The 68471-nt window shown below is 51.9% G+C and overlaps 5 protein-coding genes across 5 annotated transcripts in view; all 5 read right to left on the bottom strand.

Annotated features, from left to right (window-relative positions):
* LOC125962924 (uncharacterized protein CXorf49 homolog) overlaps nucleotides 1–2829 on the bottom strand; it is a 4099-nt gene extending 1270 nt beyond the window's left edge. Inside the window, exons 1-3 of the mRNA XM_049704510.1 lie at nucleotides 2355–2829; nucleotides 1137–2147; nucleotides 292–448 (exon numbers count right to left, since the gene is read on the bottom strand). Coding sequence (XP_049560467.1) covers nucleotides 292–448; nucleotides 1137–2147; nucleotides 2355–2651 — 1465 coding nt within the window. The 5' untranslated portion in view covers nucleotides 2652–2829. The remainder of the gene's footprint in view (nucleotides 1–291; nucleotides 449–1136; nucleotides 2148–2354) is intronic.
* A 10631-nt stretch (nucleotides 2830–13460) lies between these two features.
* Nucleotides 13461–17567, bottom strand: LOC125962923 (uncharacterized protein CXorf49 homolog). The gene is made up of 4 exons (XM_049704509.1): nucleotides 17088–17567; nucleotides 15873–16880; nucleotides 15022–15178; nucleotides 13461–13501 (listed from the first exon to the last, which is right to left on the bottom strand). Exons 1-4 carry the CDS (start codon nucleotides 17382–17384, stop codon nucleotides 13461–13463), a joined length of 1503 nt encoding a protein of 500 aa, XP_049560466.1. The 5' UTR covers nucleotides 17385–17567.
* Nucleotides 17568–28193: 10626 nt separating this feature from the next.
* On the bottom strand, nucleotides 28194–32300 carry LOC125962922 (uncharacterized protein CXorf49 homolog). The gene is made up of 4 exons (XM_049704508.1): nucleotides 31821–32300; nucleotides 30606–31613; nucleotides 29755–29911; nucleotides 28194–28234 (listed from the first exon to the last, which is right to left on the bottom strand). Exons 1-4 carry the CDS (start codon nucleotides 32115–32117, stop codon nucleotides 28194–28196), a joined length of 1503 nt encoding a protein of 500 aa, XP_049560465.1. The 5' UTR covers nucleotides 32118–32300.
* A 10626-nt stretch (nucleotides 32301–42926) lies between these two features.
* Nucleotides 42927–47007, bottom strand: LOC125962921 (uncharacterized protein CXorf49 homolog). Its single transcript, XM_049704507.1, has 7 exons — nucleotides 46528–47007; nucleotides 45322–46320; nucleotides 44488–44644; nucleotides 43882–43958; nucleotides 43551–43596; nucleotides 43135–43140; nucleotides 42927–42967 (listed from the first exon to the last, which is right to left on the bottom strand). Exons 1-7 carry the CDS (start codon nucleotides 46822–46824, stop codon nucleotides 42927–42929), a joined length of 1623 nt encoding a protein of 540 aa, XP_049560464.1. The 5' UTR covers nucleotides 46825–47007.
* Nucleotides 47008–57645: 10638 nt separating this feature from the next.
* LOC125962919 (uncharacterized protein CXorf49 homolog) lies at nucleotides 57646–61721 on the bottom strand. The gene is made up of 7 exons (XM_049704506.1): nucleotides 61242–61721; nucleotides 60042–61034; nucleotides 59207–59363; nucleotides 58601–58677; nucleotides 58270–58315; nucleotides 57854–57859; nucleotides 57646–57686 (listed from the first exon to the last, which is right to left on the bottom strand). Exons 1-7 carry the CDS (start codon nucleotides 61536–61538, stop codon nucleotides 57646–57648), a joined length of 1617 nt encoding a protein of 538 aa, XP_049560463.1. The 5' UTR covers nucleotides 61539–61721.
* Nucleotides 61722–68471: the final 6750 nt, after the last annotated feature.

Below are 68471 nucleotides of genomic sequence, written 5' to 3'. Positions count from 1 at the left end.
AGCCACAGCCAGCACGTGGGAGAGCAATGTGGCCGAACAGGACATAACAGAAAAGGCTGTTCCCCTGCAAGTCTACACCCGGAGCAGCTGTTTGCGGCACTGCCACCGATCACCCCGGCCGCACAAACCCCACTCAGAGGATGATGTGGCTCAAGGACAGCCCTCTCAGCACCCCATCTCCTGTGGGAGAAGCTGCCTGGGAGCAAGGCTGTGCCCCCGGCAGAGACAGAGGCAGAGGTTTCTGTCCTCAACCCCTCTTCCCTCCCCTCATATCAAACCCACGATACTCACCTGAGGGGGCAGGCCCCCTGGGCATGACTTCTCCCTGGTTCAGGGCCAAGGGTTCTGAGTTTCCTGGATCTTGGGGGCCTCTGGTGTTGACGTCGCCACTGCTGGCTTTTCTACGATGCATGCGCAGACAAGATGTCCCTGGCCTGTGAGTTAGCAGCTGAAACAAAAATTTCTCACCGATTTGGACTAAGGAAGTGTGTGTGTGTGTGTGTGTGTGTGTGTGTGTGTGTGTGTGTGTGAGAGAGAGAGAGAGACAGAGAGAGAGACAGAGACAGAGAGAGAGACAGAGAGAGAGAGAGACAGAGAGAGAGAGTTGTGTGATTCGGGCCAGGGTGAGGCAGGGAATTGGGAAGGGAATTGAAAGGCTGATCTCATTAGCACTTTCTCCCTCAGTCAGCCCCAGGCCAGCAGGCAGAGCTGATCTAGGCACAACAGTGGGACACTGAGAAAGCCCAGGCCCCCTGCAAGGAAGGTCTGGGGAACAGCTAGGAAGGAGGATTCAGGAAGCTGGTGAGTCTAAATACTGAGGCTTTCCGGGGAAGCTTTTAAGGGATCCCCCGACCCAATTCAGCTACCAGCCCTCCCTTCCATCCCAGCCCAAGTCTCTCAGAGGAGGTTGGAAAGAGGCCAAGGGTGGGGAACCGGGCCCAGGACACCCGAAGTGCTACCTTAATGTTTGTCCCTAGGAAAAGGAGCCCGATCTGGCATCGTAATGACCCAGTGACCGAGGGGCACCCAATGCTAACCTCTGAGGGGTGGACAGAGGCAGCATGGGTGAAGACGTGTGCCCTGGGTGCTGTGGGGGGGGGAAGAGTGGGGAGAGAGGAGGAGCATGGCCTACTCACTTGGCCCTTTGGGGCTGGGTCTCTATTTGGGTCCTTATCTTCTCCCGCCACTGCCTCAGACTCCCTTGCCCAGCTGACCACGGATTTCTTCCCAGCGCCACTGTGCTTGGACTGTTTGGTTCCCGAAAGGACCAAGGTATAACTCTTGGGTCTCCCAGGCAGCGGAATACCAGAGATTGGGGGGAAGGTGGCCGGTTCCACGGGAGTTGCCGAGATTCGCTGCCCCCGGGAACGGAAGGTTCCCCCCAGGGCAAGTTTGGATGCTTCCCGGACGGATTTCTTCTCCTGGGCTCCGTTCTTCCTAGGAGTGACCCGCGGCAGGCCACCTGCAGCAGCAGCAGAAACAGAAGAAGCAGCAGCAGCAGCAGCAGCAGCAGCAGCAGCAGCAGCAGCAGCAGCAGCTGCTCCCGGGTAGCTGGGCTTGCTGCCCCCCTTGCCCCACAGCACGCTCTGCATTTTCTTAGGGGAAGAGATGCCCTGCTCTCCCACGCCCTGCCTTTCCACAACGGAAGAGAGTCCTCGTGGAGCCGAGGACAGGGAAGAGCCTGTCACGTGACGGTAATTCTCCCTGACTTGGAACTTCGAGTGTCTGGGAGTGTCCCCGGGATCCTCGGGTCTGCTGGGCTTGGCCTGGCCTCCTCCTCTGCGGTAAGTGCTCACCGTCATCAGCTGTGTCTCACTGAGTTCATCTGAGGACTCGGAGTCGGACAGCAGCCAGGCCAGGCCTTCCGCGGAGCGCCGCTGGCGATCCGCAGCCACGTTCAACCTACGCTTAGTGCCTCTCTTAGGGTTCCCCAAGGCCCGGCCCGCTTCAGGCCCACCGAGGTGGAGAGGGCCGGCTGGAGCCGTCGGCGCCTCCCCACAGCTCTGGCCGGGCGCTCCTCGACCGCCGGGACCCGCCTCGAGGCGCAGTGTCCACACGGTGGACTCTTTGAAGGTGGTGGAGCTCTCCGGGGACGGGTACCTGCGGACGCCCAGCACGTCCTGGTCGGTCAGCTGCTGCAGGTTGGCCTCCTTGGCCGCCTCAGACTCCTCGATCAGGTCCAGGAGGTCCCTCGTGTGCTCCTCTGGGGAGCCAGGTCGGCCTTCGCGGCCCCACAGCACCGGCCCTCGCGCTTCCAGCATCTCCCGCTCAGACTGGAAGCCCTCGGGGTCCGGGTATCTGCGGACGCCCAGCACGTCCTGGTCGGTCAGCTGCTGCAGGTTGGCCTCCTTGGCCGCCTCAGACTCGTCGATCAGGTCCAGGAGGTCCCTCGTGTGCTCATCTGGGGAGCCAGGTCCGCCTTCGCGGCCCCACAGCACAGGCCCTCGCGCTTCCAGCATCTCCCGCTTCGACTGGAAGCCCTCGGGGTCCGGGAAGCCGCCTCCGCCCTTGCCGCTCCGCGGCTCCCCAGACTCGGGGCCTGGGTCGGGCCCCGGCGGGACTGCGGGGCCGGCTATGCGGACGCCGGCCCGCTCCCTGACCTTTGGGCGGACACGCCTTCCCCACACATACACCTCATCCGGGGAGCTCATGTCGCGACCCGGGCGGCCCCGGAACCGGGGCGACGGTCGATGGCCCGAGTCGCGGTCGCGGTCACGGCGGGCTAGGCGGCCGGCGCTCAGAAGGGAGCGTCAACCACCTCACGCACCGCACGAGCTCGCCTCAAAAGAAAGGACGCGCCACTTTCAGCGCGCCTCTCACGCCCGCGCCGCAGCCTCCTCATTGGTCCTGCCCCCGCCAACCAGCGGGCGCCTTGTTCGCCCGCCCCCGTTGAGACCTAACCAATGGGGCCGAGGGCCTCTGGTTTGCTCGCAAGCCCGTGGGCGGTCCGGGCAGTTGGCTGGTGAAGGAGATGGTGGGAGTGCCTCCCTCTGTCAAGCCTCTGGGCCCGCCTCCTCCTGTCCCGCCTCCCCTTTCTGGTTAGAGTCACAGCTCTGAGCCTCCGTTTCCCATCTATACAGGGGGTCGAGGGCGTCGGGGAGTGAGGGCGCCGGGCTCCAGGGGTGGTGAGGATGAAACGTCAAGATGGAGGCGCTGGATGCCTAGCATGCGCCGAAAGCATTTGCCAGCCTCCCTTCCACCGCAAGCCTTAAGACCCAACAGGAGAATGGGCACAGGAGTCCCGCAGTCAGTGATCAGGGGTCGGCCAGAGAGCAAAGGGATCGTATTTTCGTTCTGTAAGGTCTCTGTCTCAACTGCTCCATCAAATGTGGCTCAGCAGACGTTACTGGCAGGCGGGTGTGGCGGATAGACTTGGGGTTGGCCTCGCTCCATCAGCCCTTCCCCCTCTCTGAGGCAAATTCAAAGAAGAGGAAATCGCAGTGGCCAGTTACACCCCAAAAGGTGCTCCCCACCGCTGATCCTGGAGATGTGAACTAAAACCACGAATCGGGTTTCACACACTAGGTTGACAACCTTCAAAGAGCTTAACCATTCCGAGGGTGGGAGAGGTTAGGAGCAAACCCCTGTGGCGGTGGTGCAAGAGACGCATTTGGGAGGTAATTTGGCAGAATCCATTGAAAGCAACTTAGTGCCGGCACGGACTCTGTGCCTGGCACTCTTCTAAGCGCTGGGCATAAATAATAATGCATCCGCGTGACACGCCTTTAACTGTAGTACCAACTATTACTGGCCTCTTCCCGGTGAGGAAACAGGCACTGAGAGGTTCGGCCACTGGCCCAAGGTCATTCGGCTCGTGGGGATCAGCGGCAGGATTGAAACCAATCTATCTGACTCCAGAGTCCTTGCTTTTAGCCCAAGATCTTTAAAAGGAAGGAAGAAGGAATCTATTTCCTCTATGCTCCTGCAAGTCCGCTGCCTGGTACTTCTTCCGGAGACACGCTGGTACCTGTAGTGTACAAGAACACATGCACAAGGGTGTTGGTGATGGGAAAAACTGGGAACACTCCAAATTCCCGTCAGTAAGGAAATGGATGAATGCAACGTGGCTTAGCATCCAGTAGCATAAAGCGTGGCAGTCCAACGGAATGCATCAGGCCATTCTCACAGCTTTCAGAAGCATCCGCCTGACTTCCAACTGCAAGTTGCAGAACGATGGCTTTGGATTCACGTTTGTAAGTTAAATCACTTGCGTGCGTGGGCACACGCACACACACCAGTCAATCCTATGTAATGTATGAGAATTCATTTAAGTATATGTACAAGTATGTTTTAAAGTTTTGAAGGACGCACAACCAAGGCCTACCAGTTGTGATGGCGGTGGGTGTGGATAGCCAGGTGTCTCTCAATTTTTCTTGGAGCTGTCACTTCTCAGCTCCCCTGAGCTGAGCAGTACTGATGTCTGGGGAGTGGTGCCTCCCTTGGTTTCTATACGGCCCATGGGTGTTAGAATTTCCCGTGTCTGCCACCCCACTCCTACTCTGACACCGCTCCATTCCTCCCATACCTTCCTTCTGCTCCTTCCCGTTCATACTCCTCTGTCTTCAGTCACCTCTCTCTCCTGCATCGTGCTCTGGCTGACCTCCTGGAGAGTCCTGGGGTGTCTGAACCCCTCTTGCCTGTGGAACTCAAAGGCCCAGTTTTCTGGGTCTGCACCTGAGAAGCTGGCCGTGCTGGAGAAGTTTCAGAGCAGGGGAGATTGGGTGCACTGTAAATCTGCAATCCTCCTCCTCGAGCCTGCCCCCGATGGTGCCTGCCCGTTTGTGGATACCGCCCTCTTCCACTTCTCCCAGTGACTTTTTAAGTCATGGTGTGCTATTTCAAATATGTTAAAATGGATAAGGAAGGATATAGCAAAATCTCCTGCATCCACCAGCACCCTAGGAAACATTACCAGTGGATTCAGTGGAAGCCTCCGTCTTCCCTCTCACCATTTCCATTCCCTTCCTCCCTCCCCCAGAGAGAGACTCCCAGAACTTCTTCTCACCTTCTCCACTCTCTTCGTCCCTGTGGCTCTCCTACCTCCTCTTCCCCTGCATCCCATACGTCTCCAACGATGTCTACTAATCTCTGCTTTAGCCCCCTGTGCTCACCAGGATCCAATACTGCTTTTGACTTACTCTCTTGGCCTGGGGTGGGAGCCAGTGTCAGAGGTTCCTCTTGGCTTTCCCCACCGGGATAGCTCTTACCCCACAGAGCAGTGACCCAATGTGGAAGTCATTGCTCCAACTGCCAAGTGCATCACTTATCATTATCAGCTTGGGGAGTGGAGAAATGACTGCTATTTTGGTCCAGGGACCCATTCAGCTCACTGTGAACCGGTCTCTATTCCCAACTCCTTTTAATGTCAGGGCCTCATAAGCCCCATTCTAATGGGGCCCCATCATGACACTTTGGGCCTCCTGGATCAATGTCAGCTCAGATCCTGTGTCCAGTAGTAGTAGAAGTGTCTGGGTCTTTTTCTAGCCTCCGGGTACAGTCACCTGAGAACTGACAGTCATTCTCTTTAGGGACGGTCATAACCCACTGCCTTGTTTCTGGATCCTTCCTCCTCAGGACTCATCCACCTCTTCAGTGGGGCCAGTCTCTGAATTGGCTCAGGACCAGGAACTGAGCAGGAGACTGTGGCATTTTAGCGGGATGATGGCCCTCCTTCTCTTGCATTCTTGCCTTTTGCTGGCTGTCGTTGCCCCTAGGGAGCCATGCTGTCTGAGCCATCTTCTCAGCTTTCTGCCGGTCAAGCAGGCACTCTTGACTGCCCCTCTGACCTTGCTGGTCGTTACTGGAAATGTGGTCTGCTGGCATCTCTTGGTTAAGAGCTGCCCTCTGCCCTCTATTATGTCAGAATTCGTTGGCTCCCATGGGTGGTAATGAGCCCAGGTCGGGACCACTTTCCTTCCATCATTGGCATTGGCCTCCAGAGGGGAGCAACCACCAAACTTCTAGTGATGCTGGGGCCCCTCTCACCAGAACACTCCTGATGGCTTTGGTGAGTGATGTGTCCTCTCAGCCCTACAGTGGGACATAACCATGAGGCCATGTGACTGGCCTCACCTTTTCTGTCCGTTCTAGCATGTCTGCATCACTCAACCTTATTGTTCCTTCCTCTGCCATCTGCCAATCCAAGGCAGGCATTTCCACTTCTCTCCTTATGGGCCATCACTTTCTCAAAGTTTCAAAGGGCCAGTCTGGCAGTGAATTTCCTCCATCTCCTGGAGTCCTTGCCCGTGTGTTAAATCCCATGGCATGAGAAAGCGCCTCCGCTCAGCAAAACTTGCTTATCCACTCTTATATTCCTGTCCACTTGATCCAGCACCCTCAAAATCCAATCCCAGGGATATTGCCCTGCTCCTGCCAGTACAGGCTTGTTATTTCTTGGTGTATAATTTCTTTTTCCCCTTATCAGGCTCGGCATATCCCAGTGAGTTTATGGAGAAGAGATGAGGGTTTCCCAGGGAGAGGCGTCTGTCACTTTGTGGGGGAGCAGACTCTGTGGCATCTACCAGCACAGGGCATGTGTTAGCTCTTGCTAAGGAAGGAAGGGCCACCCTGCAAGCTTTGAGGCCTCAGGACGTTTGGATCTGATAAGCCAACGTTTGGAGACATCCATGCCAATATACCCGACCTACATTTCAGAGTCTGAAGTTTTTCCAAAAAGGGCCCTGACCTTCCTATAACAGGCCTGTGTTTGTCAAGGATGTATACATCTCTGGAGTTCTGCACTTACTGTTATCACATAATCTGTGAGCTACTCAGCTGTCTCTGCAGGAGGCAAGGGCATTTTGTATGCCACCAAGAAAACCCCATGAATCTTACACTTGGCCCTTAACTGTTTGGTAATGTCCCTTAGTTTCTCATTATGTCTTTGCAGGGCGCCAGTATAACAGTGATGAACAGCCGCCTCTGCCCTCCCTATAGATATAGTGCCCTCCCTACCATTCAAAGGCCTGAATCATCTCACAGGCCACAAGTAAGACCCTCCACTGGGATATTTTTCAAGGTACGTATGGATAAAACCTTAAGGAATCAGGAGGTAACCTTGTGCTAGAGATTATCCATGCCCCACATAACACTCAAAATGGTATGCTCTTTGTCATTTGGGCAGTGAGTGAGCTGGTCCATAAACCCCATCTTATAGCTAACTTCTCAGACCACTCCTGGTACCACTTTTGTTAGTTTGGGTCCTCCAAAAATACGGACACCAAGGCATGATTGGACATGAACGAACATGATGGGAGAATGGCATGTGAAGGATAAAGGAGAAGGAGCAGGAATGAGTCTTCTTCTTCAGGGTGCGATGCGGGTCTGACGTCTGTAAGAGAGACGCGGGGGAAAGGAGGGTCAGATAAGAAGAATCTCAGATGCAGTTTCGTTCTAACAGTAAACTTTAGTTCCGTTTAGTTTAGTTTGTTCAGGCTCATGTGGAGTCCCCACCCTACAGCTGCCATTTAGAGGAGTCCCTGTCCTGAAGCAGTATGCCCCTGCCATGCTCAGTCACTGGCTGGGAGCTACCCAGAGGATGTGGGATCTTGGCACAAACAATGGTGGTGCCAGAGAAGTGGCAGCTGGCACTTGCCAATCTACTATGTTCCCTGCAGTGGATCGGAGGGGCATGTTTCTATGGCCACCACAAGGAAGCAGAAGTCATTTCCGTTTTGAGTGACTTTGTGGTGGGGAGCATAAGGACACAGGAAGTAAAGAAAGATTGGGAGGGAAATGATGGGATTTTGGATACATTAAGGTTGTGTTTCTTATAGGACATGCAGGTGGAATTAGCCAGGATGCACTTAGAAATTTGGTTCTGGAACACCAGTGAGGGGTCAAAGCTAGAGAGAGATACAGATTTGGGAGTCATTCATTCCCTCAGTAAACTTTTATAGCAGTGTTTTTTCAAACGTCACCATAACCTTAGAAGTTCCTTGCATGGAAGCTCCAATTCCTTTCCCTTCACCCTCCTCAGAAGTAACCTCTATCCTTTGTCTTCATCATTCCCTTCCTTTTCTTTAGTTATTCTCTACATAGGTTCATATTCCTAACAACGTTGGTTTTGCTGCATCCTTTGGTCTTTATGTAAATGGAATCATTTGTGTTGTTTCTGACTTCTCCCGTGTGATACTGTGTAACTGAGATTCATCCCTGTTGTCGCATGTGGCAGGCACTTGTTCATTTTCATTGCTGTACACTGTTCCACCAAATGAATATACAGTAGACTCTCATTATCATGATAGTTATTTGCAGTCTATAAAGTTGCCATGAACACTGAATTAGGCAATCCTGAAACATTGCTCCTAAGGGAAATATAATTTCAAGTTCCTACCATCCGCTGGTCACAACATTTTCATCGACTGATCGCTGCGTAATCATGTTTCATGTGTGTTTCTGTTTAAAGGCACTCTATTTAATACAAATATTATTGATTCATTAACACTGACCTCACAGCCAACAGCATTATAAATCATGCCTGAACAAGGTTTATGTAACACACATATTTTCTTGAGTGCACGTCATAGTCATTTTGCACTCAAGGACACTAGACAGTACTTCAGCACTAAGCTTGGAGGCCATCTTTAATTATGAAATCACCAACAAAGAAGCACAAAAATGCAAACTATGTGGCACCAAATAAATCATGAAAAGGACACTTGCTTGCAGTATGAGACTGAAACCAGAAGGCAGGGCGTCACCTTGTTTGACCTCAGTTGGGAACATATTCCACCAACTCAAATTTTTCACAGCTCTCTCGAATGAGGAGGAAAGCACTCTGGTACTGATTTGTGGTTAAAAATGAATTTTAGCAAATAGGGGAATTTGCAAGTATGGAATCTACAAATAACAAGAATCAACTGTATCTCAACCTATGTATCCATTCTACTGTCAATGGGTAATTTGGGTTGTTTCCATTTGGGCAGATATTATTCATAGCGCTACTATAAACATTCTGGCGCATGTTTCCTGGTGCCCACGTACAAGAGCCTTCCAGGGCAGAGCTTTCCAACTTTTGGACCTGGGACTTTGAGGCCTTCATCTCCAGAGATAGCCAGACAGCAGCCCCTGGACCGCTTGGTTCTGGCCCTGAACAACTTTGTCATCTTACTCCTGTATGCCATACAATCATCATTTTCTGTGTGAGCCATAGAATCAAATGGCTGGGAAGCTGCGTTCCAGTGCTCATACTTAGGACTGAAATTGTCATCTCATAGGGAAAGAAGATTTCCAACATTACTAGATCATGCCAGAGTTTTTACAATGCGGTCATGCTAATTTCTACTCCTATCAACAGTGTTTAACTGTTCCACATCCTCATCAACATTTGATATTAACAAAGTACAAAATTGTTGTCAATCTTGTGATAGTGAAATGGTGACTCATTGTAGATTTAATCTGCAATTTCTTGATTAGTAATAATATTAGTAATAATATTGAGCAGCTTTTCATATGCTTGGCCTTGGGGATTTTCTTGTCTATGAGGTGTTCATTTAGTGTCTTTTGCCCATTTTCCCCTTGGGTTGTTTGCATATTTATTTGTGGAAGTTCTTTATGTATTCTATACTTTAATTCTTTGATGATTTCGTGTTATGTAAATATCTTCTAGTTTTTAGCTTGCCTTCCCTCTTTTTATCATACCTTTTAATGAACAAAAGCACTTCTTTTTAATTTTTCACAGCACTTTATTATGAAAAGTTCCATACAAGAAGATCACGGGACTTCCCTGGTGGCACAGTGGTTAAGAATCTGCCTGCCAATGTAGGGGACACGGGTTCGATCCCTGGTCCCAGAAGATCCCCTATGCCACGGAGCAACTAAGCCTGTGCGGCACAGCTACTGGAGCCTGTGCTCTAGAGCCTGCGTGCCACAACTGCTGAAGCCTGCGTGCCTAGAGCCCATGCTCCACAACAAGAGAAGCCACTGCAATGAGAAGCCCGCGCACCACAACGAAGAGTAGCCCCTGCTAACCGCAACTAGAGAAAGCCCGCGCGCAGCCACAGAGGCCCAGCGCAGCCAAATAAATAAATAAACTTTTAAAAGAAAGAAGAAGATCACAAGATGATCCGGGAAAGTTGAGGGGGTACTTGCTGATCATGGACCACCTTCGCTCTCACCTGATGACCTTGCTTCCCATTTCATTGAGAGTATACAGGCAATCAGAAACAAACTTCCCTCATTCATAAATAGTTTTCTCTATTTTGGATCATTCCTATCAGCATACAAGTATGTTGTCGTTTCTCCCAATTAAAGAAAACCTTCTTTTGATTCCAATTTCCCTTCAAGCGACACCATTTTTCTCTGCTCACCTTCACATAAAAACTCCTTAAGAGTCAGTGTATACTTGCTGTCTCAAATTCCTCTCTTCTCATTCACTCTTTCTCTCCTTTCCATTTAACAATTCTCTATTGAGGGCTGACAAGGTACTGTTCTAACACATGGTGCTGTTCTAACACATGGTGCTACATCACTGAGAAAAACAGATGACGTTCCTTCCCTCAAGAGCTTACATTTCTGTCATAGGCCTATTGGCAATATTTTCTCAATCTTCAACTATGTCCATTCCTTTGTTGTTGGAAATCACTTTCCTGGACCCAGTTTCAATCTTTATGGGTTGCCTAGAGTGTTGCTCCTAGAACACTCCTTTACCAAAACCCTAAGTGGGATCTTCTGCTTCCTAGAACTAATGTCTTCATTGTTCTTGGTTTACCACAGTGTTTTGATGGTACTCATTCTCCAGGTACCATGGGTGATAATTTCTTTTAAGACTTTGCATGAACAAATATTACCTTTAATATTACCTTTAATTTCATGCTTATTTGATAGCTGATATATAATTTCAGGCTGAAAAGTTTTCTGACTTTCAATGTCACTTTTGAGAATGCTGGTACTATTTTGCATGCCATTATGATTCCCAAGTCTTTATGTATGACACATTTAATGTTTTTAGTTACATATATTTTGATTTATTACATAGTAAAATTAACTTTTTGTTTTCAGTACCATGAGTTTTAACACATGGACAGATTTGTGTAACTATCACCACAATCAGGATACAAAACAGTTCCATCAGCCCCAAAATCTCCCTCATTCTGCTGCTTTGTAGTCAAACCATCTCCCCCATCCCAAACCTCTGATAACTGGTGATCTGTTTCCCATCCCTATAGTTTTACCTTTTCCAAATATTATACAAACACAATCACACAGTATGTAACATTTTGAGACTGGCTTCTTTCATTTAGCATAATGCATTTGCGATTCATCCAAGTTGTTGCATGTATCAAGAGTTCCTTCCTTTGTATTGTTAAAGAATGTTTCATTTATAGATGTATGGTTTTATTCGTTCATCTGTTGAATAACATCTTGATTGCTTTCAGTTTGGGGTGACTATGAATAAGGTTTCTATTAACATTCTGTTAACATTCTATTAACATCCATAGTGTGCACTGGGAAGCGAGTTCCTGTGATGGCTGTCTCCAGCCTGTAGTTAGCTTCACTCTCTCCAGAGTGTCTGCAGGGACACATGACCTGGAATGACTGTCTCTACTGGTCAGAGGCAGGTCCAAGGTCTAAGCTAGCTCTGTTTCCTCGAAGTGCACACACACTCATTGGTAATGGCCTCAGCTCAGTGGGGAGCAGTGCCGGAGCAAGAGGGGCTAGAACGTAAGCCTGGTACAGGCTGGGTGGGGCACTGGGTACATTCTAGGAATCCAGCCAGAGGCCTGGGCAGCAATCAAGCCCACCTTCTCCAGGGAGGGGTTTGAGGCGAAGGATTAAGTCCCACGAACGTTCTTTTCTGACCCTGAGGTCTGTGACTGTCCCATCCCACCTGTGGTCTGTCCACCTGAGCTCATGCCATGGACTCTGGAAGGGAGTCAGGGTGAGAATATGGGGGAAGGATGGACCCAAGTGCTCCCCATTGTCCAGGTGCAGTCACTCCTTACTTCCCATCCTCACTGCGCCCATCCTGCCCCTGTCCCGGGTAGCTCATGTTGGGTGGCCTCATATATGGGTCCCCTGATTCTAAGATGAGCTACTCTGAGGAGCCACCCTTCCCAATCTCATTCCATCCACACCCATGTGATCATAGGATCACAGAGTAGGATCGAGAGCCACCTCCAGCGAATCCAACATTTCGAGCATCCCGACAGCCTGTCGTGGGGTTTGGTGACTTCTGCATCATCCCCCTCCTATGTTTTGGGAATTTAAGGACAACCCTTGAACAAAACAGATCCGACCCTTGCTTTTGCTCATTCAATGCCTTACAGAACCTGGACCAGCCTCTACTCCCTTTACTCCCTGAATCACATCTTTCTCCCTCAAGGGAGATTACCCCTGATTACATTTATTCACACACAGGGACACACCGTCACCAACCTTGAATGGCCAATCTACCATCATACCCCCTTTTGTGTAGTAAAACACCGGTCTTTCGGGAAGGGTGTCAGGCACAACCACCCTTGCCTCACTCAAACACAAGTCTGTCCCTCTGAGTCTCAGGCTGGTACAGCCCTGGGTCCTGGCTGAGGGAAGGAAGTGCTCCCCAACCTCGAGTGAGGGGGAAATCGAACATGGAGTTCAGACTCAATCTCGTGTGTCCTAAAGACGCAGTCTGGGAGATTGAGCTGGGACACGGAAATATCATTTCCAGGAAAATCTGTGTCATGGGGCTGGTGGAAGAGTATTTGACGGGGACCATGCAACAACACAGACCTACTAACCACACTCGCCATAGAACCTGACGGGCCAAATTCCACTCAATGGTGTACAGACGACTCGGCTGGAGGAGGGTGGTCAGCTGGCTAGGGCAGGGAGGATGTGAATGCTTCCAGATTGGAGCTCTGGAAGGGGGTCATGAGTTCCTGCTGATGGGAAGGGTGAATGGCAGAGATGAATGGGAACCGCCAGACCCCAGAGGAGGAGGGGGGTTTGGAGAGAGCTAGAAGAGGGCCTTCGGGGGAAAGGGAGGACGTGCCAATGTGGCCAGGCAGAGCACACACAGGACCCAGACCTGGGACACTCCGCTGGCTTGACTGCAGGGATGGTAGCAGAGGCTGGCCCAGAGTCCCCACCACAGGATGCCACAGATAGCGTTCTGGAAAAGGCTCTGATGTAGAGCAGCGCCCCGCCCCGGCCCCCTACCCCGACCCCGACCCTTACCCCTCCAGAGAGAAGGCAGAACACAGAATATGAGAGGTACTTTAATTGGAAACTGCTGTGAAACTGGGGCGGGGCGGGGGCAAAACAGGGGCGAGAGGAAGCCCTAGCTGAGGCAGAACAGGAGGGAACGAGCTTGGCCACAGCTCCAGGGCCCCAAACAGCTGCTCCTCTTGCAGGAAGACGCTGGGCTCAACCTGTGAAACAGCAGAGTCAGGGAAGAGCCTCAAGCCAGGGCCAGCCCCCAGCCCTGCTCAACAGCCAGGACTGTGGGAAGGGGTACGGTGTGTGTAACACTCACTTCAAAGGGTCTGCAACTTGTCAGCCAGGTACTGCATGGCGGCTGCAACAGGGACAGGCATTAGCAGGCGCTCCAGACAGAGGGATACAGAAGCCCGTCCCCCTATCCCCGTGAGGAACCGCCTAGCCCTGATACCTGAAACCCCTCCAGACCCGATGCAAAGCGCTCTGGGCCTGATCACTCCCCACCACCCAAATTGAATGTGGAACCGGTTCCTAAAGGGAAACAAAATGTGCCAGCAGCTCTCATGCTGTGGGCCGTGCCACAACCACTCAGAACTTGTCACACACACAAACAAACAATCCAACAAGAACCTTAGAAGCCACACCAAGCAGCAGTTCAAGGGAAAAATCAACGAGGCATCTCTAAAAGTCCTATCAGAAGGACATTCCCTAGGACTGGTCTGGTTGTCAAAGTGTGCATGCAGTCCAGACAGTACTTTGCTATTTGTACACACGCCCAGTTGTACATGCACAGCCAGCTCCAGGGCCAGGCCTGAGAGGTTCTCCTCCCCACAGGGATGATCGTCCCTGCCAGGCCCACCGCACCTGCAGCCCACCCCCACCCCAGGTGCCCACCCGGGTTCTTCACTAAGACACCGCTCTCCGGCCCTGGTTCCTCATACCAAGTTGCTCCTTAAGTTCGTCTACTTCTCTCTTTAGCTCGAGACACTAGGCCAGCAGACAGAGGAGGAAGAGAAATGATTAGTATACTCTGGCCTCCTCTCTCCTCCACCTTCTCCTCTCCCCTCCACCTTCTCCTCTCCCCCGGGCCCTCCACCCCAAAGCCGGGTGGTCAGACTGGCAAGGGCTCCTCAGTGGAAAGGAGGTGGGCTCCCTCCGTGGGGTACGTGATGGGGGCAGGGGAGGGGGAGCCCACCCATGTCAGCTGAACTTGGACCCAGATCCCACCCTCGAGTTTGGGCCTGCATTTCCAGGATGCAGAGGAAGCATTACCCAAGGACAGCAGGGCGTTCCCAGTGGCTGCTGCTGCGTTTCCGGTCTTGAGGGATGGTCAAGTGGCCCCCGGTCACCTGAGAGGGAAAGGACACACAATCCAGCTTCCCAGGCTCCCAGTGAGGTGGAAAGGGCCAAGCGGGCTCTAAAGTGAGGTGAGGCAGCACCACCCTCTGCTGGCAACCAGCCGCCCCTGCTCCGCCCAGCAGCCGGAACCTTGTCTCTGGGCCTGCTTCCCCTGTTCCCCGGGGACAGCCATTTCGCCACTGTGGTCCCCAAACAATGTGGCTCTGGATTCGACCCTCCCAGAGCTGCAGCCACAGCCAGCACGTGGGAGAGCAATGTGGCCGAACAGGACATAACAGAAAAGGCTGTTCCCCTGCAAGTCTACACCCGGAGCAGCTGTTTGCGGCACTGCCACCGATCACCCCGGCCGCACAAACCCCACTCAGAGGATGATGTGGCTCAAGGACAGCCCTCTCAGCACCCCATCTCCTGTGGGAGAAGCTGCCTGGGAGCAAGGCTGTGCCCCCGGCAGAGACAGAGGCAGAGGTTTCTGTCCTCAACCCCTCTTCCCTCCCCTCATATCAAACCCACGATACTCACCTGAGGGGGCAGGCCCCCTGGGCATGACTTCTCCCTGGTTCAGGGCCAAGGGTTCTGAGTTTCCTGGATCTTGGGGGCCTCTGGTGTTGACGTCGCCACTGCTGGCTTTTCTACGATGCATGCGCAGACAAGATGTCCCTGGCCTGTGAGTTAGCAGCTGAAACAAAAATTTCTCACCGATTTGGACTAAGGAAGTGTGTGTGTGTGTGTGTGTGTGTGTGTGTGTGTGTGTGTGTGTGTGTGAGAGAGAGAGAGAGAGACAGAGAGAGAGACAGAGACAGAGAGAGAGACAGAGAGAGAGAGAGACAGAGAGAGAGAGTTGTGTGATTCGGGCCAGGGTGAGGCAGGGAATTGGGAAGGGAATTGAAAGGCTGATCTCATTAGCACTTTCTCCCTCAGTCAGCCCCAGGCCAGCAGGCAGAGCTGATCTAGGCACAACAGTGGGACACTGAGAAAGCCCAGGCCCCCTGCAAGGAAGGTCTGGGGAACAGCTAGGAAGGAGGATTCAGGAAGCTGGTGAGTCTAAATACTGAGGCTTTCCGGGGAAGCTTTTAAGGGATCCCCCGACCCAATTCAGCTACCAGCCCTCCCTTCCATCCCAGCCCAAGTCTCTCAGAGGAGGTTGGAAAGAGGCCAAGGGTGGAGAACCGGGCCCAGGACACCCGAAGTGCTACCTTAATGTTTGTCCCTAGGAAAAGGAGCCCGATCTGGCATCGTAATGACCCAGTGACCGAGGGGCACCCAATGCTAACCTCTGAGGGGTGGACAGAGGCAGCATGGGTGAAGACGTGTGCCCTGGGTGCTGTGGGGGGGGGAAGAGTGGGGAGAGAGGAGGAGCATGGCCTACTCACTTGGCCCTTTGGGGCTGGGTCTCTATTTGGGTCCTTATCTTCTCCCGCCACTGCCTCAGACTCCCTTGCCCAGCTGACCACGGATTTCTTCCCAGCGCCACTGTGCTTGGACTGTTTGGTTCCCGAAAGGACCAAGGTATAACTCTTGGGTCTCCCAGGCAGCGGAATACCAGAGATTGGGGGGAAGGTGGCCGGTTCCACGGGAGTTGCCGAGATTCGCTGCCCCCGGGAACGGAAGGTTCCCCCCAGGGCAAGTTTGGATGCTTCCCGGACGGATTTCTTCTCCTGGGCTCCGTTCTTCCTAGGAGTGACCCGCGGCAGGCCACCTGCAGCAGCAGCAGAAACAGAAGAAGCAGCAGCAGCAGCAGCAGCAGCAGCAGCAGCAGCAGCAGCAGCAGCAGCTCCCGGGTAGCTGGGCTTGCTGCCCCCCTTGCCCCACAGCACGCTCTGCATTTTCTTAGGGGAAGAGATGCCCTGCTCTCCCACGCCCTGCCTTTCCACAACGGAAGAGAGTCCTCGTGGAGCCGAGGACAGGGAAGAGCCTGTCACGTGACGGTAATTCTCCCTGACTTGGAACTTCGAGTGTCTGGGAGTGTCCCCGGGATCCTCGGGTCTGCTGGGCTTGGCCTGGCCTCCTCCTCTGCGGTAAGTGCTCACCGTCATCAGCTGTGTCTCACTGAGTTCATCTGAGGACTCGGAGTCGGACAGCAGCCAGGCCAGGCCTTCCGCGGAGCGCCGCTGGCGATCCGCAGCCACGTTCAACCTACGCTTAGTGCCTCTCTTAGGGTTCCCCAAGGCCCGGCCCGCTTCAGGCCCACCGAGGTGGAGAGGGCCGGCTGGAGCCGTCGGCGCCTCCCCACAGCTCTGGCCGGGCGCTCCTCGACCGCCGGGACCCGCCTCGAGGCGCAGTGTCCACACGGTGGACTCTTTGAAGGTGGTGGAGCTCTCCGGGGACGGGTACCTGCGGACGCCCAGCACGTCCTGGTCGGTCAGCTGCTGCAGGTTGGCCTCCTTGGCCGCCTCAGACTCCTCGATCAGGTCCAGGAGGTCCCTCGTGTGCTCCTCTGGGGAGCCAGGTCGGCCTTCGCGGCCCCACAGCACCGGCCCTCGCGCTTCCAGCATCTCCCGCTCAGACTGGAAGCCCTCGGGGTCCGGGTATCTGCGGACGCCCAGCACGTCCTGGTCGGTCAGCTGCTGCAGGTTGGCCTCCTTGGCCGCCTCAGACTCGTCGATCAGGTCCAGGAGGTCCCTCGTGTGCTCATCTGGGGAGCCAGGTCCGCCTTCGCGGCCCCACAGCACAGGCCCTCGCGCTTCCAGCATCTCCCGCTTCGACTGGAAGCCCTCGGGGTCCGGGAAGCCGCCTCCGCCCTTGCCGCTCCGCGGCTCCCCAGACTCGGGGCCTGGGTCGGGCCCCGGCGGGACTGCGGGGCCGGCTATGCGGACGCCGGCCCGCTCCCTGACCTTTGGGCGGACACGCCTTCCCCACACATACACCTCATCCGGGGAGCTCATGTCGCGACCCGGGCGGCCCCGGAACCGGGGCGACGGTCGATGGCCCGAGTCGCGGTCGCGGTCACGGCGGGCTAGGCGGCCGGCGCTCAGAAGGGAGCGTCAACCACCTCACGCACCGCACGAGCTCGCCTCAAAAGAAAGGACGCGCCACTTTCAGCGCGCCTCTCACGCCCGCGCCGCAGCCTCCTCATTGGTCCTGCCCCCGCCAACCAGCGGGCGCCTTGTTCGCCCGCCCCCGTCGAGACCTAACCAATGGGGCCGAGGGCCTCTGGTTTGCTCGCAAGCCCGTGGGCGGTCCGGGCAGTTGGCTGGTGAAGGAGATGGTGGGAGTGCCTCCCTCTGTCAAGCCTCTGGGCCCGCCTCCTCCTGTCCCGCCTCCCCTTTCTGGTTAGAGTCACAGCTCTGAGCCTCCGTTTCCCATCTATACAGGGGGGCGAGGGCGTCGGGGAGTGAGGGCGCCGGGCTCCAGGGGTGGTGAGGATGAAACGTCAAGATGGAGGCGCTGGATGCCTAGCATGCGCCGAAAGCATTTGCCAGCCTCCCTTCCACCGCAAGCCTTAAGACCCAACAGGAGAATGGGCACAGGAGTCCCGCAGTCAGTGATCAGGGGTCGGCCAGAGAGCAAAGGGATCGTATTTTCGTTCTGTAAGGTCTCTGTCTCAACTGCTCCATCAAATGTGGCTCAGCAGACGTTACTGGCAGGCGGGTGTGGCGGATAGACTTGGGGTTGGCCTCGCTCCATCAGCCCTTCCCCCTCTCTGAGGCAAATTCAAAGAAGAGGAAATCGCAGTGGCCAGTTACACCCCAAAAGGTGCTCCCCACCGCTGATCCTGGAGATGTGAACTAAAACCACGAATCGGGTTTCACACACTAGGTTGACAACCTTCAAAGAGCTTAACCATTCCGAGGGTGGGAGAGGTTAGGAGCAAACCCCTGTGGCGGTGGTGCAAGAGACGCATTTGGGAGGTAATTTGGCAGAATCCATTGAAAGCAACTTAGTGCCGGCACGGACTCTGTGCCTGGCACTCTTCTAAGCGCTGGGCATAAATAATAATGCATCCGCGTGACACGCCTTTAACTGTAGTACCAACTATTACTGGCCTCTTCCCGGTGAGGAAACAGGCACTGAGAGGTTCGGCCACTGGCCCAAGGTCATTCGGCTCGTGGGGATCAGCGGCAGGATTGAAACCAATCTATCTGACTCCAGAGTCCTTGCTTTTAGCCCAAGATCTTTAAAAGGAAGGAAGAAGGAATCTATTTCCTCTATGCTCCTGCAAGTCCGCTGCCTGGTACTTCTTCCGGAGACACGCTGGTACCTGTAGTGTACAAGAACACATGCACAAGGGTGTTGGTGATGGGAAAAACTGGGAACACTCCAAATTCCCGTCAGTAAGGAAATGGATGAATGCAACGTGGCTTAGCATCCAGTAGCATAAAGCGTGGCAGTCCAACGGAATGCATCAGGCCATTCTCACAGCTTTCAGAAGCATCCGCCTGACTTCCAACTGCAAGTTGCAGAACGATGGCTTTGGATTCACGTTTGTAAGTTAAATCACTTGCGTGCGTGGGCACACGCACACACACCAGTCAATCCTATGTAATGTATGAGAATTCATTTAAGTATATGTACAAGTATGTTTTAAAGTTTTGAAGGACGCACAACCAAGGCCTACCAGTTGTGATGGCGGTGGGTGTGGATAGCCAGGTGTCTCTCAATTTTTCTTGGAGCTGTCACTTCTCAGCTCCCCTGAGCTGAGCAGTACTGATGTCTGGGGAGTGGTGCCTCCCTTGGTTTCTATACGGCCCATGGGTGTTAGAATTTCCCGTGTCTGCCACCCCACTCCTACTCTGACACCGCTCCATTCCTCCCATACCTTCCTTCTGCTCCTTCCCGTTCATACTCCTCTGTCTTCAGTCACCTCTCTCTCCTGCATCGTGCTCTGGCTGACCTCCTGGAGAGTCCTGGGGTGTCTGAACCCCTCTTGCCTGTGGAACTCAAAGGCCCAGTTTTCTGGGTCTGCACCTGAGAAGCTGGCCGTGCTGGAGAAGTTTCAGAGCAGGGGAGATTGGGTGCACTGTAAATCTGCAATCCTCCTCCTCGAGCCTGCCCCCGATGGTGCCTGCCCGTTTGTGGATACCGCCCTCTTCCACTTCTCCCAGTGACTTTTTAAGTCATGGTGTGCTATTTCAAATATGTTAAAATGGATAAGGAAGGATATAGCAAAATCTCCTGCATCCACCAGCACCCTAGGAAACATTACCAGTGGATTCAGTGGAAGCCTCCGTCTTCCCTCTCACCATTTCCATTCCCTTCCTCCCTCCCCCAGAGAGAGACTCCCAGAACTTCTTCTCACCTTCTCCACTCTCTTCGTCCCTGTGGCTCTCCTACCTCCTCTTCCCCTGCATCCCATACGTCTCCAACGATGTCTACTAATCTCTGCTTTAGCCCCCTGTGCTCACCAGGATCCAATACTGCTTTTGACTTACTCTCTTGGCCTGGGGTGGGAGCCAGTGTCAGAGGTTCCTCTTGGCTTTCCCCACCGGGATAGCTCTTACCCCACAGAGCAGTGACCCAATGTGGAAGTCATTGCTCCAACTGCCAAGTGCATCACTTATCATTATCAGCTTGGGGAGTGGAGAAATGACTGCTATTTTGGTCCAGGGACCCATTCAGCTCACTGTGAACCGGTCTCTATTCCCAACTCCTTTTAATGTCAGGGCCTCATAAGCCCCATTCTAATGGGGCCCCATCATGACACTTTGGGCCTCCTGGATCAATGTCAGCTCAGATCCTGTGTCCAGTAGTAGTAGAAGTGTCTGGGTCTTTTTCTAGCCTCCGGGTACAGTCACCTGAGAACTGACAGTCATTCTCTTTAGGGACGGTCATAACCCACTGCCTTGTTTCTGGATCCTTCCTCCTCAGGACTCATCCACCTCTTCAGTGGGGCCAGTCTCTGAATTGGCTCAGGACCAGGAACTGAGCAGGAGACTGTGGCATTTTAGCGGGATGATGGCCCTCCTTCTCTTGCATTCTTGCCTTTTGCTGGCTGTCGTTGCCCCTAGGGAGCCATGCTGTCTGAGCCATCTTCTCAGCTTTCTGCCGGTCAAGCAGGCACTCTTGACTGCCCCTCTGACCTTGCTGGTCGTTACTGGAAATGTGGTCTGCTGGCATCTCTTGGTTAAGAGCTGCCCTCTGCCCTCTATTATGTCAGAATTCGTTGGCTCCCATGGGTGGTAATGAGCCCAGGTCGGGACCACTTTCCTTCCATCATTGGCATTGGCCTCCAGAGGGGAGCAACCACCAAACTTCTAGTGATGCTGGGGCCCCTCTCACCAGAACACTCCTGATGGCTTTGGTGAGTGATGTGTCCTCTCAGCCCTACAGTGGGACATAACCATGAGGCCATGTGACTGGCCTCACCTTTTCTGTCCGTTCTAGCATGTCTGCATCACTCAACCTTATTGTTCCTTCCTCTGCCATCTGCCAATCCAAGGCAGGCATTTCCACTTCTCTCCTTATGGGCCATCACTTTCTCAAAGTTTCAAAGGGCCAGTCTGGCAGTGAATTTCCTCCATCTCCTGGAGTCCTTGCCCGTGTGTTAAATCCCATGGCATGAGAAAGCGCCTCCGCTCAGCAAAACTTGCTTATCCACTCTTATATTCCTGTCCACTTGATCCAGCACCCTCAAAATCCAATCCCAGGGATATTGCCCTGCTCCTGCCAGTACAGGCTTGTTATTTCTTGGTGTATAATTTCTTTTTCCCCTTATCAGGCTCGGCATATCCCAGTGAGTTTATGGAGAAGAGATGAGGGTTTCCCAGGGAGAGGCGTCTGTCACTTTGTGGGGGAGCAGACTCTGTGGCATCTACCAGCACAGGGCATGTGTTAGCTCTTGCTAAGGAAGGAAGGGCCACCCTGCAAGCTTTGAGGCCTCAGGACGTTTGGATCTGATAAGCCAACGTTTGGAGACATCCATGCCAATATACCCGACCTACATTTCAGAGTCTGAAGTTTTTCCAAAAAGGGCCCTGACCTTCCTATAACAGGCCTGTGTTTGTCAAGGATGTATACATCTCTGGAGTTCTGCACTTACTGTTATCACATAATCTGTGAGCTACTCAGCTGTCTCTGCAGGAGGCAAGGGCATTTTGTATGCCACCAAGAAAACCCCATGAATCTTACACTTGGCCCTTAACTGTTTGGTAATGTCCCTTAGTTTCTCATTATGTCTTTGCAGGGCGCCAGTATAACAGTGATGAACAGCCGCCTCTGCCCTCCCTATAGATATAGTGCCCTCCCTACCATTCAAAGGCCTGAATCATCTCACAGGCCACAAGTAAGACCCTCCACTGGGATATTTTTCAAGGTACGTATGGATAAAACCTTAAGGAATCAGGAGGTAACCTTGTGCTAGAGATTATCCATGCCCCACATAACACTCAAAATGGTATGCTCTTTGTCATTTGGGCAGTGAGTGAGCTGGTCCATAAACCCCATCTTATAGCTAACTTCTCAGACCACTCCTGGTACCACTTTTGTTAGTTTGGGTCCTCCAAAAATACGGACACCAAGGCATGATTGGACATGAACGAACATGATGGGAGAATGGCATGTGAAGGATAAAGGAGAAGGAGCAGGAATGAGTCTTCTTCTTCAGGGTGCGATGCGGGTCTGACGTCTGTAAGAGAGACGCGGGGGAAAGGAGGGTCAGATAAGAAGAATCTCAGATGCAGTTTCGTTCTAACAGTAAACTTTAGTTCCGTTTAGTTTAGTTTGTTCAGGCTCATGTGGAGTCCCCACCCTACAGCTGCCATTTAGAGGAGTCCCTGTCCTGAAGCAGTATGCCCCTGCCATGCTCAGTCACTGGCTGGGAGCTACCCAGAGGATGTGGGATCTTGGCACAAACAATGGTGGTGCCAGAGAAGTGGCAGCTGGCACTTGCCAATCTACTATGTTCCCTGCAGTGGATCGGAGGGGCATGTTTCTATGGCCACCACAAGGAAGCAGAAGTCATTTCCGTTTTGAGTGACTTTGTGGTGGGGAGCATAAGGACACAGGAAGTAAAGAAAGATTGGGAGGGAAATGATGGGATTTTGGATACATTAAGGTTGTGTTTCTTATAGGACATGCAGGTGGAATTAGCCAGGATGCACTTAGAAATTTGGTTCTGGAACACCAGTGAGGGGTCAAAGCTAGAGAGAGATACAGATTTGGGAGTCATTCATTCCCTCAGTAAACTTTTATAGCAGTGTTTTTTCAAACGTCACCATAACCTTAGAAGTTCCTTGCATGGAAGCTCCAATTCCTTTCCCTTCACCCTCCTCAGAAGTAACCTCTATCCTTTGTCTTCATCATTCCCTTCCTTTTCTTTAGTTATTCTCTACATAGGTTCATATTCCTAACAACGTTGGTTTTGCTGCATCCTTTGGTCTTTATGTAAATGGAATCATTTGTGTTGTTTCTGACTTCTCCCGTGTGATACTGTGTAACTGAGATTCATCCCTGTTGTCGCATGTGGCAGGCACTTGTTCATTTTCATTGCTGTACACTGTTCCACCAAATGAATATACAGTAGACTCTCATTATCATGATAGTTATTTGCAGTCTATAAAGTTGCCATGAACACTGAATTAGGCAATCCTGAAACATTGCTCCTAAGGGAAATATAATTTCAAGTTCCTACCATCCGCTGGTCACAACATTTTCATCGACTGATCGCTGCGTAATCATGTTTCATGTGTGTTTCTGTTTAAAGGCACTCTATTTAATACAAATATTATTGATTCATTAACACTGACCTCACAGCCAACAGCATTATAAATCATGCCTGAACAAGGTTTATGTAACACACATATTTTCTTGAGTGCACGTCATAGTCATTTTGCACTCAAGGACACTAGACAGTACTTCAGCACTAAGCTTGGAGGCCATCTTTAATTATGAAATCACCAACAAAGAAGCACAAAAATGCAAACTATGTGGCACCAAATAAATCATGAAAAGGACACTTGCTTGCAGTATGAGACTGAAACCAGAAGGCAGGGCGTCACCTTGTTTGACCTCAGTTGGGAACATATTCCACCAACTCAAATTTTTCACAGCTCTCTCGAATGAGGAGGAAAGCACTCTGGTACTGATTTGTGGTTAAAAATGAATTTTAGCAAATAGGGGAATTTGCAAGTATGGAATCTACAAATAACAAGAATCAACTGTATCTCAACCTATGTATCCATTCTACTGTCAATGGGTAATTTGGGTTGTTTCCATTTGGGCAGATATTATTCATAGCGCTACTATAAACATTCTGGCGCATGTTTCCTGGTGCCCACGTACAAGAGCCTTCCAGGGCAGAGCTTTCCAACTTTTGGACCTGGGACTTTGAGGCCTTCATCTCCAGAGATAGCCAGACAGCAGCCCCTGGACCGCTTGGTTCTGGCCCTGAACAACTTTGTCATCTTACTCCTGTATGCCATACAATCATCATTTTCTGTGTGAGCCATAGAATCAAATGGCTGGGAAGCTGCGTTCCAGTGCTCATACTTAGGACTGAAATTGTCATCTCATAGGGAAAGAAGATTTCCAACATTACTAGATCATGCCAGAGTTTTTACAATGCGGTCATGCTAATTTCTACTCCTATCAACAGTGTTTAACTGTTCCACATCCTCATCAACATTTGATATTAACAAAGTACAAAATTGTTGTCAATCTTGTGATAGTGAAATGGTGACTCATTGTAGATTTAATCTGCAATTTCTTGATTAGTAATAATATTAGTAATAATATTGAGCAGCTTTTCATATGCTTGGCCTTGGGGATTTTCTTGTCTATGAGGTGTTCATTTAGTGTCTTTTGCCCATTTTCCCCTTGGGTTGTTTGCATATTTATTTGTGGAAGTTCTTTATGTATTCTATACTTTAATTCTTTGATGATTTCGTGTTATGTAAATATCTTCTAGTTTTTAGCTTGCCTTCCCTCTTTTTATCATACCTTTTAATGAACAAAAGCACTTCTTTTTAATTTTTCACAGCACTTTATTATGAAAAGTTCCATACAAGAAGATCACGGGACTTCCCTGGTGGCACAGTGGTTAAGAATCTGCCTGCCAATGTAGGGGACACGGGTTCGATCCCTGGTCCCAGAAGATCCCCTATGCCACGGAGCAACTAAGCCTGTGCGGCACAGCTACTGGAGCCTGTGCTCTAGAGCCTGCGTGCCACAACTGCTGAAGCCTGCGTGCCTAGAGCCCATGCTCCACAACAAGAGAAGCCACTGCAATGAGAAGCCCGCGCACCACAACGAAGAGTAGCCCCTGCTAACCGCAACTAGAGAAAGCCCGCGCGCAGCCACAGAGGCCCAGCGCAGCCAAATAAATAAATAAACTTTTAAAAGAAAGAAGAAGATCACAAGATGATCCGGGAAAGTTGAGGGGGTACTTGCTGATCATGGACCACCTTCGCTCTCACCTGATGACCTTGCTTCCCATTTCATTGAGAGTATACAGGCAATCAGAAACAAACTTCCCTCATTCATAAATAGTTTTCTCTATTTTGGATCATTCCTATCAGCATACAAGTATGTTGTCGTTTCTCCCAATTAAAGAAAACCTTCTTTTGATTCCAATTTCCCTTCAAGCGACACCATTTTTCTCTGCTCACCTTCACATAAAAACTCCTTAAGAGTCAGTGTATACTTGCTGTCTCAAATTCCTCTCTTCTCATTCACTCTTTCTCTCCTTTCCATTTAACAATTCTCTATTGAGGGCTGACAAGGTACTGTTCTAACACATGGTGCTGTTCTAACACATGGTGCTACATCACTGAGAAAAACAGATGACGTTCCTTCCCTCAAGAGCTTACATTTCTGTCATAGGCCTATTGGCAATATTTTCTCAATCTTCAACTATGTCCATTCCTTTGTTGTTGGAAATCACTTTCCTGGACCCAGTTTCAATCTTTATGGGTTGCCTAGAGTGTTGCTCCTAGAACACTCCTTTACCAAAACCCTAAGTGGGATCTTCTGCTTCCTAGAACTAATGTCTTCATTGTTCTTGGTTTACCACAGTGTTTTGATGGTACTCATTCTCCAGGTACCATGGGTGATAATTTCTTTTAAGACTTTGCATGAACAAATATTACCTTTAATATTACCTTTAATTTCATGCTTATTTGATAGCTGATATATAATTTCAGGCTGAAAAGTTTTCTGACTTTCAATGTCACTTTTGAGAATGCTGGTACTATTTTGCATGCCATTATGATTCCCAAGTCTTTATGTATGACACATTTAATGTTTTTAGTTACATATATTTTGATTTATTACATAGTAAAATTAACTTTTTGTTTTCAGTACCATGAGTTTTAACACATGGACAGATTTGTGTAACTATCACCACAATCAGGATACAAAACAGTTCCATCAGCCCCAAAATCTCCCTCATTCTGCTGCTTTGTAGTCAAACCATCTCCCCCATCCCAAACCTCTGATAACTGGTGATCTGTTTCCCATCCCTATAGTTTTACCTTTTCCAAATATTATACAAACACAATCACACAGTATGTAACATTTTGAGACTGGCTTCTTTCATTTAGCATAATGCATTTGCGATTCATCCAAGTTGTTGCATGTATCAAGAGTTCCTTCCTTTGTATTGTTAAAGAATGTTTCATTTATAGATGTATGGTTTTATTCGTTCATCTGTTGAATAACATCTTGATTGCTTTCAGTTTGGGGTGACTATGAATAAGGTTTCTATTAACATTCTGTTAACATTCTATTAACATCCATAGTGTGCACTGGGAAGCGAGTTCCTGTGATGGCTGTCTCCAGCCTGTAGTTAGCTTCACTCTCTCCAGAGTGTCTGCAGGGACACATGACCTGGAATGACTGTCTCTACTGGTCAGAGGCAGGTCCAAGGTCTAAGCTAGCTCTGTTTCCTCGAAGTGCACACACACTCATTGGTAATGGCCTCAGCTCAGTGGGGAGCAGTGCCGGAGCAAGAGGGGCTAGAACGTAAGCCTGGTACAGGCTGGGTGGGGCACTGGGTACATTCTAGGAATCCAGCCAGAGGCCTGGGCAGCAATCAAGCCCACCTTCTCCAGGGAGGGGTTTGAGGCGAAGGATTAAGTCCCACGAACGTTCTTTTCTGACCCTGAGGTCTGTGACTGTCCCATCCCACCTGTGGTCTGTCCACCTGAGCTCATGCCATGGACTCTGGAAGGGAGTCAGGGTGAGAATATGGGGGAAGGATGGACCCAAGTGCTCCCCATTGTCCAGGTGCAGTCACTCCTTACTTCCCATCCTCACTGCGCCCATCCTGCCCCTGTCCCGGGTAGCTCATGTTGGGTGGCCTCATATATGGGTCCCCTGATTCTAAGATGAGCTACTCTGAGGAGCCACCCTTCCCAATCTCATTCCATCCACACCCATGTGATCATAGGATCACAGAGTAGGATCGAGAGCCACCTCCAGCGAATCCAACATTTCGAGCATCCCGACAGCCTGTCGTGGGGTTTGGTGACTTCTGCATCATCCCCCTCCTATGTTTTGGGAATTTAAGGACAACCCTTGAACAAAACAGATCCGACCCTTGCTTTTGCTCATTCAATGCCTTACAGAACCTGGACCAGCCTCTACTCCCTTTACTCCCTGAATCACATCTTTCTCCCTCAAGGGAGATTACCCCTGATTACATTTATTCACACACAGGGACACACCGTCACCAACCTTGAATGGCCAATCTACCATCATACCCCCTTTTGTGTAGTAAAACACCGGTCTTTCGGGAAGGGTGTCAGGCACAACCACCCTTGCCTCACTCAAACACAAGTCTGTCCCTCTGAGTCTCAGGCTGGTACAGCCCTGGGTCCTGGCTGAGGGAAGGAAGTGCTCCCCAACCTCGAGTGAGGGGGAAATCGAACATGGAGTTCAGACTCAATCTCGTGTGTCCTAAAGACGCAGTCTGGGAGATTGAGCTGGGACACGGAAATATCATTTCCAGGAAAATCTGTGTCATGGGGCTGGTGGAAGAGTATTTGACGGGGACCATGCAACAACACAGACCTACTAACCACACTCGCCATAGAACCTGACGGGCCAAATTCCACTCAATGGTGTACAGACGACTCGGCTGGAGGAGGGTGGTCAGCTGGCTAGGGCAGGGAGGATGTGAATGCTTCCAGATTGGAGCTCTGGAAGGGGGTCATGAGTTCCTGCTGATGGGAAGGGTGAATGGCAGAGATGAATGGGAACCGCCAGACCCCAGAGGAGGAGGGGGGTTTGGAGAGAGCTAGAAGAGGGCCTTCGGGGGAAAGGGAGGACGTGCCAATGTGGCCAGGCAGAGCACACACAGGACCCAGACCTGGGACACTCCGCTGGCTTGACTGCAGGGATGGTAGCAGAGGCTGGCCCAGAGTCCCCACCACAGGATGCCACAGATAGCGTTCTGGAAAAGGCTCTGATGTAGAGCAGCGCCCCGCCCCGGCCCCCTACCCCGACCCCGACCCTTACCCCTCCAGAGAGAAGGCAGAACACAGAATATGAGAGGTACTTTAATTGGAAACTGCTGTGAAACTGGGGCGGGGCGGGGGCAAAACAGGGGCGAGAGGAAGCCCTAGCTGAGGCAGAACAGGAGGGAACGAGCTTGGCCACAGCTCCAGGGCCCCAAACAGCTGCTCCTCTTGCAGGAAGACGCTGGGCTCAACCTGTGAAACAGCAGAGTCAGGGAAGAGCCTCAAGCCAGGGCCAGCCCCCAGCCCTGCTCAACAGCCAGGACTGTGGGAAGGGGTACGGTGTGTGTAACACTCACTTCAAAGGGTCTGCAACTTGTCAGCCAGGTACTGCATGGCGGCTGCAACAGGGACAGGCATTAGCAGGCGCTCCAGACAGAGGGATACAGAAGCCCGTCCCCCTATCCCCGTGAGGAACCGCCTAGCCCTGATACCTGAAACCCCTCCAGACCCGATGCAAAGCGCTCTGGGCCTGATCACTCCCCACCACCCAAATTGAATGTGGAACCGGTTCCTAAAGGGAAACAAAATGTGCCAGCAGCTCTCATGCTGTGGGCCGTGCCACAACCACTCAGAACTTGTCACACACACAAACAAACAATCCAACAAGAACCTTAGAAGCCACACCAAGCAGCAGTTCAAGGGAAAAATCAACGAGGCATCTCTAAAAGTCCTATCAGAAGGACATTCCCTAGGACTGGTCTGGTTGTCAAAGTGTGCATGCAGTCCAGACAGTACTTTGCTATTTGTACACACGCCCAGTTGTACATGCACAGCCAGCTCCAGGGCCAGGCCTGAGAGGTTCTCCTCCCCACAGGGATGATCGTCCCTGCCAGGCCCACCGCACCTGCAGCCCACCCCCACCCCAGGTGCCCACCCGGGTTCTTCACTAAGACACCGCTCTCCGGCCCTGGTTCCTCATACCAAGTTGCTCCTTAAGTTCGTCTACTTCTCTCTTTAGCTCGAGACACTAGGCCAGCAGACAGAGGAGGAAGAGAAATGATTAGTATACTCTGGCCTCCTCTCTCCTCCACCTTCTCCTCTCCCCTCCACCTTCTCCTCTCCCCCGGGCCCTCCACCCCAAAGCCGGGTGGTCAGACTGGCAAGGGCTCCTCAGTGGAAAGGAGGTGGGCTCCCTCCGTGGGGTACGTGATGGGGGCAGGGGAGGGGGAGCCCACCCATGTCAGCTGAACTTGGACCCAGATCCCACCCTCGAGTTTGGGCCTGCATTTCCAGGATGCAGAGGAAGCATTACCCAAGGACAGCAGGGCGTTCCCAGTGGCTGCTGCTGCGTTTCCGGTCTTGAGGGATGGTCAAGTGGCCCCCGGTCACCTGAGAGGGAAAGGACACACAATCCAGCTTCCCAGGCTCCCAGTGAGGTGGAAAGGGCCAAGCGGGCTCTAAAGTGAGGTGAGGCAGCACCACCCTCTGCTGGCAACCAGCCGCCCCTGCTCCGCCCAGCAGCCGGAACCTTGTCTCTGGGCCTGCTTCCCCTGTTCCCCGGGGACAGCCATTTCGCCACTGTGGTCCCCAAACAATGTGGCTCTGGATTCGACCCTCCCAGAGCTGCAGCCACAGCCAGCACGTGGGAGAGCAATGTGGCCGAACAGGACATAACAGAAAAGGCTGTTCCCCTGCAAGTCTACACCCGGAGCAGCTGTTTGCGGCACTGCCACCGATCACCCCGGCCGCACAAACCCCACTCAGAGGATGATGTGGCTCAAGGACAGCCCTCTCAGCACCCCATCTCCTGTGGGAGAAGCTGCCTGGGAGCAAGGCTGTGCCCCCGGCAGAGACAGAGGCAGAGGTTTCTGTCCTCAACCCCTCTTCCCTCCCCTCATATCAAACCCACGATACTCACCTGAGGGGGCAGGCCCCCTGGGCATGACTTCTCCCTGGTTCAGGGCCAAGGGTTCTGAGTTTCCTGGATCTTGGGGGCCTCTGGTGTTGACGTCGCCACTGCTGGCTTTTCTACGATGCATGCGCAGACAAGATGTCCCTGGCCTGTGAGTTAGCAGCTGAAACAAAAATTTCTCACCGATTTGGACTAAGGAAGTGTGTGTGTGTGTGTGTGTGTGTGTGTGTGTGTGTGTGTGTGTGTGTGAGAGAGAGAGAGAGAGACAGAGAGAGAGACAGAGACAGAGAGAGAGACAGAGAGAGAGAGAGACAGAGAGAGAGAGTTGTGTGATTCGGGCCAGGGTGAGGCAGGGAATTGGGAAGGGAATTGAAAGGCTGATCTCATTAGCACTTTCTCCCTCAGTCAGCCCCAGGCCAGCAGGCAGAGCTGATCTAGGCACAACAGTGGGACACTGAGAAAGCCCAGGCCCCCTGCAAGGAAGGTCTGGGGAACAGCTAGGAAGGAGGATTCAGGAAGCTGGTGAGTCTAAATACTGAGGCTTTCCGGGGAAGCTTTTAAGGGATCCCCCGACCCAATTCAGCTACCAGCCCTCCCTTCCATCCCAGCCCAAGTCTCTCAGAGGAGGTTGGAAAGAGGCCAAGGGTGGAGAACCGGGCCCAGGACACCCGAAGTGCTACCTTAATGTTTGTCCCTAGGAAAAGGAGCCCGATCTGGCATCGTAATGACCCAGTGACCGAGGGGCACCCAATGCTAACCTCTGAGGGGTGGACAGAGGCAGCATGGGTGAAGACGTGTGCCCTGGGTGCTGTGGGGGGGGGAAGAGTGGGGAGAGAGGAGGAGCATGGCCTACTCACTTGGCCCTTTGGGGCTGGGTCTCTATTTGGGTCCTTATCTTCTCCCGCCACTGCCTCAGACTCCCTTGCCCAGCTGACCACGGATTTCTTCCCAGCGCCACTGTGCTTGGACTGTTTGGTTCCCGAAAGGACCAAGGTATAACTCTTGGGTCTCCCAGGCAGCGGAATACCAGAGATTGGGGGGAAGGTGGCCGGTTCCACGGGAGTTGCCGAGATTCGCTGCCCCCGGGAACGGAAGGTTCCCCCCAGGGCAAGTTTGGATGCTTCCCGGACGGATTTCTTCTCCTGGGCTCCGTTCTTCCTAGGAGTGACCCGCGGCAGGCCACCTGCAGCAGCAGCAGAAACAGAAGAAGCAGCAGCAGCAGCAGCAGCAGCAGCAGCAGCAGCAGCAGCAGCAGCAGCTCCCGGGTAGCTGGGCTTGCTGCCCCCCTTGCCCCACAGCACGCTCTGCATTTTCTTAGGGGAAGAGATGCCCTGCTCTCCCACGCCCTGCCTTTCCACAACGGAAGAGAGTCCTCGTGGAGCCGAGGACAGGGAAGAGCCTGTCACGTGACGGTAATTCTCCCTGACTTGGAACTTCGAGTGTCTGGGAGTGTCCCCGGGATCCTCGGGTCTGCTGGGCTTGGCCTGGCCTCCTCCTCTGCGGTAAGTGCTCACCGTCATCAGCTGTGTCTCACTGAGTTCATCTGAGGACTCGGAGTCGGACAGCAGCCAGGCCAGGCCTTCCGCGGAGCGCCGCTGGCGATCCGCAGCCACGTTCAACCTACGCTTAGTGCCTCTCTTAGGGTTCCCCAAGGCCCGGCCCGCTTCAGGCCCACCGAGGTGGAGAGGGCCGGCTGGAGCCGTCGGCGCCTCCCCACAGCTCTGGCCGGGCGCTCCTCGACCGCCGGGACCCGCCTCGAGGCGCAGTGTCCACACGGTGGACTCTTTGAAGGTGGTGGAGCTCTCCGGGGACGGGTACCTGCGGACGCCCAGCACGTCCTGGTCGGTCAGCTGCTGCAGGTTGGCCTCCTTGGCCGCCTCAGACTCCTCGATCAGGTCCAGGAGGTCCCTCGTGTGCTCCTCTGGGGAGCCAGGTCGGCCTTCGCGGCCCCACAGCACCGGCCCTCGCGCTTCCAGCATCTCCCGCTCAGACTGGAAGCCCTCGGGGTCCGGGTATCTGCGGACGCCCAGCACGTCCTGGTCGGTCAGCTGCTGCAGGTTGGCCTCCTTGGCCGCCTCAGACTCGTCGATCAGGTCCAGGAGGTCCCTCGTGTGCTCATCTGGGGAGCCAGGTCCGCCTTCGCGGCCCCACAGCACAGGCCCTCGCGCTTCCAGCATCTCCCGCTTCGACTGGAAGCCCTCGGGGTCCGGGAAGCCGCCTCCGCCCTTGCCGCTCCGCGGCTCCCCAGACTCGGGGCCTGGGTCGGGCCCCGGCGGGACTGCGGGGCCGGCTATGCGGACGCCGGCCCGCTCCCTGACCTTTGGGCGGACACGCCTTCCCCACACATACACCTCATCCGGGGAGCTCATGTCGCGACCCGGGCGGCCCCGGAACCGGGGCGACGGTCGATGGCCCGAGTCGCGGTCGCGGTCACGGCGGGCTAGGCGGCCGGCGCTCAGAAGGGAGCGTCAACCACCTCACGCACCGCACGAGCTCGCCTCAAAAGAAAGGACGCGCCACTTTCAGCGCGCCTCTCACGCCCGCGCCGCAGCCTCCTCATTGGTCCTGCCCCCGCCAACCAGCGGGCGCCTTGTTCGCCCGCCCCCGTCGAGACCTAACCAATGGGGCCGAGGGCCTCTGGTTTGCTCGCAAGCCCGTGGGCGGTCCGGGCAGTTGGCTGGTGAAGGAGATGGTGGGAGTGCCTCCCTCTGTCAAGCCTCTGGGCCCGCCTCCTCCTGTCCCGCCTCCCCTTTCTGGTTAGAGTCACAGCTCTGAGCCTCCGTTTCCCATCTATACAGGGGGGCGAGGGCGTCGGGGAGTGAGGGCGCCGGGCTCCAGGGGTGGTGAGGATGAAACGTCAAGATGGAGGCGCTGGATGCCTAGCATGCGCCGAAAGCATTTGCCAGCCTCCCTTCCACCGCAAGCCTTAAGACCCAACAGGAGAATGGGCACAGGAGTCCCGCAGTCAGTGATCAGGGGTCGGCCAGAGAGCAAAGGGATCGTATTTTCGTTCTGTAAGGTCTCTGTCTCAACTGCTCCATCAAATGTGGCTCAGCAGACGTTACTGGCAGGCGGGTGTGGCGGATAGACTTGGGGTTGGCCTCGCTCCATCAGCCCTTCCCCCTCTCTGAGGCAAATTCAAAGAAGAGGAAATCGCAGTGGCCAGTTACACCCCAAAAGGTGCTCCCCACCGCTGATCCTGGAGATGTGAACTAAAACCACGAATCGGGTTTCACACACTAGGTTGACAACCTTCAAAGAGCTTAACCATTCCGAGGGTGGGAGAGGTTAGGAGCAAACCCCTGTGGCGGTGGTGCAAGAGACGCATTTGGGAGGTAATTTGGCAGAATCCATTGAAAGCAACTTAGTGCCGGCACGGACTCTGTGCCTGGCACTCTTCTAAGCGCTGGGCATAAATAATAATGCATCCGCGTGACACGCCTTTAACTGTAGTACCAACTATTACTGGCCTCTTCCCGGTGAGGAAACAGGCACTGAGAGGTTCGGCCACTGGCCCAAGGTCATTCGGCTCGTGGGGATCAGCGGCAGGATTGAAACCAATCTATCTGACTCCAGAGTCCTTGCTTTTAGCCCAAGATCTTTAAAAGGAAGGAAGAAGGAATCTATTTCCTCTATGCTCCTGCAAGTCCGCTGCCTGGTACTTCTTCCGGAGACACGCTGGTACCTGTAGTGTACAAGAACACATGCACAAGGGTGTTGGTGATGGGAAAAACTGGGAACACTCCAAATTCCCGTCAGTAAGGAAATGGATGAATGCAACGTGGCTTAGCATCCAGTAGCATAAAGCGTGGCAGTCCAACGGAATGCATCAGGCCATTCTCACAGCTTTCAGAAGCATCCGCCTGACTTCCAACTGCAAGTTGCAGAACGATGGCTTTGGATTCACGTTTGTAAGTTAAATCACTTGCGTGCGTGGGCACACGCACACACACCAGTCAATCCTATGTAATGTATGAGAATTCATTTAAGTATATGTACAAGTATGTTTTAAAGTTTTGAAGGACGCACAACCAAGGCCTACCAGTTGTGATGGCGGTGGGTGTGGATAGCCAGGTGTCTCTCAATTTTTCTTGGAGCTGTCACTTCTCAGCTCCCCTGAGCTGAGCAGTACTGATGTCTGGGGAGTGGTGCCTCCCTTGGTTTCTATACGGCCCATGGGTGTTAGAATTTCCCGTGTCTGCCACCCCACTCCTACTCTGACACCGCTCCATTCCTCCCATACCTTCCTTCTGCTCCTTCCCGTTCATACTCCTCTGTCTTCAGTCACCTCTCTCTCCTGCATCGTGCTCTGGCTGACCTCCTGGAGAGTCCTGGGGTGTCTGAACCCCTCTTGCCTGTGGAACTCAAAGGCCCAGTTTTCTGGGTCTGCACCTGAGAAGCTGGCTGTGCTGGAGAAGTTTCAGAGCAGGGGAGATTGGGTGCACTGTAAATCTGCAATCCTCCTCCTCGAGCCTGCCCCCGATGGTGCCTGCCCGTTTGTGGATACCGCCCTCTTCCACTTCTCCCAGTGACTTTTTAAGTCATGGTGTGCTATTTCAAATATGTTAAAATGGATAAGGAAGGATATAGCAAAATCTCCTGCATCCACCAGCACCCTAGGAAACATTACCAGTGGATTCAGTGGAAGCCTCCGTCTTCCCTCTCACCATTTCCATTCCCTTCCTCCCTCCCCCAGAGAGAGACTCCCAGAACTTCTTCTCACCTTCTCCACTCTCTTCGTCCCTGTGGCTCTCCTACCTCCTCTTCCCCTGCATCCCATACGTCTCCAACGATGTCTACTAATCTCTGCTTTAGCCCCCTGTGCTCACCAGGATCCAATACTGCTTTTGACTTACTCTCTTGGCCTGGGGTGGGAGCCAGTGTCAGAGGTTCCTCTTGGCTTTCCCCACCGGGATAGCTCTTACCCCACAGAGCAGTGACCCAATGTGGAAGTCATTGCTCCAACTGCCAAGTGCATCACTTATCATTATCAGCTTGGGGAGTGGAGAAATGACTGCTATTTTGGTCCAGGGACCCATTCAGCTCACTGTGAACCGGTCTCTATTCCCAACTCCTTTTAATGTCAGGGCCTCATAAGCCCCATTCTAATGGGGCCCCATCATGACACTTTGGGCCTCCTGGATCAATGTCAGCTCAGATCCTGTGTCCAGTAGTAGTAGAAGTGTCTGGGTCTTTTTCTAGCCTCCGGGTACAGTCACCTGAGAACTGACAGTCATTCTCTTTAGGGACGGTCATAACCCACTGCCTTGTTTCTGGATCCTTCCTCCTCAGGACTCATCCACCTCTTCAGTGGGGCCAGTCTCTGAATTGGCTCAGGACCAGGAACTGAGCAGGAGACTGTGGCATTTTAGCGGGATGATGGCCCTCCTTCTCTTGCATTCTTGCCTTTTGCTGGCTGTCGTTGCCCCTAGGGAGCCATGCTGTCTGAGCCATCTTCTCAGCTTTCTGCCGGTCAAGCAGGCACTCTTGACTGCCCCTCTGACCTTGCTGGTCGTTACTGGAAATGTGGTCTGCTGGCATCTCTTGGTTAAGAGCTGCCCTCTGCCCTCTATTATGTCAGAATTCGTTGGCTCCCATGGGTGGTAATGAGCCCAGGTCGGGACCACTTTCCTTCCATCATTGGCATTGGCCTCCAGAGGGGAGCAACCACCAAACTTCTAGTGATGCTGGGGCCCCTCTCACCAGAACACTCCTGATGGCTTTGGTGAGTGATGTGTCCTCTCAGCCCTACAGTGGGACATAACCATGAGGCCATGTGACTGGCCTCACCTTTTCTGTCCGTTCTAGCATGTCTGCATCACTCAACCTTATTGTTCCTTCCTCTGCCATCTGCCAATCCAAGGCAGGCATTTCCACTTCTCTCCTTATGGGCCATCACTTTCTCAAAGTTTCAAAGGGCCAGTCTGGCAGTGAATTTCCTCCATCTCCTGGAGTCCTTGCCCGTGTGTTAAATCCCATGGCATGAGAAAGCGCCTCCGCTCAGCAAAACTTGCTTATCCACTCTTATATTCCTGTCCACTTGATCCAGCACCCTCAAAATCCAATCCCAGGGATATTGCCCTGCTCCTGCCAGTACAGGCTTGTTATTTCTTGGTGTATAATTTCTTTTTCCCCTTATCAGGCTCGGCATATCCCAGTGAGTTTATGGAGAAGAGATGAGGGTTTCCCAGGGAGAGGCGTCTGTCACTTTGTGGGGGAGCAGACTCTGTGGCATCTACCAGCACAGGGCATGTGTTAGCTCTTGCTAAGGAAGGAAGGGCCACCCTGCAAGCTTTGAGGCCTCAGGACGTTTGGATCTGATAAGCCAACGTTTGGAGACATCCATGCCAATATACCCGACCTACATTTCAGAGTCTGAAGTTTTTCCAAAAAGGGCCCTGACCTTCCTATAACAGGCCTGTGTTTGTCAAGGATGTATACATCTCTGGAGTTCTGCACTTACTGTTATCACATAATCTGTGAGCTACTCAGCTGTCTCTGCAGGAGGCAAGGGCATTTTGTATGCCACCAAGAAAACCCCATGAATCTTACACTTGGCCCTTAACTGTTTGGTAATGTCCCTTAGTTTCTCATTATGTCTTTGCAGGGCGCCAGTATAACAGTGATGAACAGCCGCCTCTGCCCTCCCTATAGATATAGTGCCCTCCCTACCATTCAAAGGCCTGAATCATCTCACAGGCCACAAGTAAGACCCTCCACTGGGATATTTTTCAAGGTACGTATGGATAAAACCTTAAGGAATCAGGAGGTAACCTTGTGCTAGAGATTATCCATGCCCCACATAACACTCAAAATGGTATGCTCTTTGTCATTTGGGCAGTGAGTGAGCTGGTCCATAAACCCCATCTTATAGCTAACTTCTCAGACCACTCCTGGTACCACTTTTGTTAGTTTGGGTCCTCCAAAAATACGGACACCAAGGCATGATTGGACATGAACGAACATGATGGGAGAATGGCATGTGAAGGATAAAGGAGAAGGAGCAGGAATGAGTCTTCTTCTTCAGGGTGCGATGCGGGTCTGACGTCTGTAAGAGAGACGCGGGGGAAAGGAGGGTCAGATAAGAAGAATCTCAGATGCAGTTTCGTTCTAACAGTAAACTTTAGTTCCGTTTAGTTTAGTTTGTTCAGGCTCATGTGGAGTCCCCACCCTACAGCTGCCATTTAGAGGAGTCCCTGTCCTGAAGCAGTATGCCCCTGCCATGCTCAGTCACTGGCTGGGAGCTACCCAGAGGATGTGGGATCTTGGCACAAACAATGGTGGTGCCAGAGAAGTGGCAGCTGGCACTTGCCAATCTACTATGTTCCCTGCAGTGGATCGGAGGGGCATGTTTCTATGGCCACCACAAGGAAGCAGAAGTCATTTCCGTTTTGAGTGACTTTGTGGTGGGGAGCATAAGGACACAGGAAGTAAAGAAAGATTGGGAGGGAAATGATGGGATTTTGGATACATTAAGGTTGTGTTTCTTATAGGACATGCAGGTGGAATTAGCCAGGATGCACTTAGAAATTTGGTTCTGGAACACCAGTGAGGGGTCAAAGCTAGAGAGAGATACAGATTTGGGAGTCATTCATTCCCTCAGTAAACTTTTATAGCAGTGTTTTTTCAAACGTCACCATAACCTTAGAAGTTCCTTGCATGGAAGCTCCAATTCCTTTCCCTTCACCCTCCTCAGAAGTAACCTCTATCCTTTGTCTTCATCATTCCCTTCCTTTTCTTTAGTTATTCTCTACATAGGTTCATATTCCTAACAACGTTGGTTTTGCTGCATCCTTTGGTCTTTATGTAAATGGAATCATTTGTGTTGTTTCTGACTTCTCCCGTGTGATACTGTGTAACTGAGATTCATCCCTGTTGTCGCATGTGGCAGGCACTTGTTCATTTTCATTGCTGTACACTGTTCCACCAAATGAATATACAGTAGACTCTCATTATCATGATAGTTATTTGCAGTCTATAAAGTTGCCATGAACACTGAATTAGGCAATCCTGAAACATTGCTCCTAAGGGAAATATAATTTCAAGTTCCTACCATCCGCTGGTCACAACATTTTCATCGACTGATCGCTGCGTAATCATGTTTCATGTGTGTTTCTGTTTAAAGGCACTCTATTTAATACAAATATTATTGATTCATTAACACTGACCTCACAGCCAACAGCATTATAAATCATGCCTGAACAAGGTTTATGTAACACACATATTTTCTTGAGTGCACGTCATAGTCATTTTGCACTCAAGGACACTAGACAGTACTTCAGCACTAAGCTTGGAGGCCATCTTTAATTATGAAATCACCAACAAAGAAGCACAAAAATGCAAACTATGTGGCACCAAATAAATCATGAAAAGGACACTTGCTTGCAGTATGAGACTGAAACCAGAAGGCAGGGCGTCACCTTGTTTGACCTCAGTTGGGAACATATTCCACCAACTCAAATTTTTCACAGCTCTCTCGAATGAGGAGGAAAGCACTCTGGTACTGATTTGTGGTTAAAAATGAATTTTAGCAAATAGGGGAATTTGCAAGTATGGAATCTACAAATAACAAGAATCAACTGTATCTCAACCTATGTATCCATTCTACTGTCAATGGGTAATTTGGGTTGTTTCCATTTGGGCAGATATTATTCATAGCGCTACTATAAACATTCTGGCGCATGTTTCCTGGTGCCCACGTACAAGAGCCTTCCAGGGCAGAGCTTTCCAACTTTTGGACCTGGGACTTTGAGGCCTTCATCTCCAGAGATAGCCAGACAGCAGCCCCTGGACCGCTTGGTTCTGGCCCTGAACAACTTTGTCATCTTACTCCTGTATGCCATACAATCATCATTTTCTGTGTGAGCCATAGAATCAAATGGCTGGGAAGCTGCGTTCCAGTGCTCATACTTAGGACTGAAATTGTCATCTCATAGGGAAAGAAGATTTCCAACATTACTAGATCATGCCAGAGTTTTTACAATGCGGTCATGCTAATTTCTACTCCTATCAACAGTGTTTAACTGTTCCACATCCTCATCAACATTTGATATTAACAAAGTACAAAATTGTTGTCAATCTTGTGATAGTGAAATGGTGACTCATTGTAGATTTAATCTGCAATTTCTTGATTAGTAATAATATTAGTAATAATATTGAGCAGCTTTTCATATGCTTGGCCTTGGGGATTTTCTTGTCTATGAGGTGTTCATTTAGTGTCTTTTGCCCATTTTCCCCTTGGGTTGTTTGCATATTTATTTGTGGAAGTTCTTTATGTATTCTATACTTTAATTCTTTGATGATTTCGTGTTATGTAAATATCTTCTAGTTTTTAGCTTGCCTTCCCTCTTTTTATCATACCTTTTAATGAACAAAAGCACTTCTTTTTAATTTTTCACAGCACTTTATTATGAAAAGTTCCATACAAGAAGATCACGGGACTTCCCTGGTGGCACAGTGGTTAAGAATCTGCCTGCCAATGTAGGGGACACGGGTTCGATCCCTGGTCCCAGAAGATCCCCTATGCCACGGAGCAACTAAGCCTGTGCGGCACAGCTACTGGAGCCTGTGCTCTAGAGCCTGCGTGCCACAACTGCTGAAGCCTGCGTGCCTAGAGCCCATGCTCCACAACAAGAGAAGCCACTGCAATGAGAAGCCCGCGCACCACAACGAAGAGTAGCCCCTGCTAACCGCAACTAGAGAAAGCCCGCGCGCAGCCACAGAGGCCCAGCGCAGCCAAATAAATAAATAAACTTTTAAAAGAAAGAAGAAGATCACAAGATGATCCGGGAAAGTTGAGGGGGTACTTGCTGATCATGGACCACCTTCGCTCTCACCTGATGACCTTGCTTCCCATTTCATTGAGAGTATACAGGCAATCAGAAACAAACTTCCCTCATTCATAAATAGTTTTCTCTATTTTGGATCATTCCTATCAGCATACAAGTATGTTGTCGTTTCTCCCAATTAAAGAAAACCTTCTTTTGATTCCAATTTCCCTTCAAGCGACACCATTTTTCTCTGCTCACCTTCACATAAAAACTCCTTAAGAGTCAGTGTATACTTGCTGTCTCAAATTCCTCTCTTCTCATTCACTCTTTCTCTCCTTTCCATTTAACAATTCTCTATTGAGGGCTGACAAGGTACTGTTCTAACACATGGTGCTGTTCTAACACATGGTGCTACATCACTGAGAAAAACAGATGACGTTCCTTCCCTCAAGAGCTTACATTTCTGTCATAGGCCTATTGGCAATATTTTCTCAATCTTCAACTATGTCCATTCCTTTGTTGTTGGAAATCACTTTCCTGGACCCAGTTTCAATCTTTATGGGTTGCCTAGAGTGTTGCTCCTAGAACACTCCTTTACCAAAACCCTAAGTGGGATCTTCTGCTTCCTAGAACTAATGTCTTCATTGTTCTTGGTTTACCACAGTGTTTTGATGGTACTCATTCTCCAGGTACCATGGGTGATAATTTCTTTTAAGACTTTGCATGAACAAATATTACCTTTAATATTACCTTTAATTTCATGCTTATTTGATAGCTGATATATAATTTCAGGCTGAAAAGTTTTCTGACTTTCAATGTCACTTTTGAGAATGCTGGTACTATTTTGCATGCCATTATGATTCCCAAGTCTTTATGTATGACACATTTAATGTTTTTAGTTACATATATTTTGATTTATTACATAGTAAAATTAACTTTTTGTTTTCAGTACCATGAGTTTTAACACATGGACAGATTTGTGTAACTATCACCACAATCAGGATACAAAACAGTTCCATCAGCCCCAAAATCTCCCTCATTCTGCTGCTTTGTAGTCAAACCATCTCCCCCATCCCAAACCTCTGATAACTGGTGATCTGTTTCCCATCCCTATAGTTTTACCTTTTCCAAATATTATACAAACACAATCACACAGTATGTAACATTTTGAGACTGGCTTCTTTCATTTAGCATAATGCATTTGCGATTCATCCAAGTTGTTGCATGTATCAAGAGTTCCTTCCTTTGTATTGTTAAAGAATGTTTCATTTATAGATGTATGGTTTTATTCGTTCATCTGTTGAATAACATCTTGATTGCTTTCAGTTTGGGGTGACTATGAATAAGGTTTCTATTAACATTCTGTTAACATTCTATTAACATCCATAGTGTGCACTGGGAAGCGAGTTCCTGTGATGGCTGTCTCCAGCCTGTAGTTAGCTTCACTCTCTCCAGAGTGTCTGCAGGGACACATGACCTGGAATGACTGTCTCTACTGGTCAGAGGCAGGTCCAAGGTCTAAGCTAGCTCTGTTTCCTCGAAGTGCACACACACTCATTGGTAATGGCCTCAGCTCAGTGGGGAGCAGTGCCGGAGCAAGAGGGGCTAGAACGTAAGCCTGGTACAGGCTGGGTGGGGCACTGGGTACATTCTAGGAATCCAGCCAGAGGCCTGGGCAGCAATCAAGCCCACCTTCTCCAGGGAGGGGTTTGAGGCGAAGGATTAAGTCCCACGAACGTTCTTTTCTGACCCTGAGGTCTGTGACTGTCCCATCCCACCTGTGGTCTGTCCACCTGAGCTGATGCCATGGACTCTGGAAGGGAGTCAGGGTGAGAATATGGGGGAAGGATGGACCCAAGTGCTCCCCATTGTCCAGGTGCAGTCACTCCTTACTTCCCATCCTCACTGCGCCCATCCTGCCCCTGTCCCGGGTAGCTCATGTTGGGTGGCCTCATATATGGGTCCCCTGATTCTAAGATGAGCTACTCTGAGGAGCCACCCTTCCCAATCTCATTCCATCCACACCCATGTGATCATAGGATCACAGAGTAGGATCGAGAGCCACCTCCAGCGAATCCAACATTTCGAGCATCCCGACAGCCTGTCGTGGGGTTTGGTGACTTCTGCATCATCCCCCTCCTATGTTTTGGGAATTTAAGGACAACCCTTGAACAAAACAGATCCGACCCTTGCTTTTGCTCATTCAATGCCTTACAGAACCTGGACCAGCCTCTACTCCCTTTACTCCCTGAATCACATCTTTCTCCCTCAAGGGAGATTACCCCTGATTACATTTATTCACACACAGGGACACACCGTCACCAACCTTGAATGGCCAATCTACCATCATACCCCCTTTTGTGTAGTAAAACACCGGTCTTTCGGGAAGGGTGTCAGGCACAACCACCCTTGCCTCACTCAAACACAAGTCTGTCCCTCTGAGTCTCAGGCTGGTACAGCCCTGGGTCCTGGCTGAGGGAAGGAAGTGCTCCCCAACCTCGAGTGAGGGGGAAATCGAACATGGAGTTCAGACTCAATCTCGTGTGTCCTAAAGACGCAGTCTGGGAGATTGAGCTGGGACACGGAAATATCATTTCCAGGAAAATCTGTGTCATGGGGCTGGTGGAAGAGTATTTGACGGGGACCATGCAACAACACAGACCTACTAACCACACTCGCCATAGAACCTGACGGGCCAAATTCCACTCAAGGGTGTACAGACGACTCGGCTGGAGGAGGGTGGTCAGCTGGCTAGGGCAGGGAGGATGTGAATGCTTCCAGATTGGAGCTCTGGAAGGGGGTCATGAGTTCCTGCTGATGGGAAGGGTGAATGGCAGAGATGAATGGGAACCGCCAGACCCCAGAGGAGGAGGGGGGTTTGGAGAGAGCTAGAAGAGGGCCTTCGGGGGAAAGGGAGGACGTGCCAATGTGGCCAGGCAGAGCACACACAGGACCCAGACCTGGGACACTCCGCTGGCTTGACTGCAGGGATGGTAGCAGAGGCTGGCCCAGAGTCCCCACCACAGGATGCCACAGATAGCGTTCTGGAAAAGGCTCTGATGTAGAGCAGCGCCCCGCCCCGGCCCCCTACCCCGACCCCGACCCTTACCCCTCCAGAGAGAAGGCAGAACACAGAATATGAGAGGTACTTTAATTGGAAACTGCTGTGAAACTGGGGCGGGGCGGGGGCAAAACAGGGGCGAGAGGAAGCCCTAGCTGAGGCAGAACAGGAGGGAATGAGCTTGGCCACAGCTCCAGGGCCCCAAACAGCTGCTCCTCTTGCAGGAAGACGCTGGGCTCAACCTGTGAAACAGCAGAGTCAGGGAAGAGCCTCAAGCCAGGGCCAGCCCCCAGCCCTGCTCAACAGCCAGGACTGTGGGAAGGGGTACGGTGTGTGTAACACTCACTTCAAAGGGTCTGCAACTTGTCAGCCAGGTACTGCATGGCGGCTGCAACAGGGACAGGCATTAGCAGGCGCTCCAGACAGAGGGATACAGAAGCCCGTCCCCCTATCCCCGTGAGGAACCGCCTAGCCCTGAAACCTGAAACCCCTCCAGACCCGATGCAAAGAGCTCTGGGCCTGATCACTCCCCACCACCCAAATTGAATGTGGAACCGGTTCCTAAAGGGAAACAAAATGTGCCAGCAGCTCTCATGCTGTGGGCCGTGCCACAACCACTCAGAACTTGTCACACACACAAACAAACAATCCAACAAGAACCTTAGAAGCCACACCAAGCAGCAGTTCAAGGGAAAAATCAACGAGGCATCTCTAAAAGTCCTATCAGAAGGACATTCCCTAGGACTGGTCTGGTTGTCAAAGTGTGCATGCAGTCCAGACAGTACTTTGCTATTTGTACACACGCCCAGTTGTACATGCACAGCCAGCTCCAGGGCCAGGCCTGAGAGGTTCTCCTCCCCACAGGGATGATCGTCCCTGCCAGGCCCACCGCACCTGCAGCCCACCCCCACCCCAGGTGCCCACCCGGGTTCTTCACTAAGACACCGCTCTCCGGCCCTGGTTCCTCATACCAAGTTGCTCCTTAAGTTCGTCTACTTCTCTCTTTAGCTCGAGACACTAGGCCAGCAGACAGAGGAGGAAGAGAAATGATTAGTATACTCTGGCCTCCTCTCTCCTCCACCTTCTCCTCTCCCCTCCACCTTCTCCTCTCCCCCGGGCCCTCCACCCCAAAGCCGGGTGGTCAGACTGGCAAGGGCTCCTCAGTGGAAAGGAGGTGGGCTCCCTCCGTGGGGTACGTGATGGGGGCAGGGGAGGGGGAGCCCACCCATGTCAGCTGAACTTGGACCCAGATCCCACCCTCGAGTTTGGGCCTGCATTTCCAGGATGCAGTGGAAGCATTACCCAAGGACAGCAGGGCGTTCCCAGTGGCTGCTGCTGCGTTTCCGGTCTTGGGGGATGGTCAAGTGGCCCCCGGTCACCTGAGAGGGAAAGGACACACAATCCAGCTTCCCAGGCTCCCAGTGAGGTGGAAAGGGCCAAGCGGGCTCTAAAGTGAGGTGAGGCAGCACCACCCTCTGCTGGCAACCAGCCGCCCCTGCTCCGCCCAGCAGCCGGAACCTTGTCTCTGGGCCTGCTTCCCCTGTTCCCCGGGGACAGCCATTTCGCCACTGTGGTCCCCAAACAATGTGGCTCTGGATTCGACCCTCCCAGAGCTGCAGCCACAGCCAGCACGTGGGAGAGCAATGTGGCCGAACAGGACATAACAGAAAAGGCTGTTCCCCTGCAAGTCTACACCCGGAGCAGCTGTTTGCGGCACTGCCACCGATCACCCCGGCCGCACAAACCCCACTCAGAGGATGATGTGGCTCAAGGACAGCCCTCTCAGCACCCCATCTCCTGTGGGAGAAGCTGCCTGGGAGCAAGGCTGTGCCCCCGGCAGAGACAGAGGCAGAGGTTTCTGTCCTCAACCCCTCTTCCCTCCCCTCATATCAAACCCACGATACTCACCTGAGGGGGCAGGCCCCCTGGGCATGACTTCTCCCTGGTTCAGGGCCAAGGGTTCTGAGTTTCCTGGATCTTGGGGGCCTCTGGTGTTGACGTCGCCACTGCTGGCTTTTCTACGATGCATGCGCAGACAAGATGTCCCTGGCCTGTGAGTTAGCAGCTGAAACAAAAATTTCTCACCGATTTGGACTAAGGAAGTGTGTGTGTGTGTGTGTGTGTGTGTGAGAGAGAGAGAGAGAGAGAGAGACAGAGAGAGAGACAGAGACAGAGAGAGAGACAGAGAGAGACAGAGACAGAGAGAGAGAGTTGTGTGATTCGGGCCAGGGTGAGGCAGGGAATTGGGAAGGGAATTGAAAGGCTGATCTCATTAGCACTTTCTCCCTCAGTCAGCCCCAGGCCAGCAGGCAGAGCTGATCTAGGCACAACAGTGGGACACTGAGAAAGCCCAGGCCCCCTGCAAGGAAGGTCTGGGGAACAGCTAGGAAGGAGGATTCAGGAAGCTGGTGAGTCTAAATACTGAGGCTTTCCGGGGAAGCTTTTAAGGGATCCCCCGACCCAATTCAGCTACCAGCCCTCCCTTCCATCCCAGCCCAAGTCTCTCAGAGGAGGTTGGAAAGAGGCCAAGGGTGGAGAACCGGGCCCAGGACACCCGAAGTGCTACCTTAATGTTTGTCCCTAGGAAAAGGAGCCCGATCTGGCATCGTAATGACCCAGTGACCGAGGGGCACCCAATGCTAACCTCTGAGGGGTGGACAGAGGCAGCATGGGTGAAGACGTGTGCCCTGGGTGCTGTGGTGGGGGAAGAGTGGGGAGAGAGGAGGAGCATGGCCTACTCACTTGGCCCTTTGGGGCTGGGTCTCTATTTGGGTCCTTATCTTCTCCCGCCACTGCCTCAGACTCCCTTGCCCAGCTGACCACGGATTTCTTCCCAGCGCCACTGTGCTTGGACTGTTTGGTTCCCGAAAGGACCAAGGTATAACTCTTGGGTCTCCCAGGCAGCGGAATACCAGAGATTGGGGGGAAGGTGGCCGGTTCCACGGGAGTTGCCGAGATTCGCTGCCCCCGGGAACGGAAGGTTCCCCCCAGGGCAAGTTTGGATGCTTCCCCGACGGATTTCTTCTCCTGGGCTCCGTTCTTCCTAGGAGTGACCCGCGGCAGGCCACCTGCAGCAGCAGCAGAAACAGAAGAAGCAGCAGCAGCAGCAGCAGCAGCAGCAGCAGCAGCAGCAGCTCCCGGGTAGCTGGGCTTGCTGCCCCCCTTGCCCCACAGCACGCTCTGCATTTTCTTAGGGGAAGAGATGCCCTGCTCTCCCACGCCCTGCCTTTCCACAACGGAAGAGAGTCCTCGTGGAGCCGAGGACAGGGAAGAGCCTGTCACGTGACGGTAATTCTCCCTGACTTGGAACTTCGAGTGTCTGGGAGTGTCCCCGGGATCCTCGGGTCTGCTGGGCTTGGCCTGGCCTCCTCCTCTGCGGTAAGTGCTCACCGTCATCAGCTGTGTCTCACTGAGTTCATCTGAGGACTCGGAGTCGGACAGCAGCCAGGCCAGGCCTTCCGCGGAGCGCCGCTGGCGATCCGCAGCCACGTTCAACCTACGCTTAGTGCCTCTCTTAGGGTTCCCCAAGGCCCGGCCCGCTTCAGGCCCACCGAGGTGGAGAGGGCCGGCTGGAGCCGTCGGCGCCTCCCCACAGCTCTGGCCGGGCGCTCCTCGACCGCCGGGACCCGCCTCGAGGCGCAGTGTCCACACGGTGGACTCTTTGAAGGTGGTGGAGCTCTCCGGGGACGGGTACCTGCGGACGCCCAGCACGTCCTGGTCGGTCAGCTGCTGCAGGTTGGCCTCCTTGGCCGCCTCAGACTCCTCGATCAGGTCCAGGAGGTCCCTCGTGTGCTCCTCTGGGGAGCCAGGTCGGCCTTCGCGGCCCCACAGCACCGGCCCTCGCGCTTCCAGCATCTCCCGCTCAGACTGGAAGCCCTCGGGGTCCGGGTATCTGCGGACGCCCAGCACGTCCTGGTCGGTCAGCTGCTGCAGGTTGGCCTCCTTGGCCGCCTCAGACTCGTCGATCAGGTCCAGGAGGTCCCTCGTGTGCTCATCTGGGGAGCCAGGTCCGCCTTCGCGGCCCCACAGCACAGGCCCTCGCGCTTCCAGCATCTCCCGCTTCGACTGGAAGCCCTCGGGGTCCGGGAAGCCGCCTCCGCCCTTGCCGCTCCGCGGCTCCCCAGACTCGGGGCCTGGGTCGGGCCCCGGCGGGACTGCGGGGCCGGCTATGCGGACGCCGGCCCGCTCCCTGACCTTTGGGCGGACACGCCTTCCCCACACATACACCTCATCCGGGGAGCTCATGTCGCGACCCGGGCGGCCCCGGAACCGGGGCGACGGTCGATGGCCCGAGTCGCGGTCGCGGTCACGGCGGGCTAGGCGGCCGGCGCTCAGAAGGGAGCGTCAACCACCTCACGCACCGCACGAGCTCGCCTCAAAAGAAAGGACGCGCCACTTTCAGCGCGCCTCTCACGCCCGCGCCGCAGCCTCCTCATTGGTCCTGCCCCCGCCAACCAGCGGGCGCCTTGTTCGCCCGCCCCCGTCGAGACCTAACCAATGGGGCCGAGGGCCTCTGGTTTGCTCGCAAGCCCGTGGGCGGTCCGGGCAGTTGGCTGGTGAAGGAGATGGTGGGAGTGCCTCCCTCTGTCAAGCCTCTGGGCCCGCCTCCTCCTGTCCCGCCTCCCCTTTCTGGTTAGAGTCACAGCTCTGAGCCTCCGTTTCCCATCTATACAGGGGGTCGAGGGCGTCGGGGAGTGAGGGCGCCGGGCTCCAGGGGTGGTGAGGATGAAACGTCAAGATGGAGGCGCTGGATGCCTAGCATGCGCCGAAAGCATTTGCCAGCCTCCCTTCCACCGCAAGCCTTAAGACCCAACAGGAGAATGGGCACAGGAGTCCCGCAGTCAGTGATCAGGGGTCGGCCAGAGAGCAAAGGGATCGTATTTTCGTTCTGTAAGGTCTCTGTCTCAACTGCTCCATCAAATGTGGCTCAGCAGACGTTACTGGCAGGCGGGTGTGGCGGATAGACTTGGGGTTGGCCTCGCTCCATCAGCCCTTCCCCCTCTCTGAGGCAAATTCAAAGAAGAGGAAATCGCAGTGGCCAGTTACACCCCAAAAGGTGCTCCCCACCGCTGATCCTGGAGATGTGAACTAAAACCACGAATCGGGTTTCACACACTAGGTTGACAACCTTCAAAGAGCTTAACCATTCCGAGGGTGGGAGAGGTTAGGAGCAAACCCCTGTGGCGGTGGTGCAAGAGACGCATTTGGGAGGTAATTTGGCAGAATCCATTGAAAGCAACTTAGTGCCGGCACGGACTCTGTGCCTGGCACTCTTCTAAGCGCTGGGCATAAATAATAATGCATCCGCGTGACACGCCTTTAACTGTAGTACCAACTATTACTGGCCTCTTCCCGGTGAGGAAACAGGCACTGAGAGGTTCGGCCACTGGCCCAAGGTCATTCGGCTCGTGGGGATCAGCGGCAGGATTGAAACCAATCTATCTGACTCCAGAGTCCTTGCTTTTAGCCCAAGATCTTTAAAAGGAAGGAAGAAGGAATCTATTTCCTCTATGCTCCTGCAAGTCCGCTGCCTGGTACTTCTTCCGGAGACACGCTGGTACCTGTAGTGTACAAGAACACATGCACAAGGGTGTTGGTGATGGGAAAAACTGGGAACACTCCAAATTCCCGTCAGTAAGGAAATGGATGAATGCAACGTGGCTTAGCATCCAGTAGCATAAAGCGTGGCAGTCCAACGGAATGCATCAGGCCATTCTCACAGCTTTCAGAAGCATCCGCCTGACTTCCAACTGCAAGTTGCAGAACGATGGCTTTGGATTCACGTTTGTAAGTTAAATCACTTGCGTGCGTGGGCACACGCACACACACCAGTCAATCCTATGTAATGTATGAGAATTCATTTAAGTATATGTACAAGTATGTTTTAAAGTTTTGAAGGACGCACAACCAAGGCCTACCAGTTGTGATGGCGGTGGGTGTGGATAGCCAGGTGTCTCTCAATTTTTCTTGGAGCTGTCACTTCTCAGCTCCCCTGAGCTGAGCAGTACTGATGTCTGGGGAGTGGTGCCTCCCTTGGTTTCTATACGGCCCATGGGTGTTAGAATTTCCCGTGTCTGCCACCCCACTCCTACTCTGACACCGCTCCATTCCTCCCATACCTTCCTTCTGCTCCTTCCCGTTCATACTCCTCTGTCTTCAGTCACCTCTCTCTCCTGCATCGTGCTCTGGCTGACCTCCTGGAGAGTCCTGGGGTGTCTGAACCCCTCTTGCCTGTGGAACTCAAAGGCCCAGTTTTCTGGGTCTGCACCTGAGAAGCTGGCCGTGCTGGAGAAGTTTCAGAGCAGGGGAGATTGGGTGCACTGTAAATCTGCAATCCTCCTCCTCGAGCCTGCCCCCGATGGTGCCTGCCCGTTTGTGGATACCGCCCTCTTCCACTTCTCCCAGTGACTTTTTAAGTCATGGTGTGCTATTTCAAATATGTTAAAATGGATAAGGAAGGATATAGCAAAATCTCCTGCATCCACCAGCACCCTAGGAAACATTACCAGTGGATTCAGTGGAAGCCTCCGTCTTCCCTCTCACCATTTCCATTCCCTTCCTCCCTCCCCCAGAGAGAGACTCCCAGAACTTCTTCTCACCTTCTCCACTCTCTTCGTCCCTGTGGCTCTCCTACCTCCTCTTCCCCTGCATCCCATACGTCTCCAACGATGTCTACTAATCTCTGCTTTAGCCCCCTATGCTCACCAGGATCCAATACTGCTTTTGACTTACTCTCTTGGCCTGGGGTGGGAGCCAGTGTCAGAGGTTCCTCTTGGCTTTCCCCACCGGGATAGCTCTTACCCCACAGAGCAGTGACCCAATGTGGAAGTCATTGCTCCAACTGCCAAGTGCATCACTTATCATTATCAGCTTGGGGAGTGGAGAAATGACTGCTATTTTGGTCCAGGGACCCATTCAGCTCACTGTGAACCGGTCTCTATTCCCAACTCCTTTTAATGTCAGGGCCTCATAAGCCCCATTCTAATGGGGCCCCATCATGACACTTTGGGCCTCCTGGATCAATGTCAGCTCAGATCCTGTGTCCAGTAGTAGTAGAAGTGTCTGGGTCTTTTTCTAGCCTCCGGGTACAGTCACCTGAGAACTGACAGTCATTCTCTTTAGGGACGGTCATAACCCACTGCCTTGTTTCTGGATCCTTCCTCCTCAGGACTCATCCACCTCTTCAGTGGGGCCAGTCTCTGAATTGGCTCAGGACCAGGAACTGAGCAGGAGACTGTGGCATTTTAGCGGGATGATGGCCCTCCTTCTCTTGCATTCTTGCCTTTTGCTGGCTGTCGTTGCCCCTAGGGAGCCATGCTGTCTGAGCCATCTTCTCAGCTTTCTGCCGGTCAAGCAGGCACTCTTGACTGCCCCTCTGACCTTGCTGGTCGTTACTGGAAATGTGGTCTGCTGGCATCTCTTGGTTAAGAGCTGCCCTCTGCCCTCTATTATGTCAGAATTTGTTGGCTCCCATGGGTGGTAATGAGCCCAGGTCGGGACCACTTTCCTTCCATCATTGGCATTGGCCTCCAGAGGGGAGCAACCACCAAACTTCTAGTGATGCTGGGGCCCCTCTCACCAGAACACTCCTGATGGCTTTGGTGAGTGATGTGTCCTCTCAGCCCTACAGTGGGACATAACCATGAGGCCATGTGACTGGCCTCACCTTTTCTGTCCGTTCTAGCATGTCTGCATCACTCAACCTTATTGTTCCTTCCTCTGCCATCTGCCAATCCAAGGCAGGCATTTCCACTTCTCTCCTTATGGGCCATCACTTTCTCAAAGTTTCAAAGGGCCAGTCTGGCAGTGAATTTCCTCCATCTCCTGGAGTCCTTGCCCGTGTGTTAAATCCCATGGCATGAGAAAGCGCCTCCGCTCAGCAAAACTTGCTTATCCACTCTTATATTCCTGTCCACTTGATCCAGCACCCTCAAAATCCAATCCCAGGGATATTGCCCTGCTCCTGCCAGTACAGGCTTGTTATTTCTTGGTGTATAATTTCTTTTTCCCCTTATCAGGCTCGGCATATCCCAGTGAGTTTATGGAGAAGAGATGAGGGTTTCCCAGGGAGAGGCGTCTGTCACTTTGTGGGGGAGCAGACTCTGTAGCATCTACCAGCACAGGGCATGTGTTAGCTCTTGCTAGGGAAGGAAGGGCCACCCTGCAAGCTTTGAGGCCTCAGGACGTTTGGATCTGATAAGCCAACGTTTGGGGACATCCATGCCAATATACCCGGCCTACATTTCAGAGTCTGAAGTTTTCCCAAAAAGGGCCCTGACCTTCCCATAACAGGCCTGTGTTTGTCAAGGATGTATACATCTCTGGAGTTCTGCACTTACTGTTATCGCATAATCTGTGAGCTACTCAGCTGTCTCTGCAGGAGGCAAGGGCATTTTGTATGCCACCAAGAAAACCCCATGAATCTTACACTTGGCCCTTAACTGTTTGGTAATGTCCCTTAGTTTCTCATTATGTCTTTGCAGGGCGCCAGTATAACAGTGATGAACAGCCGCCTCTGCCCTCCCTATAGACATAGTGCCCTCCCTACCATTCAAAGGCCTGAATCATCTCACAGGCCACAAGTAAGACCCTCCACTGGGATATTTTTCAAGGTACGTATGGATAAAACCTTAAGGAATCAGGAGGTAACCTTGTGCTAGAGATTATCCATGCCCCACATAACACTCAAAATGGTATGCTCTTTGTCATTTGGGCAGTGAGTGAGCTGGTCCATAAACCCCATCTTATAGCTAACTTCTCAGACCACTCCTGGTACCACTTTTGTTAGTTTGGGTCCTCCAAAAATACGGACACCAAGGCATGATTGGACATGAACGAACATGATGGGAGAATGGCATGTGAAGGATAAAGGAGCAGGAGCAGGAATGAGTCTTCTTCTTCAGGGTGCGATGCAGGTCTGACGTCTGTAAGAGAGACGCGGGGGAAAGGAGGATCAGATAAGAAGAATCTCAGATGCAGTTTCGTTCTAACAGTAAACTTTAGTTCCGTTTAGTTTAGTTTGTTCAGGCTCATGTGGAGTCCCCACCCTACAGCTGCCATTTAGAGGAGTCCCTGTCCTGAAGCAGTATGCCCCTGCCATGCTCAGTCACTGGCTGGGAGCTACCCAGAGGATGTGGGATCTTGGCACAAACAATGGTGGTGCCAGAGAAGTGGCAGCTGGCACTTGCCAATCTACTATGTTCCCTGCAGTGGATCGGAGGGGCATGTTTCTATGGCCACCACAAGGAAGCAGAAGTCATTTCCGTTTTGAGTGACTTTGTGGTGGGGAGCATAAGGACACAGGAAGTAAAGAAAGATTGGGAGGGAAATGATGGGATTTTGGATACATTAAGGTTGTGTTTCTTATAGGACATGCAGGTGGAATTAGCCAGGATGCACTTAGAAATTTGGTTCTGGAACACCAGTGAGGGGTCAAAGCTAGAGAGAGATACAGATTTGGGAGTCATTCATTCCCTCAGTAAACTTTTATAGCAGTGTTTTTTCAAACGTCACCATAACCTTAGAAGTTCCTTGCATGGAAGCTCCAATTCCTTTCCCTTCACCCTCCTCAGAAGTAACCTCTATCCTTTGTCTTCATCATTCCCTTCCTTTTCTTTAGTTATTCTCTACATAGGTTCATATTCCTAACAACGTTGGTTTTGCTGCATCCTTTGGTCTTTATGTAAATGGAATCATTTGTGTTGTTTCTGACTTCTCCCGTGTGATACTGTGTAACTGAGATTCATCCCTGTTGTCGCATGTGGCAGGCACTTGTTCATTTTCATTGCTGTACACTGTTCCACCAAATGAATATACAGTAGACTCTCATTATCATGATAGTTATTTGCAGTCTATAAAGTTGCCATGAACACTGAATTAGGCAATCCTGAAACATTGCTCCTAAGGGAAATATAATTTCAAGTTCCTACCATCCGCTGGTCACAACATTTTCATCGACTGATCGCTGCGTAATCATGTTTCATGTGTGTTTCTGTTTAAAGGCACTCTATTTAATACAAATATTATTGATTCATTAACACTGACCTCACAGCCAACAGCATTATAAATCATGCCTGAACAAGGTTTATGTAACACACATATTTTCTTGAGTGCACGTCATAGTCATTTTGCACTCAAGGACACTAGACAGTACTTCAGCACTAAGCTTGGAGGCCATCTTTAATTATGAAATCACCAACAAAGAAGCACAAAAATGCAAACTATGTGGCACCAAATAAATCATGAAAAGGACACTTGCTTGCAGTATGAGACTGAAACCAGAAGGCAGGGCGTCACCTTGTTTGACCTCAGTTGGGAACATATTCCACCAACTCAAATTTTTCACAGCTCTCTCGAATGAGGAGGAAAGCACTCTGGTACTGATTTGTGGTTAAAAATGAATTTTAGCAAATAGGGGAATTTGCAAGTATGGAATCTACAAATAACAAGAATCAACTGTATCTCAACCTATGTATCCATTCTACTGTCAATGGGTAATTTGGGTTGTTTCCATTTGGGCAGATATTATTCATAGCGCTACTATAAACATTCTGGCGCATGTTTCCTGGTGCCCACGTACAAGAGCCTTCCAGGGCAGAGCTTTCCAACTTTTGGACCTGGGACTTTGAGGCCTTCATCTCCAGAGATAGCCAGACAGCAGCCCCTGGACCGCTTGGTTCTGGCCCTGAACAACTTTGTCATCTTACTCCTGTATGCCATACAATCATCATTTTCTGTGTGAGCCATAGAATCAAATGGCTGGGAAGCTGCGTTCCAGTGCTCATACTTAGGACTGAAATTGTCATCTCATAGGGAAAGAAGATTTCCAACATTACTAGATCATGCCAGAGTTTTTACAATGCGGTCATGCTAATTTCTACTCCTATCAACAGTGTTTAACTGTTCCACATCCTCATCAACATTTGATATTAACAAAGTACAAAATTGTTGTCAATCTTGTGATAGTGAAATGGTGACTCATTGTAGATTTAATCTGCAATTTCTTGATTAGTAATAATATTAGTAATAATATTGAGCAGCTTTTCATATGCTTGGCCTTGGGGATTTTCTTGTCTATGAGGTGTTCATTTAGTGTCCTTTGCCCATTTTCCCCTTGGGTTGTTTGCATATTTATTTGTGGAAGTTCTTTATGTATTCTATACTTTAATTCTTTGATGATTTCGTGTTATGTGAATATCTTCTAGTTTTTAGCTTGCCTTCACTCTTTTTATCATACCTTTTAACGAACAAAAGCACTTCTTTTTAATTTTTCACAGCACTTTATTATGAAAAGTTCCATACAAGAAGATCACGGGACTTCCCTGGTGGCACAGTGGTTAAGAATCTGCCTGCCAATGTAGGGGACACGGGTTCGATCCCTGGTCCCAGAAGATCCCCTATGCCACGGAGCAACTAAGCCTGTGCAGCACAGCTACTGGAGCCTGTGCTCTAGAGCCTGCGTGCCACAACTGCTGAAGCCTGCGTGCCTAGAGCCCATGCTCCACAACAAGAGAAGCCACTGCAATGAGAAGCCCGCGCACCACAACGAAGAGTAGCCCCTGCTAACCGCAACTAGAGAAAGCCCGCGCGCAGCCACAGAGGCCCAGCGCAGCCAAATAAATAAATAAACTTTTAAAAGAAAGAAGAAGATCACAAGATGATCCGGGAAAGTTGAGGGGGTACTTGCTGATCATGGACCACCTTCGCTCTCACCTGATGACCTTGCTTCCCATTTCATTGAGAGTATACAGGCAATCAGAAACAAACTTCCCTCATTCATAAATAGTTTTCTCTATTTTGGATCATTCCTATCAGCATACAAGTATGTTGTCGTTTCTCCCAATTAAAGAAAACCTTCTTTTGATTCCAATTTCCCTTCAAGCGACACCATTTTTCTCTGCTCACCTTCACATAAAAACTCCTTAAGAGTCAGTGTATACTTGCTGTCTCAAATTCCTCTCTTCTCATTCACTCTTTCTCTCCTTTCCATTTAACAATTCTCTATTGAGGGCTGACAAGGTACTGTTCTAACACATGGTGCTGTTCTAACACATGGTGCTACATCACTGAGAAAAACAGATGACGTTCCTTCCCTCAAGAGCTTACATTTCTGTCATAGGCCTATTGGCAATATTTTCTCAATCTTCAACTATGTCCATTCCTTTGTTGTTGGAAATCACTTTCCTGGACCCAGTTTCAATCTTTATGGGTTGCCTAGAGTGTTGCTCCTAGAACACTCCTTTACCAAAACCCTAAGTGGGATCTTCTGCTTCCTAGAACTAATGTCTTCATTGTTCTTGGTTTACCACAGTGTTTTGATGGTACTCATTCTCCAGGTACCATGGGTGATAATTTCTTTTAAGACTTTGCATGAACAAATATTACCTTTAATATTACCTTTAATTTCATGCTTATTTGATAGCTGATATATAATTTCAGGCTGAAAAGTTTTCTGACTTTCAATGTCACTTTTGAGAATGCTGGTACTATTTTGCATGCCATTATGATTCCCAAGTCTTTATGTATGACACATTTAATGTTTTTAGTTACATATATTTTGATTTATTACATAGTAAAATTAACTTTTTTGTTTTCAGTACCATGAGTTTTAACACATGGACAGATTTGTGTAACTATCACCACAATCAGGATACAAAACAGTTCCATCAGCCCCAAAATCTCCCTCATTCTGCTGCTTTGTAGTCAAACCATCTCCCCCATCCCAAACCTCTGATAACTGGTGATCTGTTTCCCATCCCTATAGTTTTACCTTTTCCAAATATTATACAAACACAATCACACAGTATGTAACATTTTGAGACTGGCTTCTTTCATTTAGCATAATGCATTTGCGATTCATCCAAGTTGTTGCATGTATCAAGAGTTCCTTCCTTTGTATTGTTAAAGAATGTTTCATTTATAGATGTATGGTTTTATTCGTTCATCTGTTGAATAACATCTTGATTGCTTTCAGTTTGGGGTGACTATGAATAAGGTTTCTATTAACATTCTGTTAACATTCTATTAACATCCATAGTGTGCACTGGGAAGCGAGTTCCTGTGATGGCTGTCTCCAGCCTGTAGTTAGCTTCACTCTCTCCAGAGTGTCTGCAGGGACACATGACCTGGAATGACTGTCTCTACTGGTCAGAGGCAGGTCCAAGGTCTAAGCTAGCTCTGTTTCCTCGAAGTGCACACACACTCATTGGTAATGGCCTCAGCTCAGTGGGGAGCAGTGCCGGAGCAAGAGGGGCTAGAACGTAAGCCTGGTACAGGCTGGGTGGGGCACTGGGTACATTCTAGGAATCCAGCCAGAGGCCTGGGCAGCAATCAAGCCCACCTTCTCCAGGGAGGGGTTTGAGGCGAAGGATTAAGTCCCACGAACGTTCTTTTCTGACCCTGAGGTCTGTGACTGTCCCATCCCACCTGTGGTCTGTCCACCTGAGCTCATGCCATGGACTCTGGAAGGGAGTCAGGGTGAGAATATGGGGGAAGGGTGGACCCAAGTGCTCCCCATTGTCCAGGTGCAGTCACTCCTTACTTCCCATCCTCACTGCGCCCATCCTGCCCCTGTCCCGGGTAGCTCATGTTGGGTGGCCTCATATATGGGTCCCCTGATTCTAAGATGAGCTACTCTGAGGAGCCACCCTTCCCAATCTCATTCCATCCACACCCACAGTAGTTGTCAGACATCATAGGATCACAGAGTAGGATCGAGAGCCACCTCCAGCGAATCCAACATTTCGAGCATCCCGACACCCTGTCGTGGGGTTTGGTGACTTCTGCATCATCCCCCTCCTATGTTTTGGGAATTTAAGGACAACCCTTGAACAAAACAGATCCGACCCTTGCTTTTGCTCATTCAATGCCTTACAGAACCTGGACCAGCCTCTACTCCCTTTACTCCCTGAATCACATCTTTCTCCCTCAAGGGAGATTACCCCTGATTACATTTATTCACACACAGGGACACACCGTCACCAACCTTGAATGGCCAATCTACCATCATACCCCCTTTTGTGTAGTAAAACACCGGTCTTTCGGGAAGGGTGTCAGGCACAACCACCCTTGCCTCACTCAAACACAAGTCTGTCCCTCTGAGTCTCAGGCTGGTACAGCCCTGGGTCCTGGCTGAGGGAAGGAAGTGCTCCCCAACCTCGAGTGAGGGGGAAATCGAACATGGAGTTCAGACTCAATCTCGTGTGTCCTAAAGACGCAGTCTGGGAGATTGAGCTGGGACACGGAAATATCATTTCCAGGAAAATCTGTGTCATGGGGCTGGTGGAAGAGTATTTGACGGGGACCATGCAACAACACAGACCGACTAACCACACTCGTCATAGAACCTGATGGGCCAAATTCCACTCAAGGGTGTACAGACAACCCGGCTGGAGGAGGGTGGTCAGCTGGCTAGGGCAGGGAGGATGTGAATGCTTCCAGATTGGAGCTCTGGAAGGGGGTCATGAGTTCCTGCTGATGGGAAGGGTGAATGGCAGAGATGAATGGGAACCGCCAGACCCCAGAGGAGGAGGGGGGTTTGGAGAGAGCTAGAAGAGGGCCTTCGGGGGAAAGGGAGGACGTGCCAATGTGGCCAGGCAGAGCACACACAGGACCCAGACCTGGGACACTCCGCTGGCTTGACTGCAGGGATGGTAGCAGAGGCTGGCCCAGAGTCCCCACCACAGGATGCCACAGATAGCGTTCTGGAAAAGGCTCTGATGTAGAGCAGCGCCCCGCCCCGGCCCCCTACCCCGACCCCGACCCTTACCCCTCCAGAGAGAAGGCAGAACACAGAATATGAGAGGTACTTTAATTGGAAACTGCTGTGAAACTGGGGCGGGGCGGGGGCAAAACAGGGGCGAGAGGAAGCCCTAGCTGAGGCAGAACAGGAGGGAACGAGCTTGGCCACAGCTCCAGGGCCCCAAACAGCTGCTCCTCTTGCAGGAAGACGCTGGGCTCAACCTGTGAAACAGCAGAGTCAGGGAAGAGCCTCAAGCCAGGGCCAGCCCCCAGCCCTGCTCAACAGCCAGGACTGTGGGAAGGGGTACGGTGTGTGTAACACTCACTTCAAAGGGTCTGCAACTTGTCAGCCAGGTACTGCATGGCGGCTGCAACAGGGACAGGCATTAGCAGGCGCTCCAGACAGAGGGATACAGAAGCCCGTCCCCCTATCCCCGTGAGGAACCGCCTAGCCCTGAAACCTGAAACCCCTCCAGACCCGATGCAAAGAGCTCTGGGCCTGATCACTCCCCACCACCCAAATTGAATGTGGAACCGGTTCCTAAAGGGAAACAAAATGTGCCAGCAGCTCTCATGCTGTGGGCCGTGCCACAACCACTCAGAACTTGTCACACACACAAACAAACAATCCAACAAGAACCTTAGAAGCCACACCAAGCAGCAGTTCAAGGGAAAAATCAACGAGGCATCTCTAAAAGTCCTATCAGAAGGACATTCCCTAGGACTGGTCTGGTTGTCAAAGTGTGCATGCAGTCCAGACAGTACTTTGCTATTTGTACACACGCCCAGTTGTACATGCACAGCCAGCTCCAGGGCCAGGCCTGAGAGGTTCTCCTCCCCACAGGGATGATCGTCCCTGCCAGGCCCACCGCACCTGCAGCCCACCCCCACCCCAGGTGCCCACCCGGGTTCTTCACTAAGACACCGCTCTCCGGCCCTGGTTCCTCATACCAAGTTGCTCCTTAAGTTCGTCTACTTCTCTCTTTAGCTCGAGACACTAGGCCAGCAGACAGAGGAGGAAGAGAAATGATTAGTATACTCTGGCCTCCTCTCTCCTCCACCTTCTCCTCTCCCCTCCACCTTCTCCTCTCCCCCGGGCCCTCCACCCCAAAGCCGGGTGGTCAGACTGGCAAGGGCTCCTCAGTGGAAAGGAGGTGGGCTCCCTCCGTGGGGTACGTGATGGGGGCAGGGGAGGGGGAGCCCACCCATGTCAGCTGAACTTGGACCCAGATCCCACCCTCGAGTTTGGGCCTGCATTTCCAGGATGCAGTGGAAGCATTACCCAAGGACAGCAGGGCGTTCCCAGTGGCTGCTGCTGCGTTTCCGGTCTTGGGGGATGGTCAAGTGGCCCCCGGTCACCTGAGAGGGAAAGGACACACAATCCAGCTTCCCAGGCTCCCAGTGAGGTGGAAAGGGCCAAGCGGGCTCTAAAGTGAGGTGAGGCAGCACCACCCTCTGCTGGCAACCAGCCGCCCCTGCTCCGCCCAGCAGCCGGAACCTTGTCTCTGGGCCTGCTTCCCCTGTTCCCCGGGGACAGCCATTTCGCCACTGTGGTCCCCAAACAATGTGGCTCTGGATTCGACCCTCCCAGAGCTGCAGCCACAGCCAGCACGTGGGAGAGCAATGTGGCCGAACAGGACATAACAGAAAAGGCTGTTCCCCTGCAAGTCTACACCCGGAGCAGCTGTTTGCGGCACTGCCACCGATCACCCCGGCCGCACAAACCCCACTCAGAGGATGATGTGGCTCAAGGACAGCCCTCTCAGCACCCCATCTCCTGTGGGAGAAGCTGCCTGGGAGCAAGGCTGTGCCCCCGGCAGAGACAGAGGCAGAGGTTTCTGTCCTCAACCCCTCTTCCCTCCCCTCATATCAAACCCACGATACTCACCTGAGGGGGCAGGCCCCCTGGGCATGACTTCTCCCTGGTTCAGGGCCAAGGGTTCTGAGTTTCCTGGATCTTGGGGGCCTCTGGTGTTGACGTCGCCACTGCTGGCTTTTCTACGATGCATGCGCAGACAAGATGTCCCTGGCCTGTGAGTTAGCAGCTGAAACAAAAATTTCTCACCGATTTGGACTAAGGAAGTGTGTGTGTGTGTGTGTGTGTGTGTGTGTGTGAGAGAGAGAGAGAGACAGAGAGAGAGAGACAGAGACAGAGAGAGAGACAGAGAGAGACAGAGACAGAGAGAGAGAGTTGTGTGATTCGGGCCAGGGTGAGGCAGGGAATTGGGAAGGGAATTGAAAGGCTGATCTCATTAGCACTTTCTCCCTCAGTCAGCCCCAGGCCAGCAGGCAGAGCTGATCTAGGCACAACAGTGGGACACTGAGAAAGCCCAGGCCCCCTGCAAGGAAGGTCTGGGGAACAGCTAGGAAGGAGGATTCAGGAAGCTGGTGAGTCTAAATACTGAGGCTTTCCGGGGAAGCTTTTAAGGGATCCCCCGACCCAATTCAGCTACCAGCCCTCCCTTCCATCCCAGCCCAAGTCTCTCAGAGGAGGTTGGAAAGAGGCCAAGGGTGGAGAACCGGGCCCAGGACACCCGAAGTGCTACCTTAATGTTTGTCCCTAGGAAAAGGAGCCCGATCTGGCATCGTAATGACCCAGTGACCGAGGGGCACCCAATGCTAACCTCTGAGGGGTGGACAGAGGCAGCATGGGTGAAGACGTGTGCCCTGGGTGCTGTGGGGGGGGGAAGAGTGGGGAGAGAGGAGGAGCATGGCCTACTCACTTGGCCCTTTGGGGCTGGGTCTCTATTTGGGTCCTTATCTTCTCCCGCCACTGCCTCAGACTCCCTTGCCCAGCTGACCACGGATTTCTTCCCAGCGCCACTGTGCTTGGACTGTTTGGTTCCCGAAAGGACCAAGGTATAACTCTTGGGTCTCCCAGGCAGCGGAATACCAGAGATTGGGGGGAAGGTGGCCGGTTCCACGGGAGTTGCCGAGATTCGCTGCCCCCGGGAACGGAAGGTTCCCCCCAGGGCAAGTTTGGATGCTTCCCGGACGGATTTCTTCTCCTGGGCTCCGTTCTTCCTAGGAGTGACCCGCGGCAGGCCACCTGCAGCAGCAGCAGAAACAGAAGAAGCAGCAGCAGCAGCAGCAGCAGCAGCAGCAGCAGCTCCCGGGTAGCTGGGCTTGCTGCCCCCCTTGCCCCACAGCACGCTCTGCATTTTCTTAGGGGAAGAGATGCCCTGCTCTCCCACGCCCTGCCTTTCCACAACGGAAGAGAGTCCTCGTGGAGCCGAGGACAGGGAAGAGCCTGTCACGTGACGGTAATTCTCCCTGACTTGGAACTTCGAGTGTCTGGGAGTGTCCCCGGGATCCTCGGGTCTGCTGGGCTTGGCCTGGCCTCCTCCTCTGCGGTAAGTGCTCACCGTCATCAGCTGTGTCTCACTGAGTTCATCTGAGGACTCGGAGTCGGACAGCAGCCAGGCCAGGCCTTCCGCGGAGCGCCGCTGGCGATCCGCAGCCACGTTCAACCTACGCTTAGTGCCTCTCTTAGGGTTCCCCAAGGCCCGGCCCGCTTCAGGCCCACCGAGGTGGAGAGGGCCGGCTGGAGCCGTCGGCGCCTCCCCACAGCTCTGGCCGGGCGCTCCTCGACCGCCGGGACCCGCCTCGAGGCGCAGTGTCCACACGGTGGACTCTTTGAAGGTGGTGGAGCTCTCCGGGGACGGGTACCTGCGGACGCCCAGCACGTCCTGGTCGGTCAGCTGCTGCAGGTTGGCCTCCTTGGCCGCCTCAGACTCCTCGATCAGGTCCAGGAGGTCCCTCGTGTGCTCCTCTGGGGAGCCAGGTCGGCCTTCGCGGCCCCACAGCACCGGCCCTCGCGCTTCCAGCATCTCCCGCTCAGACTGGAAGCCCTCGGGGTCCGGGTATCTGCGGACGCCCAGCACGTCCTGGTCGGTCAGCTGCTGCAGGTTGGCCTCCTTGGCCGCCTCAGACTCGTCGATCAGGTCCAGGAGGTCCCTCGTGTGCTCATCTGGGGAGCCAGGTCCGCCTTCGCGGCCCCACAGCACAGGCCCTCGCGCTTCCAGCATCTCCCGCTTCGACTGGAAGCCCTCGGGGTCCGGGAAGCCGCCTCCGCCCTTGCCGCTCCGCGGCTCCCCAGACTCGGGGCCTGGGTCGGGCCCCGGCGGGACTGCGGGGCCGGCTATGCGGACGCCGGCCCGCTCCCTGACCTTTGGGCGGACACGCCTTCCCCACACATACACCTCATCCGGGGAGCTCATGTCGCGACCCGGGCGGCCCCGGAACCGGGGCGACGGTCGATGGCCCGAGTCGCGGTCGCGGTCACGGCGGGCTAGGCGGCCGGCGCTCAGAAGGGAGCGTCAACCACCTCACGCACCGCACGAGCTCGCCTCAAAAGAAAGGACGCGCCACTTTCAGCGCGCCTCTCACGCCCGCGCCGCAGCCTCCTCATTGGTCCTGCCCCCGCCAACCAGCGGGCGCCTTGTTCGCCCGCCCCCGTCGAGACCTAACCAATGGGGCCGAGGGCCTCTGGTTTGCTCGCAAGCCCGTGGGCGGTCCGGGCAGTTGGCTGGTGAAGGAGATGGTGGGAGTGCCTCCCTCTGTCAAGCCTCTGGGCCCGCCTCCTCCTGTCCCGCCTCCCCTTTCTGGTTAGAGTCACAGCTCTGAGCCTCCGTTTCCCATCTATACAGGGGGTCGAGGGCGTCGGGGAGTGAGGGCGCCGGGCTCCAGGGGTGGTGAGGATGAAACGTCAAGATGGAGGCGCTGGATGCCTAGCATGCGCCGAAAGCATTTGCCAGCCTCCCTTCCACCGCAAGCCTTAAGACCCAACAGGAGAATGGGCACAGGAGTCCCGCAGTCAGTGATCAGGGGTCGGCCAGAGAGCAAAGGGATCGTATTTTCGTTCTGTAAGGTCTCTGTCTCAACTGCTCCATCAAATGTGGCTCAGCAGACGTTACTGGCAGGCGGGTGTGGCGGATAGACTTGGGGTTGGCCTCGCTCCATCAGCCCTTCCCCCTCTCTGAGGCAAATTCAAAGAAGAGGAAATCGCAGTGGCCAGTTACACCCCAAAAGGTGCTCCCCACCGCTGATCCTGGAGATGTGAACTAAAACCACGAATCGGGTTTCACACACTAGGTTGACAACCTTCAAAGAGCTTAACCATTCCGAGGGTGGGAGAGGTTAGGAGCAAACCCCTGTGGCGGTGGTGCAAGAGACGCATTTGGGAGGTAATTTGGCAGAATCCATTGAAAGCAACTTAGTGCCGGCACGGACTCTGTGCCTGGCACTCTTCTAAGCGCTGGGCATAAATAATAATGCATCCGCGTGACACGCCTTTAACTGTAGTACCAACTATTACTGGCCTCTTCCCGGTGAGGAAACAGGCACTGAGAGGTTCGGCCACTGGCCCAAGGTCATTCGGCTCGTGGGGATCAGCGGCAGGATTGAAACCAATCTATCTGACTCCAGAGTCCTTGCTTTTAGCCCAAGATCTTTAAAAGGAAGGAAGAAGGAATCTATTTCCTCTATGCTCCTGCAAGTCCGCTGCCTGGTACTTCTTCCGGAGACACGCTGGTACCTGTAGTGTACAAGAACACATGCACAAGGGTGTTGGTGATGGGAAAAACTGGGAACACTCCAAATTCCCGTCAGTAAGGAAATGGATGAATGCAACGTGGCTTAGCATCCAGTAGCATAAAGCGTGGCAGTCCAACGGAATGCATCAGGCCATTCTCACAGCTTTCAGAAGCATCCGCCTGACTTCCAACTGCAAGTTGCAGAACGATGGCTTTGGATTCACGTTTGTAAGTTAAATCACTTGCGTGCGTGGGCACACGCACACACACCAGTCAATCCTATGTAATGTATGAGAATTCATTTAAGTATATGTACAAGTATGTTTTAAAGTTTTGAAGGACGCACAACCAAGGCCTACCAGTTGTGATGGCGGTGGGTGTGGATAGCCAGGTGTCTCTCAATTTTTCTTGGAGCTGTCACTTCTCAGCTCCCCTGAGCTGAGCAGTACTGATGTCTGGGGAGTGGTGCCTCCCTTGGTTTCTATACGGCCCATGGGTGTTAGAATTTCCCGTGTCTGCCACCCCACTCCTACTCTGACACCGCTCCATTCCTCCCATACCTTCCTTCTGCTCCTTCCCGTTCATACTCCTCTGTCTTCAGTCACCTCTCTCTCCTGCATCGTGCTCTGGCTGACCTCCTGGAGAGTCCTGGGGTGTCTGAACCCCTCTTGCCTGTGGAACTCAAAGGCCCAGTTTTCTGGGTCTGCACCTGAGAAGCTGGCCGTGCTGGAGAAGTTTCAGAGCAGGGGAGATTGGGTGCACTGTAAATCTGCAATCCTCCTCCTCGAGCCTGCCCCCGATGGTGCCTGCCCGTTTGTGGATACCGCCCTCTTCCACTTCTCCCAGTGACTTTTTAAGTCATGGTGTGCTATTTCAAATATGTTAAAATGGATAAGGAAGGATATAGCAAAATCTCCTGCATCCACCAGCACCCTAGGAAACATTACCAGTGGATTCAGTGGAAGCCTCCGTCTTCCCTCTCACCATTTCCATTCCCTTCCTCCCTCCCCCAGAGAGAGACTCCCAGAACTTCTTCTCACCTTCTCCACTCTCTTCGTCCCTGTGGCTCTCCTACCTCCTCTTCCCCTGCATCCCATACGTCTCCAACGATGTCTACTAATCTCTGCTTTAGCCCCCTGTGCTCACCAGGATCCAATACTGCTTTTGACTTACTCTCTTGGCCTGGGGTGGGAGCCAGTGTCAGAGGTTCCTCTTGGCTTTCCCCACCGGGATAGCTCTTACCCCACAGAGCAGTGACCCAATGTGGAAGTCATTGCTCCAACTGCCAAGTGCATCACTTATCATTATCAGCTTGGGGAGTGGAGAAATGACTGCTATTTTGGTCCAGGGACCCATTCAGCTCACTGTGAACCGGTCTCTATTCCCAACTCCTTTTAATGTCAGGGCCTCATAAGCCCCATTCTAATGGGGCCCCATCATGACACTTTGGGCCTCCTGGATCAATGTCAGCTCAGATCCTGTGTCCAGTAGTAGTAGAAGTGTCTGGGTCTTTTTCTAGCCTCCGGGTACAGTCACCTGAGAACTGACAGTCATTCTCTTTAGGGACGGTCATAACCCACTGCCTTGTTTCTGGATCCTTCCTCCTCAGGACTCATCCACCTCTTCAGTGGGGCCAGTCTCTGAATTGGCTCAGGACCAGGAACTGAGCAGGAGACTGTGGCATTTTAGCGGGATGATGGCCCTCCTTCTCTTGCATTCTTGCCTTTTGCTGGCTGTCGTTGCCCCTAGGGAGCCATGCTGTCTGAGCCATCTTCTCAGCTTTCTGCCGGTCAAGCAGGCACTCTTGACTGCCCCTCTGACCTTGCTGGTCGTTACTGGAAATGTGGTCTGCTGGCATCTCTTGGTTAAGAGCTGCCCTCTGCCCTCTATTATGTCAGAATTCGTTGGCTCCCATGGGTGGTAATGAGCCCAGGTCGGGACCACTTTCCTTCCATCATTGGCATTGGCCTCCAGAGGGGAGCAACCACCAAACTTCTAGTGATGCTGGGGCCCCTCTCACGAGAACACTCCTGATGGCTTTGGTGAGTGATGTGTCCTCTCAGCCCTACAGTGGGACATAACCATGAGGCCATGTGACTGGCCTCACCTTTTCTGTCCGTTCTAGCATGTCTGCATCACTCAACCTTATTGTTCCTTCCTCTGCCATCTGCCAATCCAAGGCAGGCATTTCCACTTCTCTCCTTATGGGCCATCACTTTCTCAAAGTTTCAAAGGGCCAGTCTGGCAGTGAATTTCCTCCATCTCCTGGAGTCCTTGCCCGTGTGTTAAATCCCATGGCATGAGAAAGCGCCTCCGCTCAGCAAAACTTGCTTATCCACTCTTATATTCCTGTCCACTTGATCCAGCACCCTCAAAATCCAATCCCAGGGATATTGCCCTGCTCCTGCCAGTACAGGCTTGTTATTTCTTGGTGTATAATTTCTTTTTCCCCTTATCAGGCTCGGCATATCCCAGTGAGTTTATGGAGAAGAGATGAGGGTTTCCCAGGGAGAGGCGTCTGTCACTTTGTGGGGGAGCAGACTCTGTAGCATCTACCAGCACAGGGCATGTGTTAGCTCTTGCTAGGGAAGGAAGGGCCACCCTGCAAGCTTTGAGGCCTCAGGACGTTTGGATCTGATAAGCCAACGTTTGGGGACATCCATGCCAATATACCCGGCCTACATTTCAGAGTCTGAAGTTTTCCCAAAAAGGGCCCTGACCTTCCCATAACAGGCCTGTGTTTGTCAAGGATGTATACATCTCTGGAGTTCTGCACTTACTGTTATCGCATAATCTGTGAGCTACTCAGCTGTCTCTGCAGGAGGCAAGGGCATTTTGTATGCCACCAAGAAAACCCCATGAATCTTACACTTGGCCCTTAACTGTTTGGTAATGTCCCTTAGTTTCTCATTATGTCTTTGCAGGGCGCCAGTATAACAGTGATGAACAGCCGCCTCTGCCCTCCCTATAGACATAGTGCCCTCCCTACCATTCAAAGGCCTGAATCATCTCACAGGCCACAAGTAAGACCCTCCACTGGGATATTTTTCAAGGTACGTATGGATAAAACCTTAAGGAATCAGGAGGTAACCTTGTGCTAGAGATTATCCATGCCCCACATAACACTCAAAATGGTATGCTCTTTGTCATTTGGGCAGTGAGTGAGCTGGTCCATAAACCCCATCTTATAGCTAACTTCTCAGACCACTCCTGGTACCACTTTTGTTAGTTTGGGTCCTCCAAAAATACGGACACCAAGGCATGATTGGACATGAACGAACATGATGGGAGAATGGCATGTGAAGGATAAAGGAGAAGGAGCAGGAATGAGTCTTCTTCTTCAGGGTGCGATGCAGGTCTGACGTCTGTAAGAGAGACGCGGGGGAAAGGAGGATCAGATAAGAAGAATCTCAGATGCAGTTTCGTTCTAACAGTAAACTTTAGTTCCGTTTAGTTTAGTTTGTTCAGGCTCATGTGGAGTCCCCACCCTACAGCTGCCATTTAGAGGAGTCCCTGTCCTGAAGCAGTATGCCCCTGCCATGCTCAGTCACTGGCTGGGAGCTACCCAGAGGATGTGGGATCTTGGCACAAACAATGGTGGTGCCAGAGAAGTGGCAGCTGGCACTTGCCAATCTACTATGTTCCCTGCAGTGGATCGGAGGGGCATGTTTCTATGGCCACCACAAGGAAGCAGAAGTCATTTCCGTTTTGAGTGACTTTGTGGTGGGGAGCATAAGGACACAGGAAGTAAAGAAAGATTGGGAGGGAAATGATGGGATTTTGGATACATTAAGGTTGTGTTTCTTATAGGACATGCAGGTGGAATTAGCCAGGATGCACTTAGAAATTTGGTTCTGGAACACCAGTGAGGGGTCAAAGCTAGAGAGAGATACAGATTTGGGAGTCATTCATTCCCTCAGTAAACTTTTATAGCAGTGTTTTTTCAAACGTCACCATAACCTTAGAAGTTCCTTGCATGGAAGCTCCAATTCCTTTCCCTTCACCCTCCTCAGAAGTAACCTCTATCCTTTGTCTTCATCATTCCCTTCCTTTTCTTTAGTTATTCTCTACATAGGTTCATATTCCTAACAACGTTGGTTTTGCTGCATCCTTTGGTCTTTATGTAAATGGAATCATTTGTGTTGTTTCTGACTTCTCCCGTGTGATACTGTGTAACTGAGATTCATCCCTGTTGTCGCATGTGGCAGGCACTTGTTCATTTTCATTGCTGTACACTGTTCCACCAAATGAATATACAGTAGACTCTCATTATCATGATAGTTATTTGCAGTCTATAAAGTTGCCATGAACACTGAATTAGGCAATCCTGAAACATTGCTCCTAAGGGAAATATAATTTCAAGTTCCTACCATCCGCTGGTCACAACATTTTCATCGACTGATCGCTGCGTAATCATGTTTCATGTGTGTTTCTGTTTAAAGGCACTCTATTTAATACAAATATTATTGATTCATTAACACTGACCTCACAGCCAACAGCATTATAAATCATGCCTGAACAAGGTTTATGTAACACACATATTTTCTTGAGTGCACGTCATAGTCATTTTGCACTCAAGGACACTAGACAGTACTTCAGCACTAAGCTTGGAGGCCATCTTTAATTATGAAATCACCAACAAAGAAGCACAAAAATGCAAACTATGTGGCACCAAATAAATCATGAAAAGGACACTTGCTTGCAGTATGAGACTGAAACCAGAAGGCAGAGCGTCACCTTGTTTGACCTCAGTTGGGAACATATTCCACCAACTCAAATTTTTCACAGCTCTCTCGAATGAGGAGGAAAGCACTCTGGTGCTGATTTGTGGTTAAAAATGAATTTTAGCAAATAGGGGAATTTGCAAGTATGGAATCTACAAATAACAAGAATCAACTGTATCTCAACCTATGTATCCATTCTACTGTCAATGGGTAATTTGGGTTGTTTCCATTTGGGCAGATATTATTCATAGCGCTACTATAAACATTCTGGCGCATGTTTCCTGGTGCCCACGTACAAGAGCCTTCCAGGGCAGAGCTTTCCAACTTTTGGACCTGGGACTTTGAGGCCTTCATCTCCAGAGATAGCCAGACAGCAGCCCCTGGACCGCTTGGTTCTGGCCCTGAACAACTTTGTCATCTTACTCCTGTATGCCATACAATCATCATTTTCTGTGTGAGCCATAGAATCAAATGGCTGGGAAGCTGCGTTCCAGTGCTCATACTTAGGACTGAAATTGTCATCTCATAGGGAAAGAAGATTTCCAACATTACTAGATCATGCCAGAGTTTTTACAATGCGGTCATGCTAATTTCTACTCCTATCAACAGTGTTTAACTGTTCCACATCCTCATCAACATTTGATATTAACAAAGTACAAAATTGTTGTCAATCTTGTGATAGTGAAATGGCGTCTCATTGTAGATTTAATCTGCAATTTCTTGATTAGTAATAATATTAGTAATAATATTGAGCAGCTTTTCATATGCTTGGCCTTGGGGATTTTCTTGTCTATGAGGTGTTCATTTAGTGTCCTTTGCCCATTTTCCCCTTGGGTTGTTTGCATATTTATTTGTGGAAGTTCTTTATGTATTCTATACTTTAATTCTTTGATGA

Source organism: Orcinus orca, chromosome X, assembly GCF_937001465.1.
Source record: "Orcinus orca chromosome X, mOrcOrc1.1, whole genome shotgun sequence".
NCBI classification, from domain to species: domain Eukaryota; kingdom Metazoa; phylum Chordata; class Mammalia; order Artiodactyla; family Delphinidae; genus Orcinus; species Orcinus orca.
The sequence above is the reverse complement of the archived record's forward strand: the minus strand, read 5'-3'. Positions and strand labels throughout refer to the sequence as shown.

Excerpts from the sequence above, each read along its gene's own strand:
- LOC125962923 (XM_049704509.1), bottom strand. The coding sequence starts at position 17,384 with ATGAGCTCCCCGGATGAGGTGTATGTGTGGGGAAGGCGTGTCCGCCCA. Across the intron at positions 16,881-17,087 it reads TGATCGACGAGTCTGAGGCG|GCCAACCTGCAGCAGCTGAC; the intron begins GCCAAGGAGGCC and ends GCGGCCAAGGAG. Across the intron at positions 13,502-15,021 it reads CAGGGGGCCTGCCCCCTCAG|CCGCCATGCAGTACCTGGCT; the intron begins GTGAGTATCGTG and ends TCCCTGTTGCAG.
- LOC125962922 (XM_049704508.1), bottom strand. The coding sequence starts at position 32,117 with ATGAGCTCCCCGGATGAGGTGTATGTGTGGGGAAGGCGTGTCCGCCCA. Across the intron at positions 29,912-30,605 it reads ACCCAGCCCCAAAGGGCCAA|CTGCTAACTCACAGGCCAGG; the intron begins GTGAGTAGGCCA and ends TTTTTGTTTCAG. Across the intron at positions 28,235-29,754 it reads CAGGGGGCCTGCCCCCTCAG|CCGCCATGCAGTACCTGGCT; the intron begins GTGAGTATCGTG and ends TCCCTGTTGCAG.
- LOC125962921 (XM_049704507.1), bottom strand. The coding sequence starts at position 46,824 with ATGAGCTCCCCGGATGAGGTGTATGTGTGGGGAAGGCGTGTCCGCCCA. Across the intron at positions 46,321-46,527 it reads TGATCGACGAGTCTGAGGCG|GCCAACCTGCAGCAGCTGAC; the intron begins GCCAAGGAGGCC and ends GCGGCCAAGGAG. Across the intron at positions 43,959-44,487 it reads CAGGGGGCCTGCCCCCTCAG|GTGACCGGGGGCCACTTGAC; the intron begins GTGAGTATCGTG and ends TTTCCCTCTCAG.
- LOC125962919 (XM_049704506.1), bottom strand. The coding sequence starts at position 61,538 with ATGAGCTCCCCGGATGAGGTGTATGTGTGGGGAAGGCGTGTCCGCCCA. Across the intron at positions 61,035-61,241 it reads TGATCGACGAGTCTGAGGCG|GCCAACCTGCAGCAGCTGAC; the intron begins GCCAAGGAGGCC and ends GCGGCCAAGGAG. Across the intron at positions 58,316-58,600 it reads GAACGCCCTGCTGTCCTTGG|TGTCTCGAGCTAAAGAGAGA; the intron begins GTAATGCTTCCA and ends CTGCTGGCCTAG.